At 39.0% G+C, this 72,089-nt stretch overlaps 2 long non-coding RNA genes across 6 annotated transcripts; both read right to left on the bottom strand.

Annotated features, from left to right (window-relative positions):
• Nucleotides 1-30,827: 30,827 nt before the first annotated feature.
• LOC131365210 (uncharacterized) lies at nucleotides 30,828-67,794 on the bottom strand. 5 transcript variants are annotated; one of them, XR_009206571.1, is made up of 7 exons: nucleotides 66,878-67,794; nucleotides 57,974-61,836; nucleotides 48,761-48,845; nucleotides 48,493-48,664; nucleotides 47,296-47,357; nucleotides 46,762-47,208; nucleotides 30,828-32,850 (listed from the first exon to the last, which is right to left on the bottom strand). It is a non-coding gene; the product is annotated as an uncharacterized LOC131365210 (long non-coding RNA). The 5 variants fall into 5 exon arrangements; XR_009206574.1 differs by lacking the exons at nucleotides 57,974-61,836; nucleotides 66,878-67,794 and adding an exon at nucleotides 49,269-50,021 and having other exon boundaries at nucleotides 30,847-32,850; nucleotides 48,761-48,842; XR_009206570.1 differs by lacking the exons at nucleotides 57,974-61,836; nucleotides 66,878-67,794 and adding an exon at nucleotides 50,050-50,824 and having other exon boundaries at nucleotides 30,848-32,850.
• LOC131365211 (uncharacterized) lies at nucleotides 52,837-57,494 on the bottom strand. Its single transcript, XR_009206575.1, has 3 exons — nucleotides 57,343-57,494; nucleotides 57,085-57,256; nucleotides 52,837-53,868 (listed from the first exon to the last, which is right to left on the bottom strand). It is a non-coding gene; the product is annotated as an uncharacterized LOC131365211 (long non-coding RNA).
• Nucleotides 67,795-72,089: the final 4,295 nt, after the last annotated feature.

The raw sequence follows: 72,089 nt of genomic DNA, 5'->3' as shown, positions 1-72,089 counted from the left end.
AGGTAGATTTTCTTCTAATGAAGCTACAACTGCTATTGTGAACTGATAAATAACTTTCAGGAAGAAAATCAGAAATCCTTTGGCTTAGACCCTCCATTATGGAGTCAGTTTTTAAATGAGTCTGAATGTGTGTGTAGAAGTAAATAAAGTCACTGAGCCTTAATTGTTGTCCTTTGAGGTCTCCGAGGCTAAAGCTGAGAAGAAACACCAGAAGGCTAAGAAGACGATCACTCAGCTGAAGATGGAGAAATCAGATCTAACAAACGAGGTGAAGACACTGAAAGACAGAGTGAAGGTCTTGGAGAACCAGCTCTCTGGGACTCACCTGTTGTCTGATAAGCTTATGGAGGTAAGTGAGAAAAGTCCTACATTAAACAGCTCCTTTAGTAATAATATCAGCACTTTAATCTGTTAGTGAAGGTAAACATTTCTTTCGTGAAACTGACTTGCCTTGTAAGCTTTGCCTGCTGTACTAAACCATGAGATGGTTTAGGCAAAAAAATTAAGTACAATACTAATAACATAAATATGAATAATTTGAAATCTCATGTAACATTTGAATAACATGAAATCTCTGTTTTCACAGAAAGACTACCGACTTCAAGTATCCGTTGAGAGCTGAATTGGATCTGAATCAGAATCTGAGAGATGGATGGATGTATGAGGAAATAAAAAATGTGAAATAAAACAAAATGACTTTATTCATAGCATGATTGGTGCAATATTGTGTATATTGTCTACACAATCATCAGTACAATTTTGCACCTTACTTGCTGGTAACTGCAGAATAATCAGTAATATTTACACACTTTTCTACTTGCACACTGTCTGTTAACACACTGGGACTGCAAAAGCCATACTCAGGACAACTTACACCTCACTTACACACTCCATATATTTCACACACTTTTCATTTACAATGAGCATCTGCATCTACCTCAGTATGCTAACATATAAAGAGATTTGCACATGTATTCTATACTCTGTATATTTATTACTATTCTTAAGTCTTCTCTTTTTACTCTTTTTACTCTTTTTTGTTGTTTTAATTATATTGCTGTAGTTTGCCTGAACCTCACCCAAGCATTTAGTTAGTACCAACTGTTACTGACATCTGTATCCGTGTGTAAATAATGGATGGATGGATAAATGGATGCGTTTCTCTGGAACGGTTCGTTTTCTTTCCATGGCGATGAGTCAGGAAAAGTGTCTTTGTGGCTCTCAGTGTTTCAGTCAGTCGTTTTCTGTCTCAGGAACGACTGTCTTTCTTCATGACTCGCTCTTTGATGAGTTCTTTGTCTCTCCCAAACAATGACTTGTTCTTCAGAGAGACTGAATAGGCTGCACATGCTGATTTTGCAGAGTCCATGGTCAATAAGGGAGGTGCTTAAGATAAAATTGGCCGTTTTTGAATGTCCGAATGTGTGTATATATATATATATATATATATATATATATATATATATATATATATATATATATATATATATATATATACAGCTCTGGGAAAAAAAATATATAAGAAACCACTGCAAAATAATCAATTTCTTATGTTTTTTTCTTACAGGTGTATGTATTGGTGAGATTTTTGTTTTCAAAATGGATGTCGGCAGGAGTCTCACTCTAAATAAATGTTAATTTATTAAAATAAATGTTGTGTCCACACTATTTTTGAAGCCATGTTGCTGCTGCTGCTTTTCTTCCGGTGACCTCAACTCTGTTGACTTGCTCTCTCATTGGCTGGAGGTCGTAGCTATAATTTACACCACGTGATGTCGAGTCAGCCGACCGTCCCAGATATTTAACATGCCAGATATCTGGATTTTGTCTGCGAGGTGTCAGCGAGCCTCTTTGATGCGTCGTTGAGTAGTTCACACATAAACATTGCTGAGCGCTGATCACCCGCTGATTTTCCCACGATCACAGCCCGATCTGTCGGCGAGCTCATTAATTTGCAAAAATAAAGGGGGCTGAGGCGATCACGAATTTGTATACAGTTTATGGAGAATCACAGAATTTTTAAGGGGGCTGAGTAGAAATGTTGAATGAGTAAAATTGAAATGAGTAAAATGTTAGCTGGTTTTGTTTGTGACAGTGCACACTCTTATAGTCAGAGTTTTGTGTTCTGTTTACTTAACCTTTGTTCTTTCTAGTATGCTAGTTTGTTTGTTCTTTCCAGGATGCTAGTTTGTTTGTTCTTTCCAGGTTGGTAGTTTGTTCTTTCCAGGATGCTAGTTTTTTCTTCCCAGGTTGCTAATTTGTTCTTTCCAAAATGCTAGTTTTTTCTTCCCAGGTTGCTAATTTGTTCTTTCCAGGATGCTAGTTTGTTTGTTCTTTCCAGGATGCTAGTTTCTTTGTTCTTTCCAAGATGCTAGTTTGTTTGGTCTCTCCAGAATGCTAGTTGTTCTTTCCAGGATGCTAGTTTGTTCTTTCCAAAATGCTAGTTTTTTCTTCCCAGGTTGCTAATTTGTTCTTTCCAGGATGCTAGTTTGTTCTTTCCAGGATGCTAGTTTGTTCTTTTCAGGTTGCTAGTTTGTTCTTTCCAGGATGCTAGTTTGTTTGTTCTTTCCAGGTTGCTAGTTTGTTTGTTCTTTCCAGGTTGCTAGTTTGTTCTTTCCAGGATGCTAGTTTGTTCTTTCCAGGATGCTAGTTTGTTTGTTCTTTCCAGGTTGCTAGTTTGTTTGTTCTTTCCAGGTTGGTAGTTTGTTCTTTCCAGGATGCTAGTTTGTTCTTTCCAGGATGCTAGTTTGTTTGTTCTTTCCAGGTTGGTAGTTTGTTCTTTCCAGGATGCTAGTTTGTTTGTTCTTTCCAGGATGCTAGTTTGTTCTTTCCAGGATGCTAGTTTGTTTGTTCTTTCCAGGTTGGTAGTTTGTTCTTTCCAGGATGCTAGTTTGTTTGTTCTTTCCAGGATGCTAGTTTGTTCTTTCCAGGATGCTAGTTTGTTTGTTCTTTCCAGGTTGGTAGTTTGTTCTTTCCAGGATGCTAGTTTGTTTGTTCTTTCCAGGATGCTAGTTTGTTCTTTCCAGGATGCTAGTTTGTTCTTTCCAGGATGCTAGTTTGTTTGTTCTTTCCAGGTTGCTAGTTTGTTCTTTCCAGGATGCTAGTTTGTTCTTTCCAGGATGCTAGTTTGTTTGTTCTTTCCAGGTTGCTAGTTTGTTCTTTCCAGGTTGCTAGTTTGTTTGTTCTTTCCAGGTTGCTAGTTTGTTTGTTCTTTCCAGGATGCTAGTTTGTTTGTTCTTTCCAGGATGCTAGTTTGTTTGTTCTTTCCAGGATGCTAGTTTGTTCTTTCCAGGATGCTAGTTTGTTTGTTCTTTCCAGGATGCTAGTTTGTTCTTTCCAGGATGCTAGTTTGTTTGTTCTTTCCAGGTTGCTAGTTTGTTTGTTCTTTCCAGGTTGGTAGTTTGTTCTTTCCAGGTTGCTAGTTTGTTTGTTCTTTCCAGGTTGCTAGTTTGTTCTTTCCAGGATGCTAGTTTGTTTGTTCTTTCCAGGTTGCTAGTTTGTTTGTTCTTTCCAGGTTGGTAGTTTGTTCTTTCCAGGTTGCTAGTTTGTTTGTTCTTTCCAGGTTGCTAGTTTGTTCTTTCCAGGATGCTAGTTTGTTTGTTCTTTCCAGGTTGCTAGTTTGTTTGTTCTTTCCAGGTTGGTAGTTTGTTCTTTCCAGGATGCTAGTTTGTTTGTTCTTTCCAGGATGCTAGTTTGTTTGTTCTTTCCAGGTTGCTAGTTTGTTTGTTCTTTCCAGGTTGCTAGTTTGTTCTTTCCAGGTTGCTAGTTTGTTTGTTCTTTCCAGGATGCTAGTTTGTTCTTTCCAGGATGCTAGTTTGTTTGTTCTTTCCAGGATGCTAGTTTGTTTGTTCTTTCCAGGTTGCTAGTTTGTTTGTTCTTTCCAGGTTGCTAGTTTGTTTGTTCTTTCCAGGATGCTAGTTTGTTTGTTCTTTTCAAGATGCTAGTTTGTTTGTTCTTTCCAGGATGCTAGTTTGTTTGTTCTTTCCAGGATGCTAGTTTGTTTGTTCTTTCCAGGATGCTAGTTTGTTTGTTCTTTCCAGGTTGGTAGTTTGTTCTTTCCAGGATGCTAGTTTGTTTGTTCTTTCCAGGTTGGTAGTTTGTTCTTTCCAGGATGCTAGTTTGTTTGTTCTTTCCAGGTTGGTAGTTTGTTTGTTCTTTCCAGGTTGCTAGTTTGTTTGTTCTTTCCAGGTTGCTAGTTTGTTTGTTCTTTCCAGGTTGCTAGTTTGTTCTTTCCAGGATGCTAGTTTGTTTGTTCTTTCCAGGTTGCTAGTTTGTTTGTTCTTTCCAGGTTGGTAGTTTGTTCTTTCCAGGTTGCTAGTTTGTTTGTTCTTTCCAGGTTGGTAGTTTGTTCTTTCCAGGATGCTAGTTTGTTTGTTCTTTCCAGGATGCTAGTTTGTTCTTTCCAGGATGCTAGTTTGTTCTTTCCAGGTTCATAGTTTGTTTGTTCTTTTCAAGATGCTAGTTTGTTTGTTCTTTCCAGGTTGCTAGTTTGTTCTTTCCAGGATGCTAGTTTGTTTGTTCTTTCCAGGTTGGTAGTTTGTTCTTTCCAGGTTGCTAGTTTGTTTGTTCTTTCCAGGTTGCTAGTTTGTTTGTTCTTTCCAGGATGCTAGTTTGTTTGTTCTTTCCAGGATGCTAGTTTGTTCTTTCCAGGATGCTAGTTTGTTTGTTCTTTCCAGGATGCTAGTTTGTTCTTTCCAGGATGCTAGTTTGTTTGTTCTTTCCAGGTTGCTAGTTTGTTCTTTCCAGGTTGCTAGTTTGTTTGTTCTTTCCAGGTTGGTAGTTTGTTCTTTCCAGGTTGCTAGTTTGTTTGTTCTTTCCAGGTTGCTAGTTTGTTCTTTCCAGGATGCTAGTTTGTTTGTTCTTTCCAGGTTGCTAGTTTGTTTGTTCTTTCCAGGTTGGTAGTTTGTTCTTTCCAGGTTGCTAGTTTGTTTGTTCTTTCCAGGTTGCTAGTTTGTTCTTTCCAGGATGCTAGTTTGTTTGTTCTTTCCAGGATGCTAGTTTGTTTGTTCTTTCCAGGTTGGTAGTTTGTTCTTTCCAGGTTGCTAGTTTGTTTGTTCTTTCCAGGTTGCTAGTTTGTTCTTTCCAGGATGCTAGTTTGTTTGTTCTTTCCAGGATGCTAGTTTGTTTGTTCTTTCCAGGTTGCTAGTTTGTTTGTTCTTTCCAGGTTGCTAGTTTGTTCTTTCCAGGTTGCTAGTTTGTTTGTTCTTTCCAGGATGCTAGTTTGTTCTTTCCAGGATGCTAGTTTGTTTGTTCTTTCCAGGATGCTAGTTTGTTTGTTCTTTCCAGGTTGCTAGTTTGTTTGTTCTTTCCAGGTTGCTAGTTTGTTTGTTCTTTCCAGGATGCTAGTTTGTTTGTTCTTTTCAAGATGCTAGTTTGTTTGTTCTTTCCAGGATGCTAGTTTGTTTGTTCTTTCCAGGATGCTAGTTTGTTTGTTCTTTCCAGGATGCTAGTTTGTTTGTTCTTTCCAGGTTGGTAGTTTGTTCTTTCCAGGATGCTAGTTTGTTTGTTCTTTCCAGGTTGGTAGTTTGTTCTTTCCAGGATGCTAGTTTGTTTGTTCTTTCCAGGTTGGTAGTTTGTTCTTTCCAGGATGCTAGTTTGTTTGTTCTTTCCAGGTTGGTAGTTTGTTTGTTCTTTCCAGGTTGCTAGTTTGTTTGTTCTTTCCAGGTTGCTAGTTTGTTTGTTCTTTCCAGGTTGCTAGTTTGTTCTTTCCAGGATGCTAGTTTGTTTGTTCTTTCCAGGTTGCTAGTTTGTTTGTTCTTTCCAGGTTGGTAGTTTGTTCTTTCCAGGTTGCTAGTTTGTTTGTTCTTTCCAGGTTGCTAGTTTGTTCTTTCCAGGATGCTAGTTTGTTTGTTCTTTCCAGGTTGCTAGTTTGTTTGTTCTTTCCAGGTTGGTAGTTTGTTCTTTCCAGGTTGCTAGTTTGTTCTTTCCAGGTTGCTAGTTTGTTTGTTCTTTCCAGGATGCTAGTTTGTTCTTTCCAGGATGCTAGTTTGTTTGTTCTTTCCAGGATGCTAGTTTGTTTGTTCTTTCCAGGATGCTAGTTTGTTTGTTCTTTCCAGGATGCTAGTTTGTTTGTTCTTTCCAGGATGCTAGTTTGTTTGTTCTTTCCAGGATGCTAGTTTGTTTGTTCTTTCCAGGATGCTAGTTTGTTTGTTCTTTCCAGGATGCTAGTTTGTTTGTTCTTTCCAGGTTGCTAGTTTGTTTGTTCTTTCCAGGTTGCTAGTTTGTTCTTTCCAGATTGCTAGTTTGTTTGTTCTTTCCAGGATGCTAGTTTGTTTGTTCTTTCGAGGATGCTAGTTTGTTTGTTCTTTCCAGGATACTAGTTTGTTTGTTCTTTCCAGGATGCTAGTTTGTTTGTTCTTTCCAGGATGCTAGTTTGTTTGTTCTTTCCAGGTTGCTAGTTTGTTTGTTCTTTCCAGGTTGCTAGTTTGTTCTTTCCAGGTTGCTAGTTTGTTTGTTCTTTCCAGGATGCTAGTTTGTTCTTTCCAGGATGCTAGTTTGTTTGTTCTTTCCAGGATGCTAGTTTGTTTGTTCTTTCCAGGATGCTAGTTTGTTTGTTCTTTCCAGGTTGCTAGTTTGTTTGTTCTTTCCAGGTTGCTAGTTTGTTTGTTCTTTCCAGGATGCTAGTTTGTTTGTTCTTTTCAAGATGCTAGTTTGTTTGTTCTTTCCAGGATGCTAGTTTGTTTGTTCTTTTTAAGATGGTAGTTTGTTTGTTCTTTCCAGGATGCTAGTTTGTTTGTTCTTTCCAGGATGCTAGTTTGTTCTTTCCAGGATGCAAGTTTGTTTGTTCTTTCCAGGATGCTAGTTTGTTTGTTCTTTCCAGGTTGCTAGTTTGTTTGTTTTTTCCAGGATGCTAGTTTGTTTGTTCTTTCCAGGATGCTAGTTTGTTTGTTCTTTCCAGGATGCTAGTTTGTTTGTTCTTTCCAGGATGCTAGTTTGTTTGTTCTTTCCAGGTTGCTAGTTTGTTTGTTCTTTCCAGGATGCTAGTTTGTTTGTTCTTTCCAGGTTGCTAGTTTGTTCTTTCCAGATTGCTAGTTTGTTTGTTCTTTCCAGGATGCTAGTTTGTTTGTTCTTTCGAGGATGCTAGTTTGTTTGTTCTTTCCAGGATACTAGTTTGTTCTTTCCAGGATGCTAGTTTGTTTGTTCTTTCCAGGATGCTAGTTTGTTTGTTCTTTTCAAGATGGTAGTTTGTTTGTTCTTTACAGAATGCTAGTTTGTTTGTTCTTTCCAGGATGCTAGTTTGTTCTTTCCAGGTTGCTAGTTTGTTTGTTCTTTCCAGGATGCTAGTTTGTTCTTTCCAGGATGCTAGTTTGTTTGTTCTTTCCAGGATGCTAGTTTGTTTGTTCTTTCCAGGATGCTAGTTTGTTTGTTCTTTCCAGGTTGCTAGTTTGTTTGTTCTTTCCAGGTTGCTAGTTTGTTTGTTCTTTCCAGGATGCTAGTTTGTTCTTTCCAGGTTGCTAGTTTGTTTGTTCTTTCCAGGATGCTAGTTTGTTCTTTCCAGGTTGCTAGTTTGTTTGTTCTTTCCAGGATGCTAGTTTGTTCTTTCCAGGATGCTAGTTTGTTTGTTCTTTCCAGGATGCTAGTTTGTTTGTTCTTTCCAGGATGCTAGTTTGTTTGTTCTTTCCAGGTTGCTAGTTTGTTTGTTCTTTCCAGGTTGCTAGTTTGTTTGTTCTTTCCAGGATGCTAGTTTGTTTGTTCTTTTCAAGATGCTAGTTTGTTTGTTCTTTCCAGGATGCTAGTTTGTTTGTTCTTTTTAAGATGGTAGTTTGTTTGTTCTTTCCAGGATGCTAGTTTGTTTGTTCTTTCCAGGATGCTAGTTTGTTCTTTCCAGGATGCAAGTTTGTTTGTTCTTTCCAGGATGCTAGTTTGTTTGTTCTTTCCAGGTTGCTAGTTTGTTTGTTTTTTCCAGGATGCTAGTTTGTTTGTTCTTTCCAGGATGCTAGTTTGTTTGTTCTTTCCAGGATGCTAGTTTGTTTGTTCTTTCCAGGATGCTAGTTTGTTTGTTCTTTCCAGGTTGCTAGTTTGTTTGTTCTTTCCAGGATGCTAGTTTGTTTGTTCTTTCCAGGTTGCTAGTTTGTTCTTTCCAGATTGCTAGTTTGTTTGTTCTTTCCAGGATGCTAGTTTGTTTGTTCTTTCGAGGATGCTAGTTTGTTTGTTCTTTCCAGGATACTAGTTTGTTTGTTCTTTCCAGGATGCTAGTTTGTTTGTTCTTTCCAGGTTGCTAGTTTGTTTGTTCTTTCCAGGTTGCTAGTTTGTTCTTTCCAGGATGCTAGTTTGTTTGTTCTTTCCAGGATGCTAGTTTGTTCTTTCCAGGATGCTAGTTTGTTTGTTCTTTCCAGGATGCTAGTTTGTTTGTTCTTTCCAGGATGCTAGTTTGTTTGTTCTTTCCAGGTTGCTAGTTTGTTTGTTCTTTCCAGGTTGCTAGTTTGTTTGTTCTTTCCAGGATGCTAGTTTGTTTGTTCTTTTCAAGATGCTAGTTTGTTTGTTCTTTCCAGGATGCTAGTTTGTTTGTTCTTTTTAAGATGGTAGTTTGTTTGTTCTTTCCAGGATGCTAGTTTGTTTGTTCTTTCCAGGATGCTAGTTTGTTCTTTCCAAGATGCTAGTTTGTTTGTTCTTTCCAAAATGCTAATTTGTTTTGTCTTTCCAGGATGCTAGTTTGGTCTTTCCAGGTTCATAGTTTGTTTGTTCTTTTCAAGATGCTAGTTTGTTTGTTCTTTCCAGGTTGCTAGTTTGTTCTTTCCAGGATGCTAGTTTGTTTGTTCTTTCCAGGTTGCTAGTTTGTTTGTTCTTTTCAAGATGCTAGTTTGTTTGTTCTTTCCAGGTTGCTAGTTTGTTCTTTCCAGGATGCTAGTTTGTTTGTTTTTTCCAGGATGCTAGTTTGTTTGTTCTTTCCAGGATGCTAGTTTGTTTGTTCTTTCCAGGTTGCTAGTTTGTTTGTTCTTTCCAGGTTGCTAATTTGTTCCTTCCAGGGTGCTAGTTTGTTTGGTCTCTCCAGGATGCTAGTTTGTTCTTTCCAGGATGCTAGTTTGTTTGTTTTTTCCAGGATGCTAGTTTGTTTGTTCTTTCCAGGATGCTAGTTTGTTTGTTCTTTCCAGGTTGCTAGTTTGTTTGTTCTTTCCAGGATGCTAGTTTGTTTGTTCTTTCCAGGTTGCTAGTTTGTTTGTTCTTTCCAGGATGCTAGTTTGTTTGTTCTTTCCAGGTTGCTAGTTTGTTCTTTCCAGATTGCTAGTTTGTTTGTTCTTTCCAGGATGCTAGTTTGTTTGTTCTTTCCAGGATACTAGTTTGTTCTTTCCAGGATGCTAGTTTGTTTGTTCTTTCCAGGATGCTAGTTTGTTTGTTCTTTTCAAGATGGTAGTTTGTTTGTTCTTTACAGAATGCTAGTTTGTTTGTTCTTTCCAGGTTGCTAGTTTGTTTGTTCTTTCCAGGTTGCTAATTTGTTTGTTCTTTTCAAGATGCTAGTTTGTTTGTTCTTTCCAGGATGCTAATTTGTTCCTTCCAGGATGCAAGTTTGTTTGTTTTTTCCAGGATGCTAGTTTGTTTGTTCTTTCCAGGATGCTAGTTTGTTTGTTCTTTCTGGGTTGCTAGTTTGTTTGTTCTTTCGAGGATGCTAGTTTGTTTGTTCTTTCCAGGATGCTAATTTGTTTGTTTTTTCCAGGATGCTAGTTTGTTTGTTCTTTTAAGGATGCTAGTTTGTTCTTTCCAGGATGCTAGTTCGTTCTTTCCAGGATGCTAGTTTGTTTGTTCTTTCCAGGTTGGTAGTTTGTTTGTTCTTTCCAGGATACTAGTTTGTTCTTTCCAGGATGCTAGTTTGTTTGTTCTTTCCAGGATACTAGTTTGTTCTTTCCAGGATGCTAGTTTGTTTGTTCTTTCCAGGATGCTAGTTTGTTTGTTCTTTCCAGGATGCTAGTTTGTTTGTTCTTTCTGGGTTGCTAGTTTGTTTGTTCTTTCGAGGATGCTAGTTTGTTTGTTCTTTCCAGGATGCTAATTTGTTTGTTTTTTCCAGGATGCTAGTTTGTTTGTTCTTTCGAGGATGCTAGTTTGTTTGTTCTTTCCAGGATGCTAATTCGTTTGTTTTTTCCAGGATGCTAGTTTGTTTGTTCTTTTAAGGATGCTAGTTTGTTCTTTCCAGGATGCTAGTTCGTTCTTTCCAGGATGCTAGTTTGTTTGTTCTTTCCAGGATGCTAGTTTGTTCTTTCCAAGATGCTAGTTTGTTCTTTCCAGGATGCTAGTTTGTTTCTTCTTTCCAGGATAATCATTAGCATCATAGCATAGCGTTACTGTTGCTCAAACAGTAGAGTAGTGCGCTAACAGCACTAAGCTCATGTGTTCAGTTTCATCATGATGAAATGTATCCCTTTAAAGTAATGTAATTCGCTTTGCGTTTACTCATATCTCTGTATTAACCCAGACTCTTAATGAGAGTCCTGTATCACCGCGTCCACAGGGTCAAGGGCAGCAGGATCAGAGATGGACACATGCACTGATCAGGTCATTTTTATATGAGTATATGAAAGTCTGCTGCATCACTATGACATTTTTAGTGCTTTCCCCGATAGTTTCAGGAGGCAGACTGCCTGTGGAAAAAGAAGAATAAACACTCCTTCCAGAAACCAGGAAAAATAAGAGATTTAATCTGAATGTTCAGGGCTACCATTACAGTAGTGTTCTTCTTGATAAAAGAAGTAGGCCTACTTGTTTGATTTGTAAAATACAGCTTTTTTGCATAATGTTTTAAAAGCATTTGACTCTGCACTTCTGTTTCTGCCCATTGCAGTAGTTTTTTTTTGCTGCAGTTTTTATAATTCTGTGGCTGTTACTGCTATAGTTCTGTCCCATGCTGAAAAAAAAAGAAACAGTTTGGGGATGACCCCTTCCTGTTCCAACATGACTGCACACCAGTGCACAAAGCAAGGTCCATAAAGACATGGATGAGTGAGTTTGGTGTGGAGGAACTTGACTGGCCTGCACAGAGTCCTGACCTCAACCCGATACAACACCTTTGGGATGAATTAGAGCGGAGACTGTGAGCCAGACCTTCTTGTCCAATATCAGTGCCTGACCTCACAAATGCACTTCTAGAGGAATGGTCAAAAATTCCTATAAATACACTCCTAAACCTTGTGGAAAGCCTTCCCAGAAATGTTGAAGCTGTTATAGCTGACAAAGGGCAGGTCAACTCCATATTAAACCCTACGGATTGGGGCAGATGTCCCAAAACTTTTGGCAATGTAGTGTATCATCTGCCAAAATCAAAACATCAGAAACTTATGCTTGTGCACAGTACACTGAATTTAATTTAATTATGAAATAAAATTGTTAAATCTGATTTAATTAGTTTCATCAGGATTCTGTAATGCGCCTTAAAAAACATAAATTAACCCACCTTCTACACTACTTCGTATTTTGTTCCTGATCTGTGCACGTTTTGTGCATGCATCAGTCGGTGTAAATCAGGATGTACAGTCAAGCTCATCAATTAGTTCTGTGGGAGGATCCTAGAGGAAAGAATTGAAATGTACGTTTGTATAAAAATGTAAATTTTCTTTTTGGTGACAAGGACACTGCCATGGAAGGAAAAAGAACCCCCAAGTGATAGCCAATATCTACCAGTTAATTTTATGTTCAGAACTTATATTCAGAGAGTGCTTGACATAGAGTAATACAAATATGCCGCATTCAGAGCTGTTTTCTTGCTGTTCAGGTACCCGCAATTGCAGCACTGGCATAGAATCTGCAGAAAATAGGCTTTTTTTTTTTGCGTTGTTCCACATTTTTGTCAAGTAACCGAATCAAATTTTTATAATTTAATATATACCTCTAAGACAGCCAAATTTTATTTAGATTTTTAATGCATATCTTGTACTGGGTTTGCTGCATTATAGCCTACTCTTATATCCTAAAGGGATAGTTCATCCAAAAATGAAAATTCTTTCATTTAATCACCCTCATGTAGGTCCTTTTGCATGCTTTCTGAAGTTTGAAACCCAAGACACCAATAATTGTCACTATGATAATGACTAATGTAGTGTAACCACTCATCAATGTCTTCCTTGGTGTTCTGTAGAAGACATGCAGGTTTACAACAAAATGAGGATAAATAAACATGTTTTATGAGCTCTATTTGCATATATATTTGGGTCAATATACAACAGAACCAACCTTTTTGGAACACCTCCATGCTACCACTCATTTGCACAGACGGTGAGTTTAGCATTAAAATGCAAGGCCTAAAAGTACACCACAACTGTTTATACAATGAGAAATCCTGGATTAATAATATACTGTAAAGGTTTGTTAAGGGACAAGATGTAGCAGCATTATTTATTTGGGGCAACAGCACCTTTTTTTCCATTTTAATTAAATGCAACATACGTACACTACCGCTCAAAAGTTTGGGATCACTTGCATATTTCAGCTTGATTTCAGCTACAGAGGAAGACTCCATCAGCCAATCCATCTTGTGGGAGATGCTCCAGGAAGCATGGGGTTAAATCTCATCAGATTATCAGCCCAGTCTGTAATTGCTGCAAAATGTTTTTTTTTTTTTGATGAAGGCAAAGTTTGAAGAAAAGATTCATCATTTCCATCAAAATCATTATTTCTAACTCTGACATGTCAGCATGTCCTGTTCTTTTGCTATATTTTCTATTCAGACTAATTTTATGTGTGCAATAAAATAAAATTTTTGAGTGATCCCAAACTTTTGAGTGGTAGTGTATATCTTACATATACTTCTCTCTTTGAAACAGTTTTCTCCCCCTTTTGATGTATTCCACTTCTTCACTTCAAGGGAAGCTATGAGACTCACTACTATGAGTCTCCAGTAAATTCTGAAATACATTAATAGCCAATATAAATAAAAGTGGTTTTGGTAAGTCCACAGTGTTAGTATTTTAAGGGGCACAATCATTTCCTTAATTGAAAACATTTATTGTTATTAGGAATGTTGAATTGTTGAATTGATTTTTTTTTTTATTGTTTTTCAGAAAGCTGAAAAAAAGTAATAACCAGTAAATAATGTCAAATTCTAACCCAATAACATTCTCCACAATCAAAAGAAAAATGTCCCCATGCTTTGTCCAGCTGATGACATCTGTAAGTCCACTACAACTACATAGACACAATAAAGAGGGTAATTCATGTGGTTTTAATTCAATTGTTCAATAATACAGTGTAGTATATGATTATGACAATACAACACATCTACAAATATATAAAAAAAACTGACTGTGCAGTTCAGCTAAATTTAAGGATTGGTTCATTTTTCTCAATATATGAACTCCTACATTGTTTTTAATTTATTGTAAAAGTGAACTGGGAAGATTTCCTCCTTACACGAGGTCCTAATTCGGCATGAACAGGCCTAGTAAGATTTTAAAACTTGAAAATGATTGGTAAGAGTATTAAAATATAGCAGGTTTTAGATGTTTCAACAGAATTACCTCAACTGATTGTCCATGACAATGTCCAGCCACATTCCATTATCTAATGTTGCCAATGACTCCTTTGGCAATATGGGCACACCAAAGGACCATAAGGAAACAAAATAGGTTTAAAAATGTTACTATGTGCAATTGTTTACCCTTTCTATGTAGATGAGCACTATCTGTACAAAGAAGAAAAAAATAACGTTATCATTAAACAATGTAAATGATGTTATTAATAGGTTTTATCTGTTGATTATCTTAAAATTATAGGAAGATTCAACTTATTATTATTATTATTATTATTATTGAAATACAGTGGTTGATTACTGTTTGCCATATTTAGCTAACATTTAGCTAACGTTAGCATTAGCCGTCATTTGCACAACGAATTTGAAATGAACACATTATGCTGAGCAGGGTCATGCAACAATTTTTAAGAAAATTCCTTACCTTGGATAAAAAATTGGAGACGTAATTTGAAGGCGGATATTCAAAAATGGACGCTTAAATGTGATTCCTCCGATTGATTGAACAATTTTACCTTAAGCACTTCTCTTGTTGACCATGGAACGTATCTAACTGCAAAATCAGGACGTGCAAGATCAACAAGCCTGGTAAAGTGACTCTATTGTTAAGTGATGCTCTTCTGCTCTTTTTGCTGAAGGATGGCTAGCAAAAATGCAGTGAAAGAGATATTTCACTTCTGCTTCATGCATGGGCATAATAAGGAGGTCTTAAGGGACTCTTAAGGGGATCCTGGTGGATGAAGGTGCTAGACAGGCCAATTCAGATTTGTTGACATTGCTGAAAGTGGAGTTGAAATTCATAACTGAAATGCATCCCAGATATGGCTGCAAACATTGAGTCTCTATGATAGGAGCAGGAAGGCTATATGAATATAAGGCATCCACTGTAGGGATGAGCCTCATTTCTAGCTGAAGCAGCTCCCAGAGAACTTGACTGCCTAAGTATGACTATGGCAGTATGAGTATGGCAAACGAGTATGGCAAACCACACGAATCACAACAGCATGGCAGGAATAAAAACACTAGAACAGTAGAATGCAGACACCCACTAGTAAGTGGATGGCAGGGGAAATGAAACCTAGGACACAGAGGACTGCACACAACTGAACTGCATACAGAACTGCACACAGAGGAAAAAAACAGCCCTGTGAAGGAAAAAATAGGTGTTACCAGAAGAATCAAGAGAAGACTCCAGACTTAATTTGTTGTTAGGAATACAATGTGGTAGCCTAATGTATCACAGGTCTGCTGGTCAACTGAAAGGCAAATTTGAGAAGTGATGGTGTGCGAGTATAGTGGTCTGACTAAGAAAGCAAGGTCAACAGCAACAGCAGGCAATATGTTAACCACTTGCTACCCTTCAGTCAAGAGACTGTGGGGACTGTGCTGAAGAACTGAGGGTGTCAGGAATTGGTTACTTTCTTAATCTCAGTGATAGAGAGTGCAGTACCATCAACGAGGACCCATCAAACAGGTCATTATTCCCAAAATATTTTACAGTGTGCTCTTTGTTTCTTCTTTCATTCTTTTTAACTTCTTAAGTGTTAAGTTTAAATGTCCTTGTTGCGTCCTAAGATTTGCCACACAAAATTTTATTGTATTTTATTCAACGACAATAAAGTATCTCTTACCTTATTTGATCTCTTTTATGTGATCTTTTCCAACAGAGAAGGGACCAATTGTTTTAATTTAATGTTTTGTCAAATGGGATTGTAATCCAGTCAGTATCCAGAATCTTTGTTATTGCATTTGCAAGCTATAAAGATAAATCTTTTGTTTAAGCCAGGTGAGAGAGTGAAAAGTTCAGAGAGCGAGAGAGACCATCCATCAAACACTGAGCCTGCATTGCTGACACAATTTATCCAGAAATAACTGCATTAGTCAGATTTCTTGTTTATTCAGTATGATCCCAAATTGTAGGCCAGAGCTTGTTTAATTACTCCTTGTCTATCCTTCATAATTTATATGGCAGCTGTTTACCATTATCATCACCTTATTATTGAAATTATCTGATAGAGCCTCTCCTTAGAGAGTTACTAAAGTGAAATCTGTATTGATTCCACACAAATTTTAAATAGCAGTTTTCACCATTTGAAAATATGGTTACATGTGAGTCACAGACAACTGCTTTATGTCAAGTTATAATATTCTTTATACTGTATCATTCCTTGATCTTGGTGGAATTTTATATTTAGGTGAATTAACCAACTCCCTACAATATTGTTCTGTTCATTCATTAAATACAAAATCATGCACTGAAAGTGATTTTGTCCCTTAGTAAATGTTACATAAGTCAATCAAGCTCTTTTAATTGATTATAATGTATTTTTCAAGTCTTCTTAAAATATTTAATTTAATCTAGAATATATTGTCTGTAATCAAAACAAGCCAATTCCATTCATTTAATAGTAACTTGAAAAAATTATGAAAAGCTAAATTTGCACATACTCAGGTACTCAGGTACCACCATTGCACGTTCCTGCATGGGAACTGTTTTTCGCTCACGATCCGTGGACTTGCAGTTTTTTAAAAAAATCATTTCAGATTTCGGTAATGAAATTCTTTCATTTTTATGTTGTGTTTGTGGTTCAACAGTGCCCTGAATACCATTAAAAATGTGTTTTAAATGTTAAAAGAGTAGCTATGGCTATTAACTTTGGGCTATGATACCTTAACTTTAGCTAACATAGCTTAGCTTAAACGTAGCTAACATTAGAGTTACACGTCATATGTACGAATTTGTTGCATAGAGAATGAGGAGTCGACTGCCTCCACCAAATATTGGGCTACCTCCAGCTCCTTGATAAAAACACTAATTTCTAGATTTTATTAGCTTTGTACTGAATATATTTTTGGCACCACAGATGATTAAAATCTGGATTTATTCCTTGAACAAAAGTAGCATGAGACAAAATTATCATACACACGTTGGCAAGCCAACTCTCTCAGGCCCCACCTACAACAGTTAGTAGGAACTTCTTACAAGAATCATTAATCATTGAATGTGAACATTAATTAAGACAGAAAAATTTAAGTCTAACAAGTTTTGATGCAGTTAACCCACTCACAAAATTAATTATTCATCCAGTACTAATTGAACGAAGTGATTAAACTTACATTTCCTGATCAACCGGCTACACTCGTGCAGTGAACAGTGCAGTCCATATGAAAATGTTCTTTAAAGCTCCTTAACACAATGCTAAGAGACACGGAGTCAAGCCTGTGCATCAATTCGTGTTTATTACACTATATTGCCAAATCATTGAATTCAGGGGTTGGGCTTGGCCCCTTAGTTCCAGTGAAAGGAGCTCTTAATGCTCCAGCATACCAAGACATTTTGGACAATTTCATGCTTCCAACTTTGTGGGAACAGTTTGGGGATGACCCCTTCCTGTTCAACATGACTGCCCCCTCGTGCACAAAGCAAGGTCCATAAAGATATGGATGAGCGAGTTTGGTGTCCTGCAGAGTCCAGAGGCCTGTAGGTGTAAATTCGTTTTATTATTTGTATTCAGTTCTAAATGTTCAGATCTTGTTTTTGACACAAAATGGCAGGCACTGCTAATGTTGATCTGATTTTAGAAAAATATTTTGATGCTCATACTTATGAGGAGCGATTGAAAATTAAACAAGAGGGCAACACCCAATATTGAGGTTTTTTAAACAGATCGGGTGTGTTTATTATCAGTCTTATATTCCAAATCCCTGGGAATTAGTAATAATGTGTTAGAAAGAGTGCATTAATATATATTAACACACACACACACAGTATATATGGTAAAGACTAAAAGTTGATTATTTAATGGTTCTTTAATAGTTAATTACATAATCAAAGGTTACAAAGAATGGATTCCACACAGTGACACCTAAAGTTTGAACATAAAAACAGCTCTTAGGAACAGCACTGTTCCTCTCAGCACTAATTTGTTCATTAATTAAGAATCTGGGGCAGTGGTAGCTCAAGTGGTTAAGGCTCTGGGTTGTTGAGCAGGATTCAAGCCCCAGCACCACCAAGCTGCCACTGTTGGGACCTTGCTGAACCCCAACAAAAAACCCCTCCCCCCTCTCCAGGGGCACTGCTTCATGGCTGAACCTGTGCTCTGACCCCAACCCTCCAAGGATGGGAAAGGCAAAGAAAGAATTTCACTGAGCAGTAATGAATATGTGAGGAATAAAGGCAACTTTAATATTCAGTAATTGATTGTATACACTGTTTGTGTTTCTCAGAGGATGTGATGGCCTGTACACAAAGATGTCACCGTGTTATACAGATGCAGTGAATAATCTCCATTTCCACTTATTGATATTTGCTGCAGTTTTTTCTTTCTTTTCACCATTTTTGCTCATCTGCTTGGCAGAAATGACACCAATTGTATGCTGATGATGTAATAGAAAAAAAAACATATAAAAACTAAAAAACATACTATATGTTTTTTTATATAATCTCCACAGGTACTATATCATACCACATCTTACAGCAATAACAGCTTTCAGTTGCTTCCAGCTGTTTAGGAGATGTGAAAGCGTTTATGGCCATACATCATCTTTTCTTTAATATCTCTGACTACTTCTGTTATTAGCCTTTCAAATGGTTTCCACTACCCCTGGAAGAACCATTTTAACTGCTTGCTGTGTTATTTCTTATGACTCTTGAGGAACAGATGAAAACTTGGATATAAAGCCAGGACACCAGGCAGAAGTTCCTTGGTCTGATGCAAGGTGTTTACTTAATAAAAACACCAAACATCTTTGCTTCAAATAATAATAATAATAATAATAATAATAATAATAATAATAATAATAATAATAATAAAAACATTGTCAGTGCTAATTGTAATGAATTTTAAGAATGGGTAGAAGTATTTAATAGAATTGTTTGCAGTATTTCGCATCTTGTTTGTGATGCTTATGGCACAGCTTGAGTGCTGCATGTCTCATTCAGCCCACCTATAATAAATGCAAAATATAAAATAAATAAAAAACAATATGCTGCATTTTTTCTGCAGAGGCTTGAGAATGTGTTTGATGATAAACATATCATAGTCCATAGGCCTATCTACTGCCTTATGCAAAGCTACTGAATAAACAATTCTACGAAAGTCAGTTCCATTTAAAACGGCATTGTTAGTACGTAATAAATCAAACTACAGAGTGAAGTAATTTCACTTAAAAGGATAATATTATAAAGCTATAAAATAAAATAAAATGGCCCCGAGACCACCACCGAGTAGAGAATGTGTGAATAATAAGTGAACCACAGTGGAATTTGTTTGCATTTCCCACTGTGTGTAGAATTAATGAGTGTTTATCAGATGTGTTAGGGATAATGATATGGCTGTGGAACTCTCTCTGTAGCATGATAAATAGTTTCTCTAATTGTACATTAAAGTCACTTTGACCCTGGTGTGTCCTGTGGTGTATTCATAATAAAATGAAACGGTTAGAAACTCAAGGCTCTTTTCTCTTTTGCACTTTTCTCGCAGGCACTGTGATGTAAAAAAAAAACACTGTAATGAAAAAAAAAAATGTTTATAAGAGATATAGGTCTGATTTCACTGCACTTCTGTTGGCTCAATGAGAAGAAGAAGAAAAAGAAGAAGAATTTTCAATTCAATTTATTTGTATAGCGCTTTTAACAATAGACATTGTCTCAAAGTTAATTCACTATTTATTGCTAACATTTATCCCTAATGAGCAAGCATTTGGTGATGGTGGCAAGGAAAAAACTCCCTGAGTTGATATGAGGAAGAAACCTGGAGAAGAACCAGACTCAGAAAGGAACCTCATCCTCATTCGGGTGACACTGGACAGTCAATAATGTAAATGTAAATAATGTCCTTTCTACAACAAGGAATTGTGCAACCAAAAGCTCCTGAACAGCTAACACTAATTCCTTCCTCCCGAAACTTGACTGATGCAATGACAGTTCAAAGATGGCATGATAGTCTCTAAGTGGTTCTGTCCACAGCAGTCTCCTGGGTCACGGGCTGTCCACGCAGATCTATCCCCAGCAGCAGCAAGCGGCGAGTCTCCAGCCAGGGGTAGAGTGTCTGGATGAATCAGGCAGGTCCAGAAAGATAAGAAGATCCCTTACATACACTACCAATAAAGAGTTTGCAGAGAAATATTATATTTCATCACTGTGTACTCATTAATAATAATAAATTCATTTATTTATTCATTAATCATCAGAAAGCTTGATCAGGATCATGATAGTGTAATAATTAATACACATATATATACACACACACACACACACTTTTAAAAAGGAGACTTTCCTTCTCACTCTGGTTGCGAAGTAATATGCCAAGTGTTTATACCTGACTTTACCAAACCTTCTGATTTCTCTTGTGTATCTTTTGTTGCTCTCTCACTCTCTCTCTCTCTCTCTCTCGGTTTAGAATTTCCCATATTGAGTCTTTTGAACATTGTTTGAACTTTCTGAGCCTGTTTTAATTTTGCCTTACAATTTGGATTTTTCTGCTTGTGTTTATCACAGTAAAGTCTCTCTCTCTCTGCCTATCTTTATAGAAAAGCTACAGTATGTTACCTAACATAGCAATAAAACCTTGAAACCTAAAAACTAAAAAAGCCTCAAACCCAAACTAAAAAAAAAACTCAAAAAGCAGTACTTTTAGTTGTTTAAGTAAATTTATTAAATTTAATTTCTAGTTTCTTTAAATGTAATCCACTAAATGGCTTTCAGGTTTATGTGGCTCCACATTAATCAGTTTGCATCAACATCACCATGTACTATGTTGGAAATCTCCAAATTGCAGATTTATCAAGACAAACCAAGGTATGTTATTAGTCAGTCAGGTCTGATAAAGTGCTTTTACACACAGCCGTCAGGACATGAGTGTACCTAAACATTCAGCCTGTAGAGGCCATTGTTTAAAGATTATGTAATGACGTTTATCTACATGTATATGTACAATCCTTAAAAAATCACATCTGTATTGTAAATGTAGCAGACATTATTCATCTGAGTGTTTTCATTGTATGTAACAGTGTATTTGTATATAATTTGCAGTCCAATTACAGATGGTAAGAAAAACTGAAATCAGGTTCCAGGTGTAGCAGTTTGTAGACAGAATTGTGTCACAGGTGGGAATCAAACCCAGAATTCTAACCACTACAATATAGAGGAAGGAGGACGCAGCTTCAGAGAAGCACTGAAAGCAGAACTTGTTGGGAGAAGAAAAGTCTTTACTTAAAGTCTCTTGGATTAATATAAACAAAAAGGTATGAGCGTAAACGCAGAACTGAAGAGAGTAACAAACAAGGGATAGCTTCACAGAGGTAGCAATGTCCAAACATCTCCAAGAAGGAATAAATAAAGTACAAATCCTGAACAAACGGTAATAAAGAACAGGTGCTTCACATGAGGTCTACCAAACGAAGAAACTCCAAGACTAAGCAAAGACAAACAGATGAAGGGCTTGTATACATGTTAACAAGCAAGGCACAGCAGATACCACTGAAGTAAGAATGGGGTAATGAACAGGTCAGGAGGAGGTGGGTCTTGTGCTCTGTGAATTCATTTAAGCACAGAATCTCAAATTAGGATAAAGTATAAATCCATTTTCTTGTTGTTGTAAGTAGAGGAAAAATATGAAACCCTACTGCCATCTGTTGGTGGATTATGACATCCTAGTTCCATAAAAGTGTTTGATACGTCAAGTACTGGTTAATCACGACATATTGTCTCAGATGCTTTTTTCTTATATTGTTCTATTTTGAAGTTTAAATTCTTGCTGAAATATGGCTATGAATTACAATAAGAAGACACTTAGAATTTATGCTTTGTTTAAACCTTGCAATATTATACATTTAGTGACCCAATCAGAATTGGAATTGATCACCAGTGAAATGTATAAATACACACATCATATATTGGATGCAATACACACACACACACACACACACACACAAACTTATGCAAGAAAAACATGGTCCACAAATATTCAGTAGGGTTCAAATATGGAGAATGTGACAGAATTTATGTTGATTTTTTACACACAAAAAAACGTTTTGTCACACTCATGCATTCTCTAGCAGGTCTAGTTGTTTTATTGTCTTTGCTTTACCATGGGAACTGTAAGTCATATTAAACAACTTTAAAAAATTTGTATTGAACACATCACAGGAAATTAATTTCATCACAGGAAATTGAGATCTTATGTGTCATAACGTAGCCAATAATGGTTTAATATGCACGTGAAAGTCTTGTAAAGTAATATGTTATTAATATAAATAAAAATCTTATTTTGAATTCAATCCAATTTGAATATTTACTGGGATATTATAAATTATGTTTGTTTTTATTTTTTGTTTTAGAGAGAGAGAGAGAGAGAGAGAGAGAGAGAGAGATGTAATAAAATTAAAAATAAAACAATATCTTGAAGACCAAAAACTGTTATGTTATTTTTATATTTGAAGACATTTTATCAGGCTATTTATCAAGCTATTAATGGACCAGACATATCTATAGGTATTGTAGGAAAAACATGTAGAGATTGTAAAAACTGATGCACTAGCTGTCAGGTATTGATTGATCGAGCACAGTACAGAGACCCTGAGAAAAGAAAAAACATCTGTATCAAATGTCTGAGAACTGTTGTTGTCCATGTTAGGCCCAAATTGTTAGGTCCATGTTGTTAGGTCCATGTTGTTGTCCAAATTAGGCCCAAAGTGTATTGTGCCATTGTGTGGCCACCATTATTTTCCAGCACTGCCTTAACCCTCTTGGGCATGGAGTTCACCAGAGCTTCACAGGTTGCCACTGGAGTCCTCTTCCACTCCTCCATGATGACATCACAGCCGGTGGATGTTAGAGACCTTGCGCTCCCCCACCTTCCGTTTGAAGATGCGCCACAGATGCTGAATAGGGTTTAGGTCTGGAGATGCTCCCCATTCACACCTGAGACCTTGTTACACTAACAAGTTACATGACACCAGGGAGGATAAATGGCTAATTGGGCCCAAATTGGACATTTCCACTTAGGGGTGTACTCACTTTTGTTGCCAACGGTTTAGACATTAACTGCTGTGTGTTGAGTTATTTTGAGGGGACAGCAAATTTACACTGTTATACAGGCTGTACACTCACTACTTTACATTGTAGCAGAGTGTCATTTATTCAGTGTTGTCACAGGAAAAGATATAATAAAATTTTTTACAAAAATGTGAGGGGTGTACTCACTTTTGTGAGATACTGTATGTAGAAACACCATACCACTAAGCCATCAGCTGTCTTAGATTGCACTACCTTGCCTTGTACAGGCAGGGCACTGACTTGAGATGTCAGAAATGTCAGAGATGTATTCTGTACCTGGTAGTCCTTGATGAACTCCTCTGTCTCCTCACCAAGGTAGAAAATGAGGCCTCTGATCACAGCTTCTCTTCGGGACTCAGTGCTGCTGTCCTAAAAAAAACAAACAAACAAAAAAAACCAATAAATAATAATACATAAACAAATACAGACTTCAGAATGCTAGTACATAAAGCTCAGTGCTAGTGTTATACGTATATACCTCATTTAAAAGGTCGAGGGTGTCATCAAGAAGCACCTCCCTTCTTTATGCAAATAGCAAATTCCTCCACAATCTGAAAGACAGAGAGAGAGAGAGAGAGAGAGAGAGAGAGATTTGAAAGTTTTCCACAAACACCTTATACTGGAGAATTTCAAATGTTCAGCTAGGGCTGGGCGATAAAATCGGTATCGGTATTTATTGACGGTACACCATTGTCGATAACGATAGAAAAAAATTTCCGGTATGAAGCGCTATAGTTTTATATTAAAATGCGGCTGGCTGAGCGTGCACCATGCCGGAATCTCAACAGCCGATCAGATGTTCCGATGAATGAGCGTACTACGAGTGACAAGCAAACCGCCAATAAGCTTACAACAGCCATGCTGCATTGCTCTCGGGTTGGGTTGCATCAACGCCACCTCAGGTCAGAATAACACGCGAAAATGAGTGCCGTGCCTAGCGTATCAGCTCTCCAGTGTGGCAGTTTTTTGGTTTCTTTTCTTTTGACCAACACCAGAACAATGTTGTGTGTAAGCTTTGCAAAAAAAAAAAAACGTCCCGCCCAAGTATGCAAATACAAGCAACTTATTTCATCATCTTAACCACTTCCACCCTTTGGAATTTGAAGCATGTCGTCCCTCTACCTCAGCTCAGCAAACAGCCCACAAGCAGTAAACGATGGAGAGGTACTCGGCAACAATGCCTTATGAAAAATCCCCCAAGCGATACAATGATATAACCCACGCGATCGCGTACTACATTGCCAAAGAAATGCTACCACTTAGCGTGGTAGAGAAGTCAGGCTTCAAAAGACTTCTTAATGTGGTTGATCCCCGCTATGTTGTCCCGGGCCGCAAGTATTTTACAAAGACTAAAATTCCAGCACTTTATTCGGAGTGTAGGAAAGCAGTGGAGAGCGAGCTGTCCACCGTCTCATATTTTGCAACGACCGCAGACATCTGGACAAGCCGCACGTGTGACCCGTACATCAGCTTAAGTGTACATTTCATTGACGACAACTGGAATCTAAAGAGTAAATGCTTGGAAACCGCATATTTTACCGAAGACCACACAGGTGAATTTATTGAGCAAAACCTGGCTGATGCGTTGCTCTCATGGGGTCTGAATGAAAGCAACCAAGTTTGCATCACGACTGACAGCGGGGCGAATATAGTGAGAGCCGATTCACTCAACAACTGGACTCGGTTCCAGTGTTTCGGCCACCGCTTACACTCAGCTATTGGTGAGTAGAGTTGTTAATAGTTGCATACTCATCCACATATAGTTTCTTTTGTTTGTATGAACACTAATATGAATATAAAATTAATTAGAAATACAGTTAAAACAAATAGAAATAATTATTCTTGCACTCTTTGCAGGCTTTTAATCATTAAACTGTAATTTTAATATTTTTGTGTTTTACAGTTTTACTCTTTCATATTTATTTTTCCCCCAAAAATTAGATTTGTTTGTATTTTGTGCATGTATTACTGTGTATGTATTTAAGTTGCTTATACTTGACATCTTTCTTTTCTTTTCTTTTCTTTTTCAGTGGCAGCAGGGAAGGACAAAAGAGTTGAAAGGGCTGTTGGTGTGTGTAAGGGAGTGGTTGCAGCTTTTTCTTATTCGTGGAAGAAAAAGAGAGATCTGGCAGCAGCTCAGGAAAAATTCATCTCCCTAAACATTAGCTTGTCACAGAGTCACCCACCAGGTGGGGCTCATGCCAGAAAATGGTTGCAAGAGTGCTGGAACAACAGAAGGCCCGACACCTGATTCCTACCTGGCAGGACACTGATGTCTTAGAATCTGTGCACGAAGCAGTAAGTCCTTTACTGGAGTTCACAGATTCTCTTTCTGGGGAGTCATATGTGACTGTGTCATATGTAAAACCTGTTCTCCAGCTGCTGAGAACAAAACTACTGTGTGCTAGTGAACGGGACACTCAACTCACAAAAGACTTTAAAACCAAAATCATGGCATACCTTGATGAAAAATATGCAGACCAGGTCACTGATGACCTACTCGACATGGCAACATAAGTCGATCCAAGATTCAAAGCTCAATACATCAAGCCAGACAAGGTAGAAGCCATTAAAACACGGGCACTAGCTGAAATGTCCAAGGCCTACACCAGGAAGAGGCTCTGGTTGAAACAGAAGCAACTGGTGCAGAGGGAGGAGCTGCTGCTTAACCACAACCACCTCCACCACTGAGTATGAAGAAGCAAAGGAAGTCTTTAGGGAGTTTCTTTAAGAGTCAAAACCCTAGTGCAGACGCCTTACCTCTCACTGAAAGACAAAGGGTACAGGGTACTGGAAAGCTACTTGATGTCCCCTGACGCTGATAGTGAGTCTGAACCACTGGCGTGGTGGAGGCTACATGAGCGCAATTTCCCAAGAGTGAGCAAGCTTGCAAAAAAATACCTGTGCATCCCAGCCACCAGCACCCCCCTCAGAAAGAATTTTTAGCATAGGGGGTAACGTAGTCACATGTACTCAGGCAGCATTAAAACCAGAGAGAGTAAACCAACTTGTCTTTCTTGCTCAATTCAATTCATTTTGTATAGCGCCTTTTACAATGAACATTGTCTCAAAGCAGCTTTACAAAAGAAGAAAAATAGAGAAAGGGGAGGGGAAAAATTAATAAATAAAAATAACTAGAAATAAGAGTAAATCATTAAATTTTATAATTAAACTATTTTATCCCTAATGAGCAAGCCTTTGGAGATGGTGGCAAGGAAAAACTCCCTGGGATGGAATAAGGAAGAAACCTTGAGAGGAACCAGGCTCAGAAGGGAACCCATCCTCATTTGGGTGACACTAAACAGTAAATAATGTAACTGTAACTGATTAATGTCCTTTCTACAACAGAAATCAATGGCCCATGAGGAACTATTAGGTCAGTGTAGTTTCTAAGGTCATTATAGACACTAATTCTTTGCTGTCACAAGCTGACAGGTGTAATGGCAGATCTGTGACTGTATGAAAGTCCCCAAGTGGCTCTGTCCATGGCTGTCTCCTGGTACACACAGATCCATCCACAGCATCAGTGGGCATCAACAAGTGACGGGACTCCGACCAGGGGTAGGGCAGTGGTCACAATGGAACTGGCAAACAGTGGGAGCTTAGGAGTGGGTTGTATAGCTCGACAGAGAAAGACAGAGAGAGAAAGAGAAAGATATTAAGTATGATTTTGATCATGTGATGTTTAAGAAAATGTAGATTATGTGTAAAGTGCAGGCAGGGACTCCGGCAAGACTAGCTACGACAGCATAGCTAAAAGGGAGAGCCAGAAGGTGACAGACATGAAGGCTTCCCTGGACATAAGGCGTCCAACCACTTCACAGTCAGCAAACCTGAGTGACTTGCGAGGGTGGTAAGATGACAGCATCCAAACATCCCAGTACACCAAACACTCTATGGCCATGAACCTTCCAGATCTTCTCCTTTACCTAAGAACTATATATTAAAAGCTTGACTAAACAAATGTGTCTTCAGCCTAGACTTAAACATTGAGACTGTGTCTGAATCCCGAACACTAATTGGAAGGCTGTTCCATAATTTGGGGCTCTGAAAGAGAAAGCTCTGCCCCCTGCTGTAGCCTTTGCTACTTGAGGTACTACCACATAACCAGCACCCTTTGATCGGAGTAGGTGTGGCAGATCATAAATGTGTAATGTTGCAATGTATATGTGAATAATGATGGTTGGTTCCTCTACTTGAAAGCTCAGATTTGATAATCATATTTTGTTTTGTTTAAAGAGTTTGAGGTTTAATGTGTATCGTTATTATTGACATCTTACAGATGTTGATCTACCTCAAGGTTTGCTTTGATTGTTCAGCATTTACACTTATCCATTGCACACACTTTGTAACATTTTATTTATTAACTTTAAGAGTCTCTTTAACACTTATTTTTATTTTATTATAAGACACAAGAGACAATATTTTTGTTTACATTTTTTTTGTTTTTGACTATTAAAACTATTTGCCTCAGTAATGTTGGTAAATGAAAATAAATTGGTTAAATTCAAACATTTATTCTACTGGTCTTCATTTAGATGGATGGATGGATACTTTATTCATCCCAAAGGGAAATTCAAAGTTTCCAGCAGTATACACAAACACAGGTAATAGATAAAATAGGAATGAATATAACAAAAATACTAAAATACCCAAATTAAGGTACAAAAATATAACAAAAAATATATCAAATAACAAAATAAAAAATATTACCAAATATAGCAGAATATAACAATATAACAAAATATAGCAGAAAAATACTAAATATAGAGATTTAGGAATAAATATGCAGAATGAGATGAAAACACAAGATAAGTAATGTGCAAAACAAGTGATTAAGGTTACAGACCTAGTCGATGTGCAAAAACTGTTATGTGCAAAAACTGCATGTTTATGAGTCCTGTGCAAATCTCAGTTTATTGAGAGTTCTGTATAAACCGGAGTGTATTGTGTATAGTGTGTGTTTTATTGTACAGTCCAGTACAGAGAGAAGAGTAGTGTCAGCACTGACTTCTCCCACCCCGCATTGAATTAAAGAGTCGCATGGCATGGGGGAGGAACGACCTCCTCAGTCTGTCAGTGGAGCAGGGCAGTGACAGCAACCTGTCACTGAAGCTGCTTCTGTGTCTGTTTATAAATGGATTGTAAAAAAATATTCAATAATTATCGATACTGAATGATATGAAACATTATATCGTGATCATTTTTTTTGCTGTATGCTCAAACAGGGCAGGCCATCGAGTTTTGAAGTCCATCACAGGTGGTTTCTTGAGGATTATGTTTTTTCGACACAGAGAGAAGGTTTTTGTCATCTTCTTGTTGTTGACTTTGTTGTTGTCTCTTTTCTTGTAGTCATATAGAGAAGCTCAACTCTCTACTTGTCCAGAGAGTCATATAGAGAAGCTCAACTCTCTGCTTGTCCATCCGTACCTAAAAGTAAAAAAATATAAATATTTAGCTGCAGCCTGAAATCTGGACTGTCCGCGATTAGCAGATAAAACATGCCATTTATTTATTTGCAATCATACAAAAAGACACCAAAGCATGTAAACATTAGACATCATTCTCACAAACCCACGACTGGTTGCTATGAAAAGTATCTAGACAACAATATCAAGTACGCTGTCATTTCATCTTACCATATTAGCCACAGCTACAAGCTACGAGCTAAAAGTCAACATGCTATACACTCACCAGGCTTTCAGCAGGAAAAGTAGCCCAATATTTCATACGGCTTACAAGTTGTAGTCCATTCACTTTAATTCAAAAACAATTCTTTTTCAATCTCAACATCACTTACTTGTGCCAATCCAAGGCTTAGTAATGGCACAGACCAAGCTAGCGATTAGCATTAGCTGCTAATGCTAACGTGATTAGCGCATAAAATATGCTGTTTATTCATTTGCAATGGTACAGAAAGGCACCGAAGCCTTAAATAAGCAGGTGAGGGGGCGGCCAGAATTTAATGGAAATATTAACAGAAAAGAAACAGCTCATGGAGATTTTAGCTATTAGCACACCCATCACCCGCTTTTACTCTACTTTGATCAAGAAGCACGTAGTGTACACTCTGCCTGAGGTCCGCACGGGCTTCGAACCGCGGTCTCTAAGGGCCTGAGCTCCAAAAACCAACACGCTACCTACTAAGCTACGACAGGTTCCACCCCTACTTATAGCTGATAGGCTGGGGTGCCGTACGCAATCCCTCTGCGGATTGGACAATTCAACCGTCACTCAACTCGACTGAAACAACCCGGAAGGTAGAACGGAGCGTGTCCAAGTCCTGACAAGTTGGAATCACTAAATATGCGCTTGGCGCCAGCATTAAGGACCGGATTACAATAGTTCCGTGGAAATAAGTCAATAAATCCAGAAAAAAATCTTAGCTTTACTGCCGAGCCACAGGCCCTGGGTCAAAGCTGGCCTTTGAGCAGTCATAACACTTGGAGCAGCGTAACGTGAGAAACTTACCCCTATCCTGTGGGTGCGAGTAAAATTGCTTTAAACTCGCCGACAAGAAGAAAAATCAGTAGGTGCACATAACAATTCTCTACACTAGCTAAAAAAAGGCACACACGGCTCCTTTCAAAGAAAAAGCCCCAGAAGTCGATGGATACTCCCACTCATTACACAGGAGACGATAAGAAACCGTTTGCTTGGACAATGGGAATTGCCATGCATGCAAGCTCACACTGTCAGTGACGGCTAAAATGTACAAAGCGCATTGCTGAACACAGAAAGCTGAGAAGAGCGCGCAGTCAACAAGCCTTGTAGAAGAGCCGTAGGTGCAGTGGGACACGCCCACAAGGGAAGATACAAATACGTTCAAAAATGCCATTTCAAATTCGTTCATTTAGAAAATAATGAAATACTAGTCCTCGCCATGTCTAGTAGTCTGTGTATAAATGTTTAAAGGATGGGGAAAAAGTGTATTTTAAAAATAGTGTGTATTTTTTTAAACCTACCGTGATCGTATTGTCGATCTCTTCTTCGTACCATAAATACAGTTGATGTTCTTCTGTATTATTGTGCTCGTGTCTGGTAGCGCAAAGTGGCCTCTCCTGTAATGGGCAAGTGACCACGCCACACAAGCACCCATGCCAACCTATTAGCTATATGCTATGAGCAACCAAATAGCTTGGCTATTAGCTATAAGCTACTAGCTATAGGCTATTAGCGAACAAATAGCTTGGCTAATAGCTTCAGACTGTTAGCTATAGGCTATTAGCAACCAAATAGCTTGGCTATAGCTTGGCATGGGGGGGATTTAATGAACGAGACCCCCTTTTATTTTTTTATTTTTTTACACTTTATCTTAATCTCCTTCTATGGCACATGATCACTCGCATTTCGCCGCAGACTGAACGGTGTGTAACGTCATATATACAAACTGTCACTGACCATCTTGTACACAGCGTTAACAACATTTAGTTATGCAGAAATTATTCATATTGATAAAATATCAATACTTTTTTTAATGTCCTTAACTTACGTGTTAGGCTGCTTGATGATTCAGAGTAAGAACTTCATTGTATGGTGGAACACACTGTATTATCGTATTGTCGATCTCTTTTTCGTACCATAAATGATGTTCATATTCTACTGTATTATTGTGTTTGTATAAGGTAGTGCCAAGTGCCAAGTGGGGGGAAATAGTAAACACCCATTTCCTTACACTTTATCTTAATCTCTTTCTCCATATCATTTATGCAAGGTTTTATTATACACACACACACACACTCACACACTCTCACACACTCACACACATTCTCACACACACACACACACACACACACACACACTCACACACATTCTCACACACACCTGTGTGAACTGAACTGGAACTTAAACACTCAGTTCAATTCAATATTCATCCATGTCTATAGCACCAGCCACTTTATATCTGTTTACATGCCGTTTCTGAACATTTACTTAATTGCTGCTGTTTCTGTTTTTGTACACATTTCAAACTGCCACCAACTGCTGCTATTACAGAAGCTATTAGAGCGGGTAAACTAAGTATTGAACACGTCACTATTTGTCTCAGTAAATATATTTCAAAAGGTGCTATTGACATGAAATTTTCCCCAGATGTTGGTAAGAACCCATGCAATCCACACATGTGAGGAAATGAAACCATAGACAACCATAAATTAAGTTCTGTGTAATAATGTGAAATAACAAAGGGAAACGGTGTTGAAAACGCTTAGTGAAATTTATTTAATACTTGGTACAAGAGCCTTTGTTGGTAAAGACAGCTTCAAGACGCCTCTTGTATGGAGAAAGTAGCATGCATTGCTCAGGTGTGATTTTGGCCCATTGTTTCACACAGTCTTGAAAGCTTGAAGGGTCAGTGGGCGTTTTCAATGAACTCTGACCATAGATTTTCAGTTGGATTCAAGTCAGGTGATTGGCTGGGCCATTCGAGCAGCTTTAATTTCTTTCTCTGAAGAAAGAAATGTAATTTCTATCTCCTTGGCTTTGTGTTTGGGATCACCGTCTTACTGAAATGTCCACCCTGGTTTCATGTTCATGGTCCTGGTAGATGGCAGCAGATTTTTTTTTTTCATAAAGAATGTCTCGGTACATTTCTCAGTGGAGACGTATTCTCTGCAGTGATGAATTAGAGCAGAGACTGCGAGCCAGGCCTACTTATCTAACATCAGTGCCTGACCTCACAAATGTGCTTCTAGAGCAATGTTGAAAGATTCCATAAATACACTCCTAAAACTTGTGGAAAGCCTTGCTAGAAGAGTTGAAGCTGTTATAGCTGCAAGGAGAACTCCACATTAGACCGTACGGCTTAAGAATGGGATGTCATTCAAGTTGATGTGCACGTAAAGGCAGGCGTCCCAAAACTTTTGGCCATAAAGTGTATATACAAATAGTGCTTACCTTGCTCATGTCCACGTGTTGCACTTGTTGAATCTCCACTTGTTATTCGTTTTACTGTACTCTATTAATTTTCCAAACACAAAAGTTTTGAAGCGTGTCTAGGGTTAGGCACGTTAAGGGAAAACATCCCCACCTAGTGGGGAACACATGCAAGTCCACAGTAATAAAACGACAAATCCATTACACACACTACAAGATTTTCTATAACATACCTGCCCAGTGTAGATAGAACACGTGGAAATATGGATTTCGTTGCATGGAGGATAAAGCAGTTCTACATAAAACTCAAGATAACACCAATTAATTAGGATTGTGACCAAGTCATAATAACTCAAGATAAAAGCACACATTCAGCGCCCAACACACATCATTAACTGTTCCCCAACAAGTTCAGCACAGAATAAATCCACAATAAAGCAGTTATTAGTGTGTTTCAGATTGTGTAATTTTAATTCACACCTTGTATGTTTCTTTTTTTATGTACTTTTTATGTCCTCACATGTTCCATGTCATATAATTAAATCTAGCATATGATTAAAACGATGAGTTGGTCTAGTGATGTTTTGTTTAACCCCAAAGGAATTTGGTAAATCCAGAAACCAGAGTCCTAAAGCATCATTGGCATCGTCTACATGAATGTTCAAGTCACCTACAATCAACACTTTGTCAAAATGAATCAATAGGTCTGAGAGTAAGTGTGCAAACTCTTGAAGAAAATCAGCGTAGGGCCCCGGGGTCTATACACGGTGGCCAGAGCAAAAGATAGCAGGGATTTATTATGCATGTCTGTGAGTACTATATTAAGGACAAGCACTTCGAATGAGTTAAACCTGGGTCCTGTTTTCTGAGTAACAGTAAGAGAATTGTTATAGATAGTTGCAACACCACCTTCACCACCAGTCTGACGGGGCTCATGCTTATCGGAATATCCTGACGGAGTAGACTCATTCAGACCAATGTGGTCATTTGGTCTAAGCCAGGTTTCAGTAAGGCAGAGTGCATCAAGACTCTTATTCAATTCAATTTTATTTGTATAGTGCTTTTAACAAAGAGCATTGCCTCAAAGCAGCCTTACATAAGAAAAAAGAAACAGACAAACAGTCCTAGATGTTATCCCAAGTGAGCAAGCCTGAGGGAAGGAAAAACTCCCTTAGATGGTATGAGGAAGAAACCTTGAGAGGAACCAGACTCAAAAGGGAACCCATCCTCATTTGGGTGACACAGGAGAGTGTGATATGAACAATGTCCTTCCTGCATTCATGTATAGTCAATTGTGTGATGCAGATACAGCATGTGTACAGTGTTGTGTAAATGAATAAAGAGATTGTTGTCGTCCACATATGGTTGGCAGCGTTGCTTTGAATACCCCAGTCCTCACAAAGCCAAACCCGGCTGGAGCTGGTCCATCTCTGGATGCCACTGGATCTGCCACAATCTCTGTATACCTCTGGATGGGTGGTAGAAGAAGGGAAACAAGTGGAAAGTAATTAGCGTAGCTGTTGTTCATAATATGAGCTGAATTGTGAGAGCTTCTGTGTGCTGGTTTTTGGACCAATAAGTAATATCTCTGTCCTATCAGAATTTAATAATAGAAAATTTTCAGTAGTCATCCAATCTTTTATATCTTTAACACACTCAGTTAATCCAGACAAATTAGATATTAGAGATATATAACTGGGTATCGTCAGCATAACAATGGAAACTAATCCGATGCCTTCTAATGATGTTACCCAATGGAAGCATGTAAACTGAGAAAAGCAGAGGTCGTAAAACCGACCCTTGTTGGACCCCGTATTTCACTGGCACTACATTGGACAGTTCTCCATTTGAATCTACAAAATGGTATGGATCAGACAGGTAGGATCTAAATCATTTTAATGCTTGTCCCTGCATACCTGTGTGATTTTGTAAGCGGTCTACGAGAATGTTATGATCTATAGTGTGGAATGCAGCACTAAGATCAAGCAGGACTAAAATGGAGATGCAGCCTTGGTCTGAAGCTAAAAAAAAAAAAAAAAAGTCATTTGTGATTTTAACTAGTGCAGTTTCTGTACTATGATGGGGCCTGAAACCTGACTGAAATTCTTCAAGGATATTGTTTTCCTGTAGGAAGGAGCATACTTGAGTTGACACCACCTTTTCTAATATTTTTTATATATAAACGGACGGTTTGAAACCGGCCTGTAATTTGATCCTTCGTTAGGGTCTAGTTTAGGTTTCTTCAGAAGAGGCTTAATAACTGCTAACTTGAGAGGTTTTGGGACATGACCTTGATATAACGAGGAGTTGATAATATTGAGAAGAGGCTCTCCAGCTGCATGTATCACTCCTTTCGGCAATCTAGTTGGAATTGGATCTAACAAACACGTTGTTGATTTAGCCGTGGTGATAAGTTTAAATAGCTCTTCCTGCCCTGTACTGGTCAAGCACTGTAGCTCTAGATGTGGAGCTTTAGGTTGGGCTGGAAATTCATAAAGTCCTCATTACTAAACTGTGATGGAATACTCTCTCCAGGAATCTGATGTTTTGTTAGTCTAGCCACTATACTAAATAAGTTTGTTTGTAAGGATTGTTCTGGTTTATTTCAATCAGTTTGCTCAGATGCTCTGCCCTAGCAGCTTTTACAGCCTGTCTATAGCTGGACAAACTGTCTTTAAACGCAATTCTAAAAACTTCAAATTTAGTTGTTCTCCACTTTGGCTCGAGGTTACGGGTTGCTCTCTTGAGGGCGTGAGTACGACTATTATACCGTGGTGCAGGTGTTTTAACTCTGACCTTTTTTAGTCAGATGGGGACAACCAGTGTTGGGGAGTAACTAGTTACATGTAACGGCGTTACGTAACTTAATTACAAAATAAATGTAACAGTAACTCGTTACAGTTACTTAGAAAAATATGTAATTAAAATTAGTTACTTATGAAAATGTTAAAGATTACAAATACAGTTACATCTGAATATTTTCTTTAAAAAAAACTAGTATATGTCGAATAAATATTAATTTGTTGTTAGAGTTTGTTAAAGTGGTACTATTCTGATGATTTTGATTGGTTCTCTGGTTTGAATTTGCGGCGCGTCTGCCAATCACGTTACTACATTGCCTCGGAAAGCTTTAGGCAAATACACTGAGAGTTACCACCATGGCGAGTGATAAAAATGCATTTCAGTCTTGGAAATTTAAAAATAATTTAATCCTAAAATCCGATAAGGGGCAAATATAAAAGTTCAGTGCAAAATTTGTTTGCTGGCTGTTAAAATGCTTTCGACATCAAAGGCTTCAATGTTGAACCTGAGGAATCATCTGCAGGTATGTAACCTAGCCTTTCTTTATTTTATAATGTATTTAAAATGTAAAATTTTTGTCATTATTGTGAGTGTACAGAAATAAAAACAGACCCTTTAGTTTCGAATGATATATTACTCGTTTTTGTATAATAAAAAGTGACGGAGTGGGTCAGTTGATTTACTGTAGCTGCTGTGTGGAAAAAAATCCACTAAAATGCGCCTGCGCGTTCATCGAGCCCATAGTGTACTCAAGACCTGTATTCAAAACATTCAGAACAAATTTGCTAGTCTGATAGCCATGGGTGTCGCTAGGCCATTTTAAAGTCCCCCTAAAATACCGCGATTGTCCATAAACTGTACACGAATAAGTGATCGCCTCAGTCCCCTTTAAATTTCATATGAAAACGGCGGCAGACTTCGGCTCCTCCCCGTCTTTCAGCGCGTTCTTTAATCTGCAGACCGCGGCGGCACAGAGCGAGGATCAGAGGACAAGTGTGTGTGTGTGTGTGTGTGTGTATTAAGTGTGTATCGCGGTGCGCCCCCTATGGGTCAATAATGAAACAACTGTGTGTGCGAATTTTTTGAAAAACGCATGTGCTATTGCATTAAAAGTTAAACATTCTGATTAAATTCCACTACAACTCTGTGTGTCAGCAAATGACAGAGTAATGAGATAATTACAAAATCACACGTTCTTCCACATTCCTTTAATCATTAAACAGTAAATAGTACATAAATAATCTTGTATCAGGTTATGTAGCCCATTTGGTTGCTACCTAACATAAGCTTCTGCACTATTTTTGCCTAATTTCCGGTAAACATCTATAAATCTGGATTTCTGAAAATACCCTAATCCTATCTTTATAACATAGTTTTAAAGTAACTAAATGGTTTACCAGAGTGCTTTTCAAAGTAAAATGTGAAGTAAAGAAACTGATAAATGAGAAGAGGACAGCTAATAAAATATTCTAGTAGGACAAGTGGGTATTTAGTAGTATTGTATTTCCACTGTAATAGCAGTTGTAGTTTTGGGACACCCCTCCAAATCATTGGCCACAGGTGTATAAAATCATGCACCTAGGCATGCAGACTGCTTCTACAAACATTTCGCTCTCAGGAGCTCAGTGAATTCAAGTGTGGTACCGTGATTGGTTGCCACCTGTGCAATAAGTCCATTCGTGAAATTTCCTCACTACTAAATATTCCACGATCAACTGTTAGTGGTATAACAAAGTGGAAGCAACTGGCAACAACAGCAACTCAGCCACGAAGTGGTAGGCCACATAAAATCACAGAGCGGGGTCAGCGCATGCTGTGGCATACAATGTGCAGAAGTCGACAACTTTCTGCAGAGTCAATAGTTTCAGAGCTTTATTTCTGTTCTCTATATATTTCTGTTATTCTGATATTCTATAAAGCTGCTTTGAGACCATGTCAATTGTTAAAAATGCTATATAAATAAACTTGAATTGAATTGAATTGAATAGACCTCTGAACTACCCTACAGATTAAGAATGGGATGTAATTAAAGTTCATTTGCATGTAAAGGCAGACGTCCCAAAACATTTGGCAATACAGTATAGTGTATATCAGGAACAGACTCAGTTAAGACCTTGCACAGAGCGGGTGGATTTCCTCTGGTACACCAGTTATCCCACTATTAAAAGGAACCGTAATGTGTAGCTGTAAACCTAGCATTAGGAGAAGCTATAGCATAGTACATTTAGCTCACCATTACATTTGCATATCTCATTTTATACAGCTCAGCAATTGAGTGCCAACTGAGGCCTAGCAGAAGCAAAATGGTGGTCCCAGGATTTGAACTCATGACCTTCCAATCAGTAATTCAACACCATAACCACTGAGCTACTCCTACATTAAGAGAAGTTGTAGCAGGTAGCTGTTATCAGTTTAAAGCAAGGACTCGAAGGCCCAATCCGAATTCTATTTTATACCCCTTCGCCTACACCAACCCCTGCGTCTAGCCCTTCCCCTTGCCCCTTTAAACAGAGGGGCGACGTGGAGGGGTGAAAATATTCCCCTAAGAAATCGGACACCACTACTACACCGTTACACGTCATCGTACATTGTCGCTAGCTCCTACATCAAAAGAGATGCGCCGATGTTTGTGACAAACTTCATACAAAACATGCAAGACTGATGGATCATGGTGCAATAAACACGAAACTGTAAGCAATGTTCGTTTACATCGTGTTCATGTATTTATGAGTGTAACCACATGAAAACTGATACCAACGTGCGGTAAAAGATAAGAAAATTCCCCTAGATTTTTATTTCTATGTCAAGTCACCGGGTATCAGATATAAAATACGATGTGGGACTATTGTGTAATCAGATTGTGTAAAATACACAAACTTTCACGATTTTTTCTTTCCTGGTAAGGTCCCCATTACCAGGGTTTTTTTTTTGGTTAATAATAAAAGCAGTAAGCTAAAATTATTTTCAGTAGACTTTCACTAGTCTTTATAGTTGGATGTTCACCAATAATACTTAAACCAAACACAACCAACAACACCAGTGACAACCCATTAAAATCTGCCTGCTATCATCACTGAAAGATAGACTAAAAACCTAAGTCTTTTATTTTATTTATTACAATATCTATGATAAAGTGATTGTGAAATGAAAGGAAATTGTGCATGGAGTGTCAGGACGTTGAGTTGGATGATGCAGATGATTTATTAGATTTACACTAGACGAAAACCGGAAGAATAATCCAGATTAAACACAAAATACGAGAAATACACTACTGCTCTGTGCTGCAGAATAATGAACAGATGCGCACGCAGCGCACGGAAGCTTCTGCTTCAGAGTTCTATATGTATACTGGTGTTCACTGGCTGCAGGTGTGTCTCATTACAGCTTGAACTTGACTGTATGTGTGTCGGAAGTTGTAGTTTGTGTCTGTCTGCCATGTTTGTATTTTAAGTTCAATTGATTCTAATACTGCGGGCGGCTCCGATCCGTCTCGGAGAGCAAAAAAGGCACCGATGCTTAAAGCGGCATTCAACCAAAATTCACGCATAGTTAATAAAAAAAAGCAACATATTACTGTCTACTGCCCATTACCACCACCCTGTCTCCAAAAAGGTTTGACGGAGAGAGTATCATATTCATCTTATCAAAATGACACCGCGATTTGTTTTCACCGCCGACGGCATTTTAGTTCATAAAAGTTTGTATCGGATTGGGACGCGGTAATTGGGTTGCAGAAGTTACGTTCAGCCATTTTGAAATTGCCCTGGCAAGTGTGACCCCGCCCACGCAGCGCTCCTTGGAAAAAAAAAACCTGTCATGGACGAAACAAGGTAAGACCGTTTTTATATTATTTTAACCATGTCAAATTATAAGTATTGATTGTTTATAGATGTACTGTGATTAAGTAGATCGTTAATTAAGCAAATTAAGGTGGTAATTCATGTTGTCGGAGGCGACTAGCAAGGTTCGTTTTTGGCAAGCTAACTTACTAAATTGATTTTTGTTGTAATTGGGTACGAATTTACTAGATTATTCAATGTTTTGATTATAGTTTAAACAAAATGGCCAGCCATATCCGTCAGGGTTTTTGAAGGCATTAGTAATAATAATTTAAGAGTTTACATCAGCTTTATAGAGTCAGTGCGTTATGGGATATAAGTGGTAATTAATTGTTTATTTCTTCATTAATCACTTTTGTGCACTATAAGTTAAAAAAAAAATAAAACAACAGGTTTCATTGGAATCCTTAATTAAACTATCATGTCTAACCCCAACTTCCTAACAAGCTGGAATATGTGAAGAAAATAATTTCACTGGCTTAGGCCTGTCATACATTTCTGGCCAGTGAAATTCTTTTCCTTCATATATCCCTGCTTGTTAGAATGTTGGGGTCAGAGCACAAGGTCAGCCATGATATGGTGCTCCTGGAGCAGAGAGGGTTAAGGGCCCGATCGTGGCAGCTTGATGGCACCTTAACCCCTGAGCTACAACTGCTCCTCATGCATCCTTATGTTCAGTTTAAACATGGTATAAAAGTATTGTTGTATGCTAGCATTCATTGAGTTCTTTTTACTTTTTCAACTGACCAAATAAAACCAACGTAAGGGTGAATAAGAAGGTGATAGAGAGGTTCAGAACTCGCATCACAAGACTCAAGCATCATCATAATGAATGTGCAAGGCGATACGAAGCAAGTCAGAAGGTGAGGCATTTTTACAGTAGCCAAATTAATTTCATAAAGGCCTGTTACTAAAGAGGTAGCCTATATCATAGTATTCACAATACTGAAGTTGTTCATTAGGATGTAATGTGGTATAAAATCTCAGTGAGACCCAAATGTAACCCAGCCATAAATTCAAATCTAATGCATTATACAAATATGTATAAAACTATTTTCTACATATTTGCCAAAACAAAAAAAAACAAAGATTTATATTAAGTAGAATATTTTATGCAGTATACTCTTGTAAAAAAGTTAAACTGAAACTGCATAATGCATGGAAACCAAAAGATTTTTATGACCACAGTTATGAATTAAATAGAATCAAAGAAGATATCCTGGCATTACAGTGGATGTGTATGAAAAGATCCATGGTAAGTGTCTGTGTGGATTTTTGAAAATGAAAAGTAAAAAAGAATTCATGACAACTGACTATTTCTGTTAACTTGAACAGGCAGAGTTAGATGTAGATATGGGCAGTGGGCCTTCAAACGTCAATGAGCATCTGGCCAAACAACCTTTGTCTACAGAGAAGACTGTGGTAAGCATGCATGCTGTGATACCATCTTATTAAGCACAACTCCTCTAAACGCAGTTATACCATGCAGAAGACACTGAAGGCATAAATTAACAATCGTTGCAATCATACATTGGTGTTTTAGGATTTGCAAATAGATATATACAGACTGTTCTTTTGCAGCATTGAAGTCTTTGTGATGGTCTTAAAAATGTGCAAATTGTTTCGCCTTTACCCAAACCACAAACAGTAATATTTAAGAAGCCTTTTAGGTGAGAATGATGAATATCAGTAACATTGCTCTATAGATTTTTGCTATGTCTCTTACTAGGACACAGATATATATATACAGGGGTTGGACAATGAAACGCCTGGTTTTAGACAACAATAATTCATTAGTATGGTGTAGGGCCTCCTTTTGCAGCCAATACAGTATCAATTTGTCTTGGGAATGACAGATACAAGTCCTGCACAGTGGCTAGAGGGATTTTGAGCCATTCTTCTTGCAGAATAGTGTCCAGGTCACTACATGATGCTGGTGGAGGAAAACGTTTCCCGACTCGCTCCTCCAAAACACCCCAAAGTGGCTCAATAATATTTAGATCTGGTGACTGTGCAGGCCATAGGAGATGTTCAACTTCACTTTCATGTTCATCAAACCACTCTGTCACCAGTCTTGCTGTGTGTATTGGTGCATTATCATCCTGATACACGGCACCGCCTTCAGGATACAATGTTTGCACATGGTCCTCCAGAATGGTTCGGTAGTCCTTGGCAGTGTATTGGGTCTAGGGAATGCCATGATATTGCAGCCCAAACCATCACTGATCCACCCCCATGCTTCACTCTGGGCATGCAACAGTCTGGGTGGTACGCTTCTTTGGGGCTTCTCCACACCGTAACTCTCCCCGATGTGGGAAAGACAGTGAAGGTGGACTCATCAGAGAACAATACATGTTTCACATTGTCCACAGCCCAAGATTTTCGCTGCTGGCACCACTGAAACCAACGTTTGGCATTGGCACGAGTGACCAAAGGTTTGGCTATAGCAGCACGGCCATGTACATTGACCCTGTGGAGCTCCCGACGGACAGTTTTGGTGGAAACAGGAGAGTTGAGCTGCACATTTAATTCTGCAGTGAGTTGGGCAGCTGTGGTTTTATGTTTTTTGGATACAATCCGGGTTAGCACCCGGACATCCCTTTCAGACAGCTTCCTCTTGCGTCCACAGTTACTCCTGTTGGATGTGGTTCTTCATTCTTGGTGGTATGCTGACATTACCCTGGATACCGTGGCTCTTGATACATCACAAAGACTTGCTGTCTTAGTCACAGATGCGCCAGCGAGACGTGCACCAACAATTTGTCCTCTTTTGTACTCTGATATGTCACCCATAATGTTGTGTGCATTGCAATATTTTAAGCAAAACTGTGCTATTACTCTGCTAATTAAACCTTCACACTCTGCTCTTACTGGTGGAATGTGCAATCAATGAAGATTGGCCACCAGGCTGGTCAGATTTAGCCATGAAACCTCCAACACTAAATTGGCCCGTGTTTCAGTTTCATTGTCCAACCCCTCTACAAAAGTTCTTGAAAGACTCTAGTCTCTTAACATTTTACATACTTTTAAAGATTTCTCCATTTGTAGCTATAATTCAACTTTGCCACTCAGGGGCATGACTCAATTTAATATCAAATTTATTCTATATCTTCTTTGTTGGGTCTAGTTACAGTAGCTAGTTAAATGTAATGTAAATTCCTTAGTTTCCCTTACAGATTTTCTGTTTTAGGTCACAACTGCACTGAACTGCTGAACAAGCAATTTAATGAAGTCTTTTTTTTGTCAAAGTGCAGGCATAACATTAAATATGTAACTATGTGAAATTACCAAAGGTGAAGGTTGGGAAAATGTTCTGTTGTACATTTTATAACCTTGTTTTATGTGAATCTTGGATGTTGCATGAACTCTCAGTGGACGCTGGGACCAGATATCCACTTTGATTCTGGTTTTAAACTGAAACCACTTTATTTATTTCTAGCTTGCCAGACAAGACCAGACCAGTTCCACCTCAGAGGACATTACTAGTATTGAAAACAGTGAGGATGATTATGTACCCGAATCTGAGAGCTGTTCAGAAGACTCTGAAGAGACTCCACAGAAAAGATCCAAAGTTGGTTCTCAGCCCAGTGCCTCATCATCTACCTGTGTGACATCAGATATCAGTCAGAATGCCTACAAGGACACGGGAACTCTGCCAGACAATGACAGTAGCAGTCAAGTGTCAGTCATGCAACTGAAAAAGACTTCAGATGGTCAAAGGATGTATAACAAAAAACAATATTGTTTTTACTGCTCCAAGCCATTCTGCAAAATGGCAATACACTTGTCTCAAGTTCACAGGAATGAGCTGGAGGTAGCAAAGGCCCTTTCTTTTCCAAAGGGATCTAAAGAGAGAAGAATCAATCTGAATCTGCTGAGAAACAAAGGTAATCTTGTACACAACACAAATGTTCTGAAAAATGGAAAAGGAGAATTGGTTCCATGACAACAACCTTCTGCTACATATGTTGATATTAACGATTATATGCACTGTTTGAACTGCCAAGGCCTGTTCAGACGAAAGGCACTTTGGAGGCATATGGCAAGGTGCAACTTGGCAAAGCAATGCCAGGCCACAAAACCAGGCAGATCTAGAGTCCAAGCACTCTGTGCTTATGCACAGCCTGTTCCGAATGGAGTAAGTAAAAAATTATGGAAACTGATCAGTGATATGAAGCAAGATGAAGTAACGCAGGCAGTTAAAAGTGATACATGCATCATCAAATTTGGAGAAGACTTGTGCAACAAAATGGGTAGTGACAAAACCAAGCATGAATACATCAGAACTAAAATGCGTGCGGCTGGAAGGTTGTTGGTGTGTGCTAGGAAAGTGGGAAAGCTTCAGAGTATCAAAGACTTTTTTATATCCTCAAACTTCCATCATGTCATCCAGGCTGTTAAAGATATCTCAGGATACCAAGATGAAGATGAAGTCTTCACAGTTCCATCATTGGCATTAAAACTGGGGCACAACCTTAAAAAAAATGGCTGATATCTCTGAGTGTGAAGCAGTGATTGCAGGAGAGGAAAATGATGTCCAGGATGTCAAAAGGTTCAAGCAATTGTATACCACCAAATGGAATGAATATGTATCAGCATCAGCACTGAAAACACTCAATGAGGCCAAGTGGAACTCTCCAGAACTTCTACCTTTTACTGAGGATATTAAAAAAATGCACATGTATCTAAGAAGTAAAACTAAACTGCACCAACAAAAGCTCAGAAATGAGAAAAGTCAGAAAAATTGGTCAAATCTTGCTCACCTCATGCTATGTGATGTCATTTTGTTTAACCGCAGGAGGGCAGGAGAAGTAGCAAAAATGAAGTTGATTTGTATCTTCTTCGAAATTCATCTGTTCTACATTCTGATCCTGCGGATGCTTTATCTGAACTTGAGCAGAAACTGTCAGCATTTCCAACGTATTGAAATCAGAGGCAAACGAGACAGAAAGGTTCCAATACACCTAACTCCAAGTATGCTAGAATCTATGGAGCTACTTGTAAAGAGCCGTCAAACGTGGCATACCTGACGAGAATCAGTATTTTTTTTGCAAAGCCTCTGACAGAGTCATCATATTACAAAGGCCCAGATTGCATCAGAGTAGCTGCCCGACAGTGTGGAGCCAAACATCCTAGCACTTTGTCATGAAAACACGTTGCGACATTATCTAAAGTGCTAAATCTGACTGACACAGACTTGCTTGGCTGTTTTTATTGCAGTTGTAAACAAACCTGCTTTATGTCTTCAGATTGTCAAATTGTGTTGGTTTTTTTGTAGGTTGAATGGCGATAAAGAATATTTTCATTTAGCTATTTGTATATGCTCATACAAAAACATTTGTTAATATAAATGATGTGAACTGCAAACAGCTAAACCGGGCTAGTCAACCATTGCATGACTTTCTGTCCGTCGTTGTTTGGTTTTGGTTAGTGTCTCTGTCTTTCAGAGGAATCTTCAGTTGGCAGCAAGTCTTCACAGGAGAGTCAGGTACCACGGCTAAAGAAGCGACGTCAGTCTCCTTCAACATCTATAGGTAGCCTCAGAGCTGTGGTCTGAGAATGAGCAGTTATTCCCTGTTAAGTATTTTTGTATCTCTAATTGAATCAAAGCTTGTTTATTCCTTGTGTGACATAACCCAATTCGTCAGGAAGCTAGCGATAAAAACAATGTTAATTCTAACATTTTTTGTGTGCTAATATACAGTGCTGCCCATAACTCCCAAGTATTTGCAGTCAAACAGTCTGACCTTCCTATAACCTTATGCATTGCTTGTATTTTTATTTATTTATTTTTTTACTCATTTTCATTTGGTTTTTGGTTATGGTGTTCCAGTGTTGAAGTGTTTAGTTGCTTTGTGTTACAGAAGAACCTTCATTTGGTTCTAAGCCTGCAAAGGAGAAAGAGACACCACAACAAAGGAAACCATGTCGGTCACCTTCAAAGTCAGGTAAAGGGTCAGAACTTTGTCAAGCCAGTTACATAGCTGAAGATATATAATGTTACAGAATTTCTTGTAGATATTTTTATTCACTGTATTTCTGTGTTATGTGTGCAAGAGATTTAAAGATTAAAAGATCTCATATAACTGAGGATTGATTATTGCCTTCTGGTGAAATTATTTTCTTCTTTAAGTTTGTCGAAATGCCCAAAAAGAAAATGGACAGAAGAGGAGGTGAAGGCGGTCGAAAATAAACTCTTGGATTGCATCACCTCTGGCACGGTACCGGGGAAAAGGCAATGTGAAGACTGCATCAGGTCAGCTCCTGTAGGACTTAAGCACAGAACCTGGGAGGCAGTCAAGTTTTATATCAAGAACTGAAAGAAGAAAAAAATGAATTGCCAAATGCCTGGCTCAGGAGAGTATTCAGAAATTTTTTTGGAATACTCTTGCACACTGTTTTCTGTTGCCTGTTGCGTTCAGAGAAGGGTTCATTGCAAATTGTTCATCACAAACTGTTGACTCCATCGCTAAAATAAGCTACAAAAAATAAAGTTCTGTCAGAACTACTTTTGACAAAAGATGATTTGTTTGAATCTTTCAGTACAGTTCTGTTTGTTGGCAGCAGGAAGTACCTGCTGACCTGAGTGCTAAAAATGGCTTATTAAGGATTTTGAGGTGAGGTCCCCATCGGGAACCTCAGAATCATACACAGTGATGTCAAACATTTGCATATCAAAACATTACGCCACAGGTCCCCACGAGGGTGTTCTACCTGACAGGGTCCCCACTGGTTAGTAAAGGGGCAGAGCCATTTTTTTCAAGTGATGGCTGTATTAACAAATGGAAATAGAGTGTGGATCAGTTCCTGCCATGTCTGTAGCCCATTCAGAAAGGGTGGTCCCCACCAGTCTGCATCCTGTCATGTGTCCCCACTGAGTAGCAAAAACCGGTATGTGTGTGTGTGATCAGGAAGACTCGTATTTGGCGTGTTCAGTACTTAAATGTTATACACATCTATGCAATTCAGTGGAATGCTGCATTAAGTTTACCATCCTACCCTGTTAGTCAAACCTTTATTGTATTTTATTTTATTATTTATTAATTATTTATTTTTACTATTATACCCTCATTGGGGGCTGAGCCCCCTTTAAATGAAAATCCTAAAATCGTCCCTGCTGCTAGTTACCTTTACCAGGCACACTTCTATTAATGAACCCTTTGACAGAAAATATATAGCTCACATTTTTCCTCCTTGAAAATGTGTTGGTAATGTCAGATCTAATATAACTTAGTTATTTTAGCACTGTAGCATACATTATGATGACTCTTTTCAGATTATGTTTTTTTTCAAGGCATTGTTACTTGCCAGTGTGTCCTGTCATAGCTATGCAAAGATTTGATTCCTAAAACAGTATTAAACAGTTTTTATGAAGTCTGGTTTTGTGGTGGCTGAGCTTAAATTAAATCAATATAATCTTAATTCAAGTGATGAAAGATTTAAATTCTAACAGTAAACAGAGTTGAGTACTACTGTAAGGTTAACCCTGCCTGGTATAAATGTTTGGAAATGATTTTGTTGAAAATATCCATTAGAAACTTAAAAGTAATCAAAAAGTAATCAAATGTAATCAGTTACTTTACTTTTATAAAGTAATTGAAAAGTTACACTACTTATTACATTTTAAACAGAGTAACTCGTAATCTGTAACCTATTACATTTCCAAAGTAACCTTCCCAACACTGGGGACAACAGTGTCTGGTGTGCTGGTGAACATAGTGCCTATGCTGTTAGATACTTCATCTAAATCATCTGCATTTAGGGGTCTAGCAAGAAGTTGAGACAGATCTGGCAGATTGCTTGTGAATCTGTCTTTAGTGGTCAGAGTAATAGTTCTGCCAAATTGATAACGTGGAGAGACGTGTCTAATATGTTCTACAGGTAGAGTGTACACTAAGAGGTGATGGTCTGTGATATCATCGCTTTGAGGTAGAACGGCTATATCAGTGACATCGGTCCCACGTGATATAATTAAATCTAGCGTATGATTAAAACGATGAGTTGGTCTAGGGATGTTTTGTTTAACCCCAAAAGAATTTAGTAAATCCAGAAACCAGAGTCCTAAAGCATCATTAGCATTGTCTACATGAATGTTAAAATCTCCTACAATCTACAGTCAAAATGAATCAATAGGTCTGAGTGTAAATGTGCAAACTCTTTAAGAAAATCGACGTAGGGCCCCGGGGGTCTATACACGGTGGCCAGAGCAAGAGATAGCAGGGATTTTTTTTTATGCATGTCTGTGAGTGCAACATTAAGGACAAGCACTTCGAATGAGTTAAACCTGGGTCCTGTTTACTGAGTAACAGTAAGAGAATTGTTATAGATAGAGAATTGTTAGAAGACACCACCTCCACCACCAGTCTGATGGGGCTCATGCTTATAGGAACATCCTGACGGAGTAGGCTCATTCTGACCAATGTGGTCATTTGGTCTAAGCCAGGTTTCAGTAAGGCAGAGTGCGTAGAAACTATGATCTGAGATCATTTCATTAACAATAAGTGCTTTCGGTGCAAGGGATCTAATGTTCGGAAGCCCAAACTTTAGAAATTGTCTTTACTTATTTGGCCTTTGTCGGGTTTAATTGTGATTAGATGAGAGCTATTAGCGAATTGATCCTTTGATCTCACTAATTGGGGAACAGACACAGTTTCTATAGGACGAGCTATGTGTGCACTTGTGTCAGTCTGGTGAGTTGAACAGTAGCTATTCTAATTGTAATCTAAGGTAAGACTTACCAGTCAGATGGTGCGTAGTGTCCTGGAGATGTTGTCCGAGAGGACTGCTGCTCCAACTATGCCCATCAGAACGGTAGAGCCTAAGACGCTCCCAGAAAATATTCCAATTATCAACAAAGCTTAATTTCTGGTCTTGACACCATGAGTGTAACCGTTCGTTAAAAGCAAATAGTCTAGTGAACCTCTCGATTCCTTGCTGGAACGCGGGAAGTGGTCATGACACGATGATCCTCGTCGATGGGCGATGTGGTGTGAACCTTCTCCACCAGGCTCCTGAAGTCCTTCTTCAGGATCTCCATCTGCCTCAGCCTGATGTCGTTCGTGCCAGCATGGAGGACCACAGCTCCGATGTGCTTATTCAGGATGGCGGGTACCCGTGCAGCGACATCAAGAACACGAGCACCAGGAAGACAGCGAGTGCGCACCTCACCTTACCTTTAGCCTCACCTGCACTCAAAGGCAAACCCACAACCGACATAGTGTTTAAGAGCAGTAGTACAACCGAGATAATTGGTGTGAAAAACGTAAACAAACCTGTGGTAGCCGGGCTATCGGGTTAGCGATGCTAATGGGCTAACCGGCTAGAAGCGGGTGTTCTGGAAAACCAATAAAACTAGCAATGTAATACGCGTTTGGAATGAGAATATTATGGGATACTGTTGACTACTAAAGATGCTATGAAAAGTTATAATATAGTACTGGGATTAAGATAAAAATCGAGAACGTTTAGCGAAATTTTAGGTCAGCTTGGCGGAGCTCAGAGAAACATGTCTGCATATAGTCTGTGTAGCTTGAATGTAAGTGTTTTTAGGCAGCAAGTGAATAGCCAGGTCTCCAAACCTATTATCTGAGATCATTTCATTAACAATAAGTGCTTTAGGTGCAATGGATCTGATGTTGAGAAGCCCAAACTTTAGAAGTTGTTTTTGTTTGTTTATTTGGCCTGTTTATGGTTTAATGGTGATTAAACCTTGTCTTGGAAGTATGACAGTATATTATAGAGTAAATTGGCTTCATCTACAACATGTATTTTCCCTACAGAATGCATATATATTTATATATATACACACACAAATACATAAGCATTTATACTATACTGTCAAAAGTTTTGGGACACCACTCCAAATCAATGAATTCAGGTGTTCCAATCACTTCCATGGCCACAGTTGTATAAAATCCAGAAGCTAGGCATGCAGACTGCTTCTACAAACATTTGTGAAAGAATGGGTCGCTCTCAGGAGATCAGTGAATTAAAGCATGGTACTGTGATAGGCTGCCACCTGTGCAATAAGTGAAATTTCCTCACTACTAAATATTCCACGATCAACAGTTAGTGGTAATATAACAAAGTGGAAGTAATTGGGAACAACAGCAACTTGGTCCACGAAGTGGTAGTCCACGTAAAATCACAGATCAGGGTCAGCACACGGTGCGCAGAAGTCGACGACTTTCTGCAGAGTCAATAGCTACAGACCTCCAAACGTTGTGTGGCCTTCAGAGTAGTGTCCCAAAACTTTTGGCCATAAAGTGTATATACAAATAGTGCTTACTTTGCTCATCTCCATTTGTTGCAAGACTATTCGTTTTTTACTGTACTGTATTCATTTTCCAAACACTGTAATGGCTTATCTGTAGTTATGACTTGAAGTTTTGAAGCGTGCCTTCAATTTGATGAAAGCTCATGTAGAAACACCATAACACTAAGCCATCGGCTGTCTTAGATTGCACTACCTTGTCTTGTACAGGCAGGGCACTGACTTAGAGCAATGTCAGAGGTGTATTCTGTACTCGGTAGTCCTTGATGAACTCCTCTGTCTCCTCACCAAGGTAGAAAATGAGGCCTCTGATCACAGCTTCTCTTCAGGCAAAATGCAGGATGAGGAGGAGGACATTCCTCCTCCATCTGAAAGAGAGAGAGAGAGAGAGAGAGAGAGAGAGAGAGAGATTTAAAACTTTGCCAGCTTATATTGGAGAACACAACTTCAAATGTTCAACATACCTGGGAAAACTCAAATGAAGTCCATCACAGGTGGTTCATTGAGGATTACGTCAATTCGATGAACAGAAAAGATCTTCGTCGTCTTCTTGATGAGATAAAACAAAGTACAATGAGCTTTTTAACATAGAAACATGAATCAGGTAACTCTTGAACTCTTACCATAACCATATTCAAGTTGAAGTGAATTATTTAACATCCACTTTTAACCTTTTGAACATCTTTAACTAGAACATTACTATGAATTTCTTATTATTTATTTATTTATTTATTTTACAGTAATTCTGTCCTGTTAACCAGAATCAACATCACTTATTTGTGCCAATTCTAGGCTTAGTAATGGCACAGACCAAGCTAGCGATTAGCATTAGCTGCCATCAATCTCACAAACCCACGACTGGTTTCTATGAAAAGTATCTAGACAACAATATCAAGTACGCTGTCATTTCATCTTACCATATTAGCCACAGCTACAAGCTACGAGCTAAAAGTCAACATGCTATACACTCACCAGGCTTTCAGCAGGAAAAGTAGCCCAATATTTCAGGCGGCTTACAACAAGTTGTAGTTAATTCACTTTAATTCAAAAACCATTCTTTTTCAATCTCAACATCACTTACTTGTGCCAATCCAAGGCTTAGTAATGGCACAGACCAAGCTAGCGATTAGCATTAGCTGCTAATGCTAACGTGATTAAACGCATAAAATATGCCGTTTATTCATTTGCAATGGTACAAAAAGGCACCGAAGCCTTAAATAAGGAGGTGAGGGGGCGGCCACAATTTAATGGAAATGTTAACAGAAAAGAAACAGCTCATGGAGATTTTAGCTATTAGCACACCCATCACCCGCTTTTACTCTACTTTGAACAAGAAGCACGTAGTGTACACTCTGCCTGAGGTCCGCACGGGCTTCGAACCGCGGTCTCTAAGGGCCTGAGCTCCAAAAACCAACACGCTACCTACTAAGCTACGACAGGTTCCACCCCTACTTACAGCTGATAGGCTGGGGTGCCGTACGCAATCCCTCTGCGGATTGGACAATTCAACCGTCACTCAACTCGACTGAAACAACCCGGAAGGTAGAACGGAGCGTGTCCAAGTCCTGACAAGTTGGAAACACTAAATATGCGCTTGGCGCCAGCATTAAGGACCGGATTACAATAGTTCCGTGGAAATAAGTCAATAAATCCAGAAAAAAATCTTAGCTTTACTGCCGAGCCACAGGCCCTGGGTCAAAGCTGGCCTCTGAGCAGTCATAACACTTGGAGCAGCGTAACGTGAGAAACTTACCCCTATCCTGTGGGTGCGAGTAAAATTGCTTTAAACTCGCCGACAAGAAGAAAAATCAGTAGGTGCACATAACAATTCTCTACACTAGCTAAAGAAAGGCACACACGGCTCCTTTCAAAGCAAAAGCCCCAGAAGTCGATGGATACTCCCACTCATTACACAGGAGACGATAAGAAACCGTTTGCTTGGACAATGGGAATTGCCATGCATGCAAGCTCACACTGTCAGTGACGGCTAAAATGTACAAAGCGCATTGCTGAACACAGAAAGCTGAGAAGAGCGCGCAGTCAACAAGCCTTGTAGAAGAGCCGTAGGTGCAGTGGGACACGCCCACAAGGGAAGATACAAATACGTTCAAAAATGCCATTTCAAATTCGTTCATTTAGAAAATAATGAAATACTAGTCCTCGCCATGTCTAGTAGTCTGTGTATAAATGTTTAAAGGATGGGGAAAAAGTGTATTTTAAAAATAGTGTGTATTTTTTTAAACCTACCGTGATCGTATTGTCGATCTCTTCTTCGTACCATAAATACAGTTGATGTTCTTCTGTATTATTGTGCTCGTGTCTGGTAGCGCAAAGTGGCCTCTCCTGTAATGGGCAAGTGACCACGCCACACAAGCACCCATGCCAACCTATTAGCTATAGGCTATGAGCAACCAAATAGCTTGGCTATTAGCTACTAGCTATAGGCTATTAGCGAACAAATAGCTTGGCTAATAGCTTCAGACTGTTAGCTATAGGCTATGAGCAACCAAATAGCTTGGCTATAGCTTGGCATGGGGGGGATTTAATGAACGAGACCCCCTTTTATTTATTTATTTTTTTTACACTTTATCTTAATCTCCTTCTATGGCACATGATCACTCGCATTTCGCCGCAGACTGAACGGTGTGTAACGTCATATATACAAACTGTCACTGACCATCCTGTACACAGCGTTAACAACATTTAGTTATGCAGAAATTATTCATGTTGATAAAATATCAATATTTTTTTTAATGTCCTTAACTTACGTGTTAGGCTGCTTGATGATTCAGAGTAAGAACTTCATTGTATGGTGGAACACACTGTATTATCGTATTGTCGATCTCTTCTTCGTACCATAAATGATGTTCATATTCTACTGTATTATTGTGTTTGTATAAGGTAGTGCCAAGTGGGGGGAAATAGTAAACACCCATTTCCTTACACTTTATCTTAATCTCTTTCTCCATATCATTTATGCAAGGTTTTATTATACACACACACACACACACACACACTCACACACATTCTCACACACACACACACACACACACACACACATTCTCACACACACACACACCTGTGTGAACTGAACTGGAACTTAAACACTCAGTTCAATTCAATATTCATCCATGTCTATAGCACCAGCCACTTTATATCTGTTTACATGCCGTTTCTGAACATTTACTTAATTGCTGCTGTTTCTGTTTTTGTACACATTTCAAACTGCCACCAACTGCTGCTATTACAGAAGCTATTAGAGCGGGTAAACTAAGTATTGAACACGTCACTATTTGTCTCAGTAAATATATTTCAAAAGGTGCTATTGACATGAAATTTTCCCCAGATGTTGGTAAGAACCCATGCAATCCACACATGTGAGGAAATGAAACCATAGACAACCATAAATTAAGTTCTGTGTAATAATGTGAAATACCACAGGAAAATGGTATTGAAAACACTTAGTGAAATTTATTTAATACTTGGTACAGGAGCCTTTGTTGGTAAAGACAGCTTCAAGACGCCTCTTGTATGGAGAAAGTAGTTGCTTGCATTGCTCAGGTGTGATTTTGGCCCATTGTTTCACACAAACAGTCTTGAAAGCTTGAAGGGTCAGTGGGCGTCTTCTGTGAACTCTGACCATAGATTTTCAATTGGATTCAAGTCAGGTGATTGGCTGGGCCATTCGAGCAGCTTTAATTTCTTTCTCTGAAGAAAGAAATGTAATTTCTATCTCCTTGGCTTTGTGTTTGGGATCACCGTCTTACTGAAATGTCCACCCTGGTTTCATGTTCATGGTCCTGGTAGATGGCAGCAGATTTTTTTTTTCATAAAGAATGTCTCGGTACATTTCTCAGTGGAGACGTATTCTCTGGAGTGATGAATTAGAGCAGAGACTGTGAGCCAGGCCTACTTATCTAACATCAGTGCCTGACCTCACAAATGTGCTTCTAGAGCAATGTTGAAAGATTCCATAAATACACTCCTAAAACTTGTGGAAAGCCTTGCTAGAAGAGTTAAAGCTGTTATAGCTGCAAGGAGAACTCCACATTAGACCGTACGGCTTAAGAATGGGATGTCATTCAAGTTGATGTGCACGTAAAGGCAGGCGTCCCAAAACTTTTGGCCATAAAGTGTATATACAAATAGTGCTTACCTTGCTCATGTCCACGTGTTGCACTTGTTGAATCTCCACTTGTTATTCGCTTTACTGTACTCTATTAATTTTCCAAACACAAAAGTTTTGAAGCGTGTCTAGGGTTAGGCACGTTAAGGGAAAACATCCCCACCTAGTGGGGAACACATGCAAGTCCACAGTAATAAAACGACAAATCCATTACACACACTACAAGATTTTCTATAACATACCTGCCCAGTGTAGATAGAACACGTGGAAATATGGATTTCGTTGCATGGAGGATAAAGCAGTTCTACATAAAACTCAAGATAACACCAATTAATTAGGATTGTGACCAAGTCATAATAACTCAAGATAAAAGCACACATTCAGCGCCCAACACACATCATTAACTGTTCCCCAACAAGTTCAGCACAGAATAAATCCACAATAAAGCAGTTATTAGTGTGTTTCAGATTGTGTAATTCTAAATTTTTAATTCACACCTTGTATGTTTCTTTTTTTATGTACTTTTTATGTCCTCACATGTTCCATGTCATATAATTAAATCTAGCATATGATTAAAACGATGAGTTGGTCTAGTGATGTTTTGTTTAACCCCAAAGGAATTTGGTAAATCCAGAACCAGAGTCCTAAAGCATCATTGGCATCGTCTACATGAATGTTCAAGTCACCTACAATCAACACTTTGTCAAAATGAATCAATAGGTCTGAGAGTAAGTGTGCAAACTCTTGAAGAAAATCAGCGTAGGGCCCCGGGGGTCTATACACGGTGGCCAGAGCAAAAGATAGCAGGGATTTATTATGCATGTCTGTGAGTGCTACATTAAGGACAAGCACTTCAGAGTTAAACCTGGGTCCTGTTTTCTGAGTAACAGTAAGAGAATTGTTATAGATAGTTGCAACACCACCTCCACCACCAGTCTGACGGGGCTCATGCTTATCGGAATATCCTGACGGAGTAGACTCATTCAGACCAATGTGGTCATTTGGTCTAAGCCAGGTTTCAGTAAGGCAGAGTGCATCAAGACTCTTATTCAATTCAATTTTATTTGTATAGTGCTTTTAACAAAGAGCATTGCCTCAAAGCAGCTTTACATAAGAAACAAGAAACAGACAAACAGTCCTAGATGTTATCCCAAGTGAGCAAGCCTGAGGGAAGGAAAAACTCCCTTAGATGGTATGAGAAAGAAACCTTGAGAGGAACCAGACTCAAAAGGGAACCCATCCTCATTTGCATACATTCATGTATAGTCAATTGTGTGATGCAGATACAGCATGTGTACAGTGTTGTGTAAATGAATAAAGAGATTGTTGTCGTCCACATATGGTTGGCAGCGTTGCTTTGAATACCCCAGTCCTCACAAAGCCAAACCCGGCTGGAGCTGGTCCATCTCTGGATGCCACTGGATCTGCCACAATCTCTGTATGCCTCTGGATGGGTGGTAGAAGAAGGGAAACAAGTGGAAAGTAATTAGCGTAGCTGTTGTTCATAATATGAGCTGAATTGTGAGAGCTTCTGTGTGCTGGTTTTTGGACCAATAAGTAATATCTCTGTCCTATCAGAATTTAATAATAGAAAATTAACAGTAGTCATCCAATCTTTTATATCTTTAACACACTCAGTTAATCTAGACAAATTAGATATTTGAGATACACTATATTGCCAAAAGTATTCGCTCACCTGCCTTGACTCGCATATGAAATTAAGTGACATCCCATTCCTAATCCATAGGGTTCAATATGACGTCGGTCCACCCTTTGCAGCTATAACAGCTTCAACTCTTCTGGGAAGGCTGGCCCCAAGGTTTAGGAGTGTGTTTATGGGAATTTTTGACCATTCTTCCAGAAGCACATTTATGAGGTCACACACTGATGTTGGACGAGAAGGCCTGGCTCTCAGTCTCCGCTCTAATTCATCCTAAAAGTTTTTCTATCGGGTTGAGGTCAGGACTCTGTGCAGGCCAGTCAAGTTCATCCACACCAGACTCTGTCATCCATGTCTTTATGGACCTTGCTTTGTGCACTGGTGCACAGTCATGTTGGAAGAGGAAGGGGCCAGCTCCAAACTGTTCCCACAAAGTTGGGAGCATGGAATTGTCCAAAATGTCTTGGTATGCTGAAGCATTCAGAGTTCCTTTCACTGGAACTAAGGGGCCAAGCCCAGCTCCTGAAAAACAACCCCACACCATAATCCCCCCTCCACCAAACTTTACACTTGGCACAATGCAGTCAGACAAGTACCGTTCTCCTGGCAACCGCCAAACCCAGACTCGTCCATCAGATTGCCAGATGGAGAAGCACGATTCGTCACTCCAGAGAATGCGTCTCCACTGCTCTAGAGTCCAGTGGCGGCGTGCCTTACACCACTGCATCCGACGCTTTGCATTGCACTTGGTGATGTATGGCTTGGATGCAGCTGCTCGGCCATGGAAACCCATTCCATGAAGCTCTCTGCGCACTGTTCTTGAGCTAATCTGAAGGCCACATGAAGTTTGGAGGTCTGTAGCGATTGACTCTGCAGAAAGTTGGCGACCTCTTCGCACTATGCACCTCAGCATCCGCTGACCCCGCTCCGTCAGTTTACGTGGCCTACCACTTCGTGGCTGAGTTGCTGTCGTTCCCAAACACTTCCACGTTCTTATAATACAGCTGACAGTTGACTGTGGAATATTTAGGAGCGAGGAAATTTCACGACTGGATTTGTTGCACAGGTGGCATCCTATCACAGTTCCACGCTGGAATTCACTGAGCTCCTGAGAGCGACCCATTCTTTCACAAATGTTTGTAAAAACAGTCTGCATGCCTAGGTGCTTGATTTTATACACCTGTGGCCATGGAAATGATTGGAACACCTTATTCTGATTATTTGGATGGGTGAGCGAATACTTTTGGCAATATAGTGTATATAACTAGGTATCATTGGCATAACAATGGAAACTAATCCGATGCCTTCTAATGATATTACCCAGGGGAAGCATGTAAACTGAGAAAAGTAGAGGTCCTAAAACTGACCCTTGTGGGATCCCGTATTTCACTGCACTACATTGGACAGTTCTCCATTTGAATCTACAAAATGGTATGGATCAGACAGGTAGGATCTAAATCATTTTAATGCCTGTCCCTGCATACCTGTGTGATTTTGTAAGCGGTCTACGAGAATGTTATGATCTATAGTGTGAAATGCAGCACTAAGATCAAGCAGGACTAAAATGGAGATGCAGCCTTGGTCTGAAGCTAAAAAAAAGTCATTTGTGATTTTAACTAGTGCAGTTTCTGTACTATGATGGGGCCTGAAACCTGACTGAAATTCTTCAAGGATATTGTTTTCCTGTAGGAAGGAGCATACTTGAGCTGACACCACCTTTTCTAATATTTTTGATATAAACGAAAGGTTTGAAACCGGCCTGTAATTTGATCCTTCGTTAGGGTCTAGTTTAGGTTTCTTAAGAAGAGGCTTAATAACTGCTAACTTGAGAGGTTTTGGGACATGACCTTGATATAACGAGGAGTTAATAATATTGAGAAGAGGCTCTCCAGCTGCATGTATCACTCCTTTCGGCAATCTAGTTGGAATTGGATCTAACAAACACGTTGTTGATTTAGCCGTGGTGATAAGTTTAAATAGCTCTTCCTGCCCTGTACTGGTAAAGCATTGTAAAGTCCTCACTACTAAACTGTGATGGAATACTCTCTCCAGGAATCTGATGTTTTGTTAGTCTAGCCACTATACTAAATAAGTTTGTTTGTAAGGATTGTTCTGGTTTATTTCAATCAGTTTGCTCAGATGCTCTGCCCTAGCAGCTTTTAGAGCCTGTCTATAGCTGGACAAACTGTCTTTAAACGCAATTCTAAAAACTTCAAATTTAGTTGTTCTCCACTTTGGCTCGAGGTTACGGGTTGCTCTCTTGAGGGCGTGAGTACGACTGTTATACTGTGGTGCAGGTGTTTTAACTCTGACCTTTTTTAGTCGGATGGGGGCAACAGTGTCTGGTGTGCTGGTGAACATAATGCCTATGCAAAAGTTTTGGGACACCACTCCAAATCATTGAATTCAGGTGTTCCAATCACTTCCATTGCCACAGTTGTATAAAATCCAGAAGCTAGGCATGCAGACTGCTTCTACAAACATTTGTGAAAGAATGCGTCGCTCTCAGGAGATCAGTGAATTAAAGCATGGTACTGTGATAGGCTGCCACCTGTGCAATAAATGAAAGTTCCTCACTACTAAATATTCCACGATCAACAGTTAGTGGTAATATAACAAAGTGGAAGTAATTGGGAACAACAGCAACTTGGTCCACGAAGTGGTAGTCCACGTAAAATCACAGATCAGGGTCAGCACACGGTGCGCAGAAGTCGACGACTTTCTGCAGAGTCAATAGCTACAGACCTCCAAATGTTGTGTGGCCTTCAGAGTAGTGTCCCAAAACTTTTGGCCATAAAGTGTATATACAAATAGTGCTTACTTTGCTCATCTCCATTTGTTGCAAGTCTTTTCGTTTTTTACTGTACTGTATTCATTTTCCAAACACTATAATGGCTTATCTGTAGTTATGACTTGAAGTTTTGAAGCGTGCCTTCAATTTGATGAAAGCTCATGTAGAAACACCATAACACTAAGCCATCAGCTGTCTTAGATTGCACTACCTTGTCTTGTACAGGCAGGGCACTGACTTAGAGCAATGTCAGAGGTGTATTCTGTACTCGGTAGTCCTTGATGAACTCCTCTGTCTCCTCACCAAGGTAGAAAATGAGGCCTCTGATCACAGCTTCTCTTCGGGCAAAATGCAGGATGACAAGGAGGAAATTCCTCCTCCATCTGAAAGAGAGAGAGAGAGAGAGAGATTTAAAACTTTGCCACAAACACCTTATATTGGAGAACACAACTTCAAATGTTCAACATACCTGGGAAAGCTCAAATGAAGTCCATCACAGGTGGTTCCTTGAGGATTACGTCATTTCAATGCAGAGAAAAGGTCTTCGTCGTCTTCTTGATGAGATAAAACAAAGTACAATGAGCTTTTTAACATAGAAACATGAATCAGGTAACATGAACTCTTACCATAACCATATTCAAGTTGAAGTGAATTATTTAACATCCACTTTTAACCTTTTGAACATCTTTAACTAGAACATTACTATGAATTTCTACATTTTTTTTTACAGTAATTGTGTCCTGTTAACCAGAAAAGGCTTTTAACCAGGAAATAACAGGATTTATATCAAAACCATTTCTTTTTCAATCTCATCACTTACTTGTGCCAATTCTAGGCTTAGTAATGGCACAGACCAAGCTAGCGATTAGCATTAGCTGCCAGCGCTAACGCGATTGGCACATAAAACATCCCATTTATTCATTTGCAATGATACAAAAAGACACCAAAGCAGGTAAACATTAGACATCATTCTCACAAACCCACGACTGGTTTCTATGAAAAGTATCTAGACAACAATATTAAGTACGCTGTCATTTCATCTTACCATATTAGCCACAGCTACAAGCTACGAGCTAAAAGTCAACATGCTATACACTCACCAGGCTTTCGGCAGGAAAAGTAGCCCAATATTTCAGACGGCTTACAACAAGTTGTAGTTAATTCACTTTAATTCAAAAACCATTCTTTTTCAATCTCAACATCACTTACTTGTGCCAATCCAAGGCTTAGTAATGGCACAGACCAAGCTAGCGATTAGCATTAGCTGCTAATGCTAACGTGATTAGCGCATAAAATATGCCGTTTATTCATTTGCAATGGTACAAAAAGGCACCGAAGCCTTAAATAAGCAGGTGAGGGGGCGGCCACAATTTAATGGAAATATTAACAGAAAAGAAACAGCTCATGGAGATTTTAGCTATTAGCACATCCATCACCCGCTTTTACTCTACTTTGAACAAGCACGTAGTGTTCACTCTGCCTGAGGTCCGCACGGGCTTCGAACCGCAGTCTCTAAGGGCCTGAGCTCCAAAAACCAACACGCTACCTACTAAGCTACGACAGGTTCCACCCCTACTTACAGCTGATAGGCTGGGGTGCCGTACGCAATCCCTCTGCGGATTGGACAATTCAACCGTCACTCAACTCGACTGAAACAACCCGGAAAGTAGAACGGATCGTGTCCAAGTCCTGACAAGTTGGAAACACTAAATATGCGCTTGGCGCCAGCATTAAGGACCGGATTACAATAGTTCCGTGGAAATAAGTCAATAAATCCAGAAAAAAATCTTATCTTTACTGCCGAGCCACAGGCCCTAGGTCAAAGCTGGCCTCTGAGCAGTCATAACACTTGGAGCAGCGTAACGTGAGAAACTTACCCCTATCCTGTGGGTGCGAGTAAAATTGCTTTAAACTCGCCGACAAGAAGAAAAATCAGTAGGTGCACATAACAATTCTCTACACTAGCTAAAGAAAGGCACACACGGCTCCTTTCAAAGCAAAAGCCTCAGAAGTCGATGGATACTCCCACTCATTACACAGGAGACGATAAGAAACCGTTTGCTTGGACAATGGGAATTGCCATGCATGCAAGCTCACACTGTCAGTGACTGCTAAAATGTACAAAGCGCATTGCTGAACACAGAAAGCTGAGAAGAGCGCGCAGTCAACAAGCCTTGTAGAAGAGCCGTAGGTGCAGTGGGACACGCCCACAAGGGAAGATACAAATACGTTCAAAAATGCCATTTCAAATTCGTTCATTTAGAAAATAATGAAATACTAGTCCTCGCCATGTCTAGTAGTCTGTGTATAAATGTTTAAAGGATGGGGAAAAAGTGTATTTTAAAAATAGTGTGTATTTTTTTAAACCTACCGTGATCGTATTGTCGATCTCTTCTTCGTACCATAAATACAGTTGATGTTCTTCTGTATTATTGTGCTCGTGTCTGGTAGCGCAAAGTGGCCTCTCCTGTAATGGGCAAGTGACCACGCCACACAAGCACCCATGCCAACCTATTAGCTATAGGCTATGAGCAACCAAATAGCTTGGCTATAAGCTACTACCTATAGACTATTAGCAACCAAATAGCTTGGCTATAGCTTGGCATGGGGGGGATTTAATGAACGAGACCCCCTTTTATTTTTGTACACTTTATCTTAATCTCCTTCTATACATCATTTAAGCAAGGTTTTATTATTTTCCAATTTAATAATCAACAATAAGAACAATTAATCAGCAAAGACAATCGTCACTAGGGATGAGTGATACCACCATTTTTTAACGTGATACGATACAGATTTTTTATCTTGTTTTTCTTACAATTTTAACGCCACCGATACCACTGATTATTTGAAATGTGAATGTGATTTTTCAAAATAATGTTCATTTTTACAAAAGAGATCATTACATGTAAATGCAAATTACAAAGGCATACTGGCCATTAATAACAACTTACACAAAATATACACACACACATAGTATAAATATTCATATACACGCATACTGGTATGCCTAACATTAAGGGGACATTCCAAACACAATTATTATTATACTGTGCAAACTGTATATTCTATCTCCAGAAGGCCAGAATTTGTGGGGACGTTTTTGGTCTCTGTAACGTAAGGAATACTAGTACATCCCCTATACATGCAGAAGTGCACGCATGAGCAAACACACACACACTTTCATATTTATTCTTATTTACCTAATGGTAACGAGAGAGAGAGAGAGAGAACAGTTAATAAGTCAATTAATTACTGTGTTCTTTGTACCTCCCTTAAAACTCTCCTGTAACGTCTTTTGTCGGGCAGAGGGAGACGGGGCAAAGGGAGACTGGGCAGCAAGTTTCAGTGTGTGTGTGTTGTCTGTAAGTGTTGAAAAAGGTTGCTTGTATTGTTGCTGTGTGTGACTTTTTTATCATCACAAATATTGATTGCATTGTGCATTTTTTCCCGCTGTTGAGAAGTAGCACCGCACCACGTTACATTTCCTTTCTGCCTTCGTGCCATTCTGTAACGTGTGTGTGTGTATGTGTGTTGCGTACGTAGCTGATTGGCACATGATCACTCGCATTTCGCCGCAGACCGAACGGTGTGTAACGTCATATATACAAACTGTCACTGACCATCCTGTACACAGCGTTAACATCATTTAGTTAAGCAGAAATTATTCATATCGATAAAATATCAATATTTTTTTTAATGTCCTTAACTTACGTGTTAGGCTGCTTGATGATTCAGAGTAAGAACTTCATTGTATGGTGAAACACACTGTATTATCGTATTGTCGATCTCTTCTTCGTACCATAAATGATGTTCATATTCTACTGTATTATTGTGTTTGGATAAGGTAGTGCACACTTTATCTTAATCTCTTTCTCCATATCATTTATGCAAGGTTTTATTATTCACACACACACACACACACCTGTGTGAACTGAAGACAGCTTCAAGATGCCTCTTGTATGGAGAAAGTAGTTGCATGTATTGCTCAGGTGTGATTTTGGCCCATTGTTTCACACAAACAGTCTTGAAAGCTTGAAGGGTCAGTGGGCATCTTCTATGAACTCTGACCATAGATTTTCAATTGGATTCAAGTCAGGTGATTGGCTGAGCCATTCTAGCAGCTTTAATTTCTTTCTCTGAAGAAAAAATTTTAATTTCTATCTCCTTGGCTTTGTGTTTGGGATCACCATCTTGCTGAAATGTCCACCCTGGTTTCATGTTGATGGTCCTGGTAGATGGCAGCAGATTTTTTTATAAAGAATGTCTCGGTACATTTCTCAGTGGAGACGTATTCTCTGGAGTGATGAATTAGAGCAGAGACTGCAAGCCAGGCCTTCTCATCTAACATCAGTGCCTGACCTCACAAATGTGCTTCTAGAGCAATGTTGAAAGATTCCATAAATACACTCCTAAAACTTGTGGAAAGCCTTGCTAGAAGAGTTGAAGCTGTTATAGCTGCTAGGAGAACTTAGGGCCCCGGGGGTCTATACACGGTGGCCAGAGCAAGAGATAGCAGGGATTTATTATGCATGTCTGTGAGTGCTATATTAAGGACAAGCACTTCGAATGAGTTAAACCTGGGTCCTGTTTTCTGAGTAACAGTAAGAGAATTGTTATGGATAGTTAGTTATAGATAGCAAGCCTGAGGCAAGGAAAAACTCCCTTAGATGGTATGAGGAAGAAACCTTGAGAGGAACCAGACTCAAAAGGGAACCCATCCTCATTTGGGTGACACAGGAGAGTGTGATATGAACAATGTCCTTCCTGCATTCATGTATAGTCAATTGTGTGATGCAGATACAGCATGTGTACAGTGTTGTGTAAATGAATAAAGAGATTGTTGTCATCCACATCGGGTTGGCAGCGTTGCTTTGAATACCCCAGTCCTCACAAAGCCAAACCCGGCTGGAGCTGGTCCATCTCTGGATGCCACTGGATCTGCCACAATCTCTGTATGCCTCTGGATGGGTGGTAGAAGAAGGGAAACAAGTGGAAAGTAATTAGCGTAGCTGTTGTTCATAATATGAGCTGAACTGTGAGAGCTTCTGTGTGCTGGTCTTTGGACCAATAAGTAATATCTCTGTCTTATCAGAATTTAATAATAGAAAATTATCAGTAGTCATTCAATCTTTTAAATCTTTATGTTGTTATGTTCTTTATGTAGCACCAGGGTCCTGGAGAAACGTGGTCTCATTTCACTGTATACTGCATCACCTATATGTGATCAAAAGGACAATAAAAGCTTCTTCACTTGATTTAAATGTATTCTTTGTTTTATCATTATTTATGTTTATTTAGGTGTGTGCTTTAACATATATATTTAATAATATAAATATTGGTATTTTTTGTTGATAGATTTCTATACTTTGTTAGTATTTTATAATAATTTATCACTTACGGATATTGTTATGGTCTGTGTCTTGTGCTGTATTATTCTTATCTATGTAAAAAAAAAGACAATATTTCTAACAGTAGGTACTGAGAAGCCATATTTTGCATATAATTAAATAAGTTAAGTCAACTAACTACACAGGAGTTAGAACATGACTCATTTTGACAGCAGGAATGTTTCTGATGTCCCGAAACAGACTATTGATCCCCAGCTTGCTCTGGAAGCCCCAGCTTGCTCTGGTTGCTCTGGAAGTAGAATTTACTACTGTGAGTCTCCAGTAAATTCTAAAATACATTAATAGCCAATATAAATAAAAGTCCACAGTGTTAGTATTTTAAGGGGCACAATCATTTCCTTAATTGCAAACATTTATTGTTATTAGGAATGTTTTTTTAACTGTTTTTCAGAAAGCTGAAAAAAAGTAATAACAACCAGTTGTTGTTTTTTTCTGAGCTCCGTCAAGTTTTCTAGATTTCTATCCTAGATCCAGTCCCATATGATAACTTTTTATAATATCTTCAGTATCACATAATATTCTCATTCCAAAGTCTTTTTATATCACTAGTTTTATTTGTTTTCCTGAACACCCGCTTATAGCCGGTTAGCCCATTAGCACGCTAACCCGTTAGCCCGGCTATCACAAGTTTGTTTACGTTTTTCACCAATTATCTCTGTTATTCTACTGCTTTTTAAAACTATGTCAATTGTGGGTTTGCCTTTGAGTGCAGGTGAGGATTCCTTCGAGCTGCATGGGGAGCTGGAGGCCGTGGAGAAGCAGATTCGCGACCTACAGGTGAAGCAGGCCCAGCTGCGACAGCGGAGAGCCGCGCTGGAATCATCTCAGACTGATGCTCACCTGTCCCAGGTAAATCCGCGGCATGATATGAACACTCCCACAACCTCAACTCCGCGTGTTTCTCTGCCCAGGCCCAGTGCACCTAGGACACAGCCCGCCCAGGTTTCGTTCACTCCGGTGCCAGGGTACCACGGAGCCTGGATGCAGCAGCAGCGGAAGACACGAGCCAAGCCCCAGCCGAGGACCTCTCGGTTGTTTTCCTGGTGTTCATGTTCTTGATGTCGCTGCACAGATACCCGCGATCCTCAACAAGAACATCGGAGCTGTGGTCCTCCATGCTGGCACGAACGACATCAGGCTGAGGCAGACGGAGATCCTGAAGAAGGACTTCAGGAGCCTGGTGGAGAAGGTTCACACCACATCGCCCCTAATTTGAAGTGCTGATATACATAGAAAATCTCTGCTATCTCTTGCTATGGCCACCGTGTATAGGGGCCCTATGTCGATTTTCTTAGAGTTTGCACATTTACACTCAGACCTATTGATTCATTTTGACCGTAGATTGTAGGAGACTTTAACATTCATGTAGATGATGCTAACGATGTGTTAGGACTCGCATTTATAGATTTACTAAATTCCTTTGGGGTTTAACACTAGACTTAGTTATATCACATGGGACTGATGTTACTGATATAACCGTTCTACCTCAAAGCGATGACATCACAAACCATCACCTTAGTGTACACTCTACCTGTAGAACATACACTATATTGCCAAAAGTATTCGCTCACCTGCCTTGAGTCGCATATGAACTTAAGTGACATCCCATTCCTAATCCATAGGGTTCAATATGACGTCAGTCCACCCTTTGCAGCTATAACAGCTTCAACTCTTCTGGGAAGGCTGTCCACAAGGTTTAGGAGTGTGTTTATGGGAATTTTTGACCATTCTTCCAGAAGCGCATTTGTGAGGTCACACACTGATGTTGGACGAGAAGGCCTGGCTCTCAGTCTCCGCTGTAATTCATCCCAAAGGTGTTCTATCGGGTTGAGGTCAGGACTCTGTGCAGGCCAGTCAAGTTCATCCACACCAGACTCTGTCATCCATGTCTTTACGGACCTTGGTTTGTGCACTGGTGCACAGTCATGTTGGAAGAGGAAGGGGCCAGCTCCAAACTGTTCCCACAAAGTTGGGAGCATGGAATTGTCCAAAATGTCTTGGTATGCTGAAGCATTCAGAGTTCCTTTCACTGGAACTAAGGGGCCAAGCCCAGCTCCTGAAAAACAACCCCACACCATAATTCCCCCTCCACCAAACTTTACACTTGGCACAATGCAGTCAGACAAGTACCGTTCTCCTGGCAACCGCCAAACCCAGACTCGTCCATCAGATTGCCAGATGGAGAATCGCGATTCGTCACTCCAGAGAACGCGTCTCCACTGCTCTAGAGTCCAGTGGCGGCGTGCTTTACACCACTGCATCCGACGCTTTGCATTGCACTTGGTGATGTATGGCTTAGATGCAGCTGCTCGGCCATGGAAACCCATTCCATGAAGCTCTCTGCGCACTGTTCTTGAGCTAATCTGAAGGCCACATGAAGTTTGGAGGTCTGTAGCGATTGACTCTGCAGAAAGTTGGCGACCTCTTCGCACTATGCGCCTCAGCATCCGCTGACCCCGCTCCGTCAGTTTACGTGGCCTACCACTTCGTGGCTGAGTTGCTGTCGTTCCCAAACACTTCCACGTTCTTATAATACAGCTGACAGTTGACTGTGGAATATTTAGGTGCGAAGAAATTTCACGACTGGATTTGTTGCACAGGTGGCATCCTATCACAGTTCCACGCTGGAATTCACTGAGCTCCTGAGAGCGACCCATTCTTTCACAAATGTTTGTAAAAACAGTCTGCATGCCTAGGTGCTTGATTTTATACACCTGTGTCCATGGAAGTGATTGGAACACCTGATTCTGATTATTTGGATGGGTGAGCGAATACTTTTAGCAATATAGTGTATTAGACACGTCTCTCCATGTTATAAACTTGGTAGAACTATAACTCTGACCACTAAAGACAGATTTACAAGCAATCTGCCAGATCTGTCTCAACTTCTTACTAGACCCCTAAATGCAGATGATCTAGATGAAGTAACCAACAGCATAGGCACTATTTTCACCAGCACTCTAGACACTGTTGCCCCCATCCAACTAAAAAAGGTCAGAGATAAAACACCTGCACCACGGTATAATAGTCATACCCACGCCCTCAAGAGAGCAACCCGTAACCTCGAGCCAAAGTGGAGAAAAACTAAATTAGAAGTTTTTAGAATTGCGTTTAAAGACAGTTTATCCAACTATAGACAGGGTCTAAAAGCTGCTAGGGCTGAGCATCTGAGCAAACTGATAGAAATCAACCAAAACAATCCCAGATTCTTATTAAGTACAGTGGCTAGACTAACAAAACATCAGATTTCTGGAGAGAGTATTTCAGCACAGTTTAATAGTGAAGACTTTATGAATTTCTTCACTGAAAAAATTGATAGTATTAGGAACAAAATATTGGATGTTCAACCTTTGACAGCATCTGGTGATCTAGACCAGCCTAAAGCTCCACATTTAAAGCTACAATGCTTTACCAGTACAGGGCAGGAAGAGCTATTTAAACTTATCACCACGGCTAAACCAACGTGTTTGTTAGATCCAATTCCAACTAGATTGCTGAAAGAAGTGATACATGCCGTTGGAAGCCTCTTCTGAATATTATTAACTCCTCGTTATATCTAGGTGATGTCCATATCTCTCAAGTTAGCAGTTATTAAGCCTCTTCTTAAGAAACCGAAACTAGACCCTGATGAAATTACAGACCCATTTCAAACCTTCCGTTTATATCAAAAATACTAGAAAAAGTGGCTTTGGACCAAGGCTGCATCTCCATTTTAGTCCTGCTTGATCTTAGTGCTGCATTCGACACTATAGATCATAACATTCTCGTAGATCGCTTACAAAATCACACAGGTATGCAGGGACAGGCATTAAAATGGTTTGGATCCTACCTGTCTGATCGATACTACTTTGTAGATTTAAATGGAGAACTGTCCAGTGTAGTGCCAGTGAAATACGGGGACCCGCAAGGATCAGTTTTAGGACCTCTGCTTTTCTCGATATACATGCTTCCATTGGGTAACATCATTAGAAGGCATGGGATTAGTTTCCATTGTTATGCCAATGATACCTAGTTATATATTTCATCACAACCAGATGAAATATCTAATTTGTCTAGATTAACTGAGTGTGTTAAAGATATTAAGATGACTGATATTGACTGAGATTGGATGACTGATAATTTTCTATTATTAAATTCTGATAAGACAGAGATATTACTTATTGGCCCAAAAACTAGTACACAGAAGCTCTCGCAATTCAGCTTGCATTTAGAAGGATGTACTGTTACTATTAGCTCAACAGTGAAAGACCTGGGCATAATATTAGACAGCAACTTGTCCTTTGAAAATCATATTTCCAATATTACAAAAACAGCCTTCTTCCTTCTTAGAAATATTGCCAAGCTTAGGAACATTTTATCTGTATCTGATGCAGAAAAACTAGTTCATGCATTCATGACCTCCAGACTGGACTATTGTAATGCATTACTAGGTGGTTGTCCTGCATCTTCAATAAACAAGCTACAGTTAGTCCAGAATGCAGCTGCTAGAGTCCTTACCAGGTCAAGAAAATATGATCATATAACCCCAATATTATCATCCCTGCACTGGTTACCTGTTAAACTTAGAATTGAATATAAACTAGCATTACTTACGTTCAAGGCTCTAAATGGTTCAGCTCCCACGTATCTAGCCAGTCATCTAACACGTTACAATCCACCACGCTCTTTAAGATCACAAAAAAGTCCACAAAAGGGGGAAGAGCGTTTAGCTCCTAAACTTTGGAATAATCTTCCTGACAGTGTTCAGGGCTCAGACACAGTCTCCCAGTTTAAACGTAGACTAAAGACCTATCTCTTTAGCCCATAACACATCCCATAACTGTCACGGGGGCTTCCACCTCTACCTCGCGACCACGCCCTCCATCACCGGAGTTCTGACTCCTTCACCAGACACTCATTATTGCTCACTCTATTTATCACCCTCTCACCACAAGAGCAGTGGCTAGTATTAACGTTACTTCTGCTACGTTCATGCCTTACACCCAAGTGCCACGGACTACTAGCTGCTGCGCCCGCACCAACTCACCTCGTGTGGATAACTCTTTGTGCTTTCGTCAAGTTGTTCAGATAAGCCTATTTATGTTACGTTTCGGTTCGCCTTTTGTTTGCACAGTTTTGTTGTAAAATAAAGCACAATCACATTACTCACCATCTGCTCTCCAGTCTCTGTTCCTGGGTCCAGTGTGACAATAACCTTGTGCTCCAGTACATCTGATTAAATGCACATCATCATCTAGTGCTGCTAATATTATGAACAGCAGCTATGCTAATTCTGTTCCATTGTTTCCCTTCTTCTACCCATCCCAAGGCATACAGAGACTGTGCTGGCTCCAGTGGCATCTGGAGATGGACCAGCTCCAGCTGGGTTCTGCTTTGTGAGGATTGGGGTATTCAAAGCAGCTCTGTGGAAGACAACAACCTCCTCATTGATTTACATAATATTCTACACATGCTGTATTGGCATCACACAATTGTCACCCAAATGAGGATGAGTTCCCTTTTGAGTCTGGTTCCTCTCAAGGTTTCTTCCTCATACCATCTAAGGGAGTTTTTCCTTGCCACAGTTGCCTCAGTCACCTCAGGCTTGCTCACTTGGGATAACATCTAGGACTGTTTGTCTGTTTTGTCTGTTTATATGTTTGTTGTTTTCTTATGTTGTTTCTCATGTAAAGTTGCTTTGAGACAATGCTCTTTGTTAAAAGCGCTAGACAAATAAAATTGAATTGAATTGAACTTTAATTGAATTAAATGTCAAATTCTAACCCAAGAACATTATCCACAATCAAAAGAAAAATGTCCCCATGCTTTGTCCAGCTGATGACATCTGTAAATCCACTACAACTACATAGACACAATAAATAGGGTAATTCATGTGGTTTTAATTCAATTGTTCAATAATACAATGTAGTATATGATTATGACAATACAACACATCTCCAAATATATAAAAAACTGACTGTGCAGTTCAGCTAAATTTAAGGATTGGTTTATCTTTCTCAATATATGAACTCCTACATTGTTTTTAATTTATTGTAAGAGTGAACTGGGAAGATTTCCTCCCTACATGAGGTCCTAATTCATCATAAACAGACCTAGTAAGATTTTAAAACTAGAACATGATTGGTAAAAGTATTAAAATATAGGAACTTGACTGGCCTGCACAAGTCCAGAGTTCAGAGGGCTGTAAGTGTAAATTTGTTTTATTATTTGTATTCAGTTTTAAATGTTCAGTTCTTGTTTTTGACACAAAATGGCAGGCACTGCTATTGTTGATCTGATTTTAGAAAAATATTTTTATGCCCATACTTATGAGGGGCGATTGAAAATTAAACAAGAGGGCAACACCCAATATTAAGGTTTTTTAAACTGATCGGGTGTGTTTATTATCAGTCTTATATTCCAAATCCCTGTGAATGAGCAATAATGTGTTAGAAATTGTGCATTAATATATATTAACACACACACACACACATAGTATATATGGTAAAGACTAAAAGTTCATCCCAAACTAATTATTTAGTAGTTCTTTAATAGTTAATTACATAATCAAAGGTTGCAAAGAAGGGATCCCACACAGTGTCACCTAAAGTTTGAACATAAAAACAGCTCTGTAGAACAGCACTCCTTTGTTCATTAATTAAGAATATGGGGCAGTGGTAGCTCAAGTGGTTAAGGCTCTGGGTTTTTGAGCGGGGTCAAGCCCCAGCACCCCCAAGCTGCCACCGTTGGGGCCTTCAGCAAGGATCCCAACCCCGACACACACACACCCCACCCGCCGCTCCAGGGGCGCTGCTTCATGGCTGAACCTGCGCTCTGACCCCAACCCCCCAAGGATGGGAAATGCGAAGAAAGAATTTCACTGAGCAGTAATGAATATGTGACAAATAAAGGCAACTTTAACTTTAATATTCAGTAATTGATTGTATATACTGTTTATGTTTCTCAGAGGATGTGATGGCCAGTATACAAAGATGTCACTGATATACAGATACAGTGAATAATCTCCATTTCCAGTTACTGAAATTTGCTGTAGTTCTTTCTTGCTTTCCACCATTTTTGCTCATCTGCTAGGCAGAAATGACACCAAGTGTATGATGATGGTGTAATGGAAAAAAGCCATATAAAAACTAAAAACATATATATGTTTTTTCTATAAACTCTACGGGTAATATAGATCATACCACATCTTACAGAAATAACAGCTTTCAGCTGCTTCCAGCTGTTCAGGAGATCATCTTTCCTTTAATATCTCTGACTACTTCTGTTATTAGCCTTTAAAATGGTTTCCACTACCCCTGGAAGAACCATTTTAACTGCTTGCTGTGTTATTTCTTATGACTCTTGAGGAACAGATGAAAACTTGGATATCAAGCCAGGACACCAGGCAGAAGTTCCTTGGTCTGATGCAAGGTGTTTACTTAATAAAAACACCAAACATCTTTGCTTCAAATAATAATAATAATAACATTGTCAGTGCTAATTGTAATGAATTTTAAGAATGGGTAGAAGTATTTAATAGAATTGTTTGCAGTATTTCACATCTTGTTTGTGATGCTTATGGCACAGCTTGTGTGCTGCATGTCTCATTCAGCCCACCTATAATAAATGCAAAATATAAAATATATAAAATATAATAAACAATATGCTGCATTTTTTCTGCAGAGGCGTGAGGATGTGTTTGATGATAAACATATCATAGTCCATAGGCCTATCTACTGCCTTATGCAAAGCTACTGAATAAACAATTCTACGAAAGTCATTTCCATTTAAAATGGCATTGTTAGTACGTAATAAATCAAACTACAGAGTGAAGTAATTTCACTTAAAAGGATAATATTATAAAGCTATAAAATAAAATAAAATGGCCCCGAGACCACCACCGAGTAGAGAATGTGTGAATAATAAGTGAACCACAGTGGAATTTGTTTGCATTTCCCACTGTGTGTAGAATTAATGAGTGTTTATCAGATGTGTTAGGGATAATGATATGGCTGTGGAACTCTCTCTGTAGCATGATAAATAGTTTCTCTAATTGTACATTAAAGTCACTTTGACCCTGGTGTGTCCTGTGGTGTATTCATAATAAAATGAAACGGTTAGAAACTCAAGGCTCTTTGAATGCACTTTTCTCGCAAGCACTGTGAAGACACACCGTAATCTGTTATGTAAAAAAAAAATGTTTATAAGAGATATAGGTCTGATTTCACTGCACTTCTGTTGGCGAAGAAGAAGAAAAAGAAGAAGAATTTTCAATTCAATTTATTTGTATAGCGCTTTTAACAATAGACATTGTCTCAAAGTTAAGTTACTATTTATCGCTAACATTTATCCCTAATGAGCAAGCATTTGGTGATGATGGCAAGGAAAAAACTCCCTGAGATGATATGAGGAAGAAACCTTGAGAAGAACCAGACTCAGAAAGGAACCTCATCCTCATTTGGGTGACACTGGACAGTCAATAATGTAAATGTAAATAATGTCCTTTCTACAACAAGGAATTGTGCAACCAAAAGCTCCTGAACAGCTAACACTAATTCCTTCCTGCCAAAATTTGACTGATGCAATGACAGTTCAAAGATGGCATGATAGTCTCTAAGTGGTTCTGTCCACAGCAGTCTCCTGGGTCACGGGCTGTCCACGCAGATCTATCCCCAGCAGCAGCAAGCGGCGAGTCTCCAGCCAGGGGTAGAGTGTCTGGATGAATCAGGCAGGTCCAGAAAGATAAGAAGATCCCTTATATACACTACCAATAAAAAGTTTGCAGAGAAATATTATATTTCATCACTGTGTACTCATTAATAATAAATTCATTTATTTATTCATTAATCATCGGAAAGCTTAATCATCATCATGATCAGGATCATGGTGGTGTAATAACTTAATATATATATATATATATATATATATATATATATATATATATATATACACGCACACACTTTTAAAAAGGAGACTTTCCTTCTCACTCTGGTTGCGAAGTAATATGCCAAGTGTTTATACCTGACTTTACCAAAACTTCTGATTTCTCTTGTGTATCTTTTTTTGCTCTCTCTCTCTCTCTCTCTCTCTCTCTCTCGCTCTCTCTCTATTTAGAATTAAAACTAAAAAAAACCTCAAAAAGCAGTACTTTTAGTTGTTTAAGTAAATTCATTAAATTTAATTTCTAGTTTCTTTAAATGTAATCCACTAAATGGCTTTCAGGTTTATGTGGCTCCACATTAATCAGTTTGCATCAACATCACCATGTACTATGTTGGAAATCTCCAAATTGCAGATTTATCAAGACAAACCAAGGTATGTTATTAGTCAGTCAGGTCTGATAAAGTGCTTTTACACACAGCCGTCAGGACATGAGTGTACCTAAACATTCAGCCTGTAGAGGCCATTGTTTAAAGATTATGTAATGACGTTTATCTACATGTATATGTACAATCCTTAAAAAATCACATCTGTATTGTAAATGTAGCAGACATTATTCATCTGAGTGTTTTCATTTTATGTAACAGTGTATTTGTATATAATTTGCAGTCCAATTTCAGATGGTAAGAAAAATTGAAATCAATTCCAGATGTAGCAGTTTGTAGCCTAAATGTTTCAGTGAACTCGTATACTGTCTAATATACACTGATCAGCCATAACATTATGACCACTTGCCTAATATTGTGTTGGTCCACATTTTGCTGCCAAAACAGCCCTGACCCTACAGGACTACACTAGATCCCTGAAGGAGTGCTGTGGTATCTGGCACCAAGATGTTAGTAGCAGATCCTTTAAGTCCTGTAAGTTATGAGGTGGGGTTCAGCAC

The sequence above is a fragment of the Hemibagrus wyckioides genome, linkage group LG14, assembly GCF_019097595.1.
Source record: "Hemibagrus wyckioides isolate EC202008001 linkage group LG14, SWU_Hwy_1.0, whole genome shotgun sequence".
Lineage (NCBI taxonomy): Eukaryota > Metazoa > Chordata > Actinopteri > Siluriformes > Bagridae > Hemibagrus > Hemibagrus wyckioides.
Note: the sequence above shows the minus strand (reverse complement) of the source record. Positions and strands in the feature narration are given on the sequence as shown.